The following is a 72089-nucleotide window of genomic DNA, read 5'->3' as shown; positions in this document are numbered from 1 at the left end:
GCCGTAATTACCTGGCCCCAGAATTCCTCGCCTCCATGCTCCTTCCACTTAGATGGCTCCGGAATTACCCCAATTGAAGGATCGTCTGGACGCTTTGCAATCTGGGTCAACCACTTCAGCATTTCTTCTAAAGACTCTCGCTTTCTTTTACGAGAAATATATTCTTTCTTAGAAAAACAAGAGTCCAGTATCACATGATCATTAACATCATAACTAAAAATATTTTCGTCATCATCGCAACAGCTTTTACCAACACCAGCCTGCATTCTACATGCATTTTTTGTGTCAGACAAATCAAACCTACTCTTCCCAACATCCATATGAATGTACTTTCCACTTTTCTCAGATACCAATTTAAGAAGTCCAGCACTTTTTATCTTTTTCTTTTTGCCAGAGGTATAGGCTAACAATCCTCGAAACTCAGTCTCGACCTCCAATGACAACAAATTGCAATCCCCATCATCCCCATCACATCTAAATTGCCCATTTCCCAATTTCCTATCTTTACAACTCTGCTTGAACCATTTCTCCAATTCATTCACATACTTAGAACATATCAATTTCAGTGAAGGCGTAGCTCTACGATCCAAACCCAACTCCTCGGCCACATAGGCCCACAAGCCTTTCTTAGACACCCTATCAAACCCTCCTCTCTTCCTCACACCCCAAAACAATTTAAACAAATCCAGGGACCGCCCATCACCAAGCATTGCAGGAAAAGACCTAAACACACCTTTACTACTAATATCTTTCAGAAAAACCAAAAGAACCTGATCGAAAAGGGTCCGTAGTTTATCCTCATAATCATCATGAAATTCATCGACCTCACCAACAAAGACACCGTCTTTTACGGAATTATTATCGTTAGACAGGTAAAGACCATTACTTTGATAAGCATTAGCAATTTCACGACAATCTAAGGCAGACCCATTTGTCAAAGTAGACCATCCTGCCATGAACTTGGATTTGTTTCTATCTACCTTAAACCTTTTTGAATTACAAAACAAACAACAACTTGTTGTTTGTTTATTATGCTTTTTTTTTTTTTTTCCTCAAAGATCGCTGATACCAAAGAGAAAAATTTTAACAGATAGATACCTAAAAAGAGAAAAATAGATGTCAACAACAACAACAACAACAAAGACAACAATATGGGCAAGGGTGAGTGAGACCCTTTTGCCCTGTTGTTTTGTCAGAAATAAATTTACCTCATATCATAAGCTGGGTCTTGAAGTTTGATGTTTGTAGTTGTGCAGAAAAGCTGCAAATAAGAGATACACACAAAACAGAAGAGAGTTTTTGCAGACAGCCCAAAAACAAGGTGGTAGGCTTTGGCAATTATGGAAATGATTAGTGGGAGCCAGCTCAAGGAAGATGGGGAATAAACTAGACTGTAATCAGGATGGAGAGAGAGAAAGAGAGAGAGAGGCAAATAGACTATATGATTAGGGAACTAGAGAAATTAAGATTAGAATCTATGCAAGAAGAGAAGGAATATATGAGTTGATACAACAACTATAATGGAAATTTATTAGGCTTTGAAGAAAAACAACCCCTAATATATTTTTATTTTTATTGTTTTCTCTGATAAAAAAAATTAAGTATATTTTTTTCTTCCTCTCTTTTTTTTTTTGTTTTTTTTTTTGTTTTGAGAAAATGTTAGAAAAACATAATAATTTGAAGATTGGAATAAGTGTGGCATAGAAACGTGGGTAATATTTAGCTTATTTGGTAAAGTTTTACTGAAAAGGGAAGAGATTATTTCTCCCTTGAAGACTTGTTTGTTAGAGTGTATTTTCAGATTAGTCAATTTATTTAGTTTATGCCTGATTTTTCTAAAATTTAAATATTTTTTAGATACCATTGTACTGTTATTAAATTTATACTTTAATCACAATAAATTAATGAAAAATAAGATTACCCAAACCAGCTCTATATGTAACAAACTCATAGTGGAACAATAAACAAATAAATACGATATTGAGATTTAACCACAAAAATAACCCAAAAAAAAGAGAGTAAAATCAATTTTATATGCATTTCCCTTGTTTCAAAGTAAAAATATTTTAAAAATTTTCTTTTCTTTTTTTGGTACTCCTATTTGATACCATTGGAATTTTTGGTTAATGAAAACCCTTAATTTTCAAAACCACCCAAAAAAAGAAATGGCTTACACTTCTCAAAAGCAAAAAACGACTTCAACATCGCATCATGAGTGGGGATACAAACTCAAAGTGTCTTCATTGGGAACACAATAAGGTGTTAGCTGAACTACAAGACTCGTGACCTTTTCTAACAAAATTAAAAAGAGGAAAAATCTAAAGTCTTAACTAATTCTCTCTCTTTATTCTTATCTCTAAGACTCTAACATTGAACTTAAGGTTGTATGATATAATGGAAAGGAACAAAATCTAGTGTAAAATTTGGTTTTCTCTTTTATTGAGATTTTTTTAGAAGGTAAATTGAAGGGTTTGTGAAAAAATGATGAATTTACTTTGCATCTAAAAAGGGACAGATATAAGAGGAGAGGAAAAAATGCGGTACAATAAAAAACAAATACAATTTCTATTATCAAATTATTTCTTTAGGTTTTAAAAGAGAGAAGTGGATAAATACTTTAGTTATATGTATAAGCCCTAAGCTCTCTCTCCACTTTTGGCTTAAATTTTAATGTCAGTAGTGACTTGAATTTTTTATCCGAATTAGTTTATAAAAATCAAAGTATCACACATAATTAAGACATTGGTATTTTTAATTTAACAAACTTTAATTTCTAAAATATCTCAAAGCATGTTAGTTATAATGGAAAAAAGCTACATGTGACCAACCTTAATTAATACTAATAATTTTTTTAAAGATAATTACATTTAAAATCCTATAGTTTACGAATATAACAATTAACCATATAATTTCAAAACTAAGAATTAAATCTTTTTGTTTTTTTCTCAAAAAAAAATCTTTTTGTTTTAAAAAATAACAAATTAAACCTTAATTCATTTCAGTGGAATGATATTGTGTTTGAAGTTTAATATAAACTAGGGGTTTAACTCATTACTTTTTGAAACTTTTGGAATTAATTTGCAACTTTTTAATTTTAAAATTTTAATTTGTTACTTTCAAAACTACAAATTAATTTTTTTTTTCTCGTTAAATTATAAGATTTAAAATGCAATTTTGATAGGATTTAATATATGGCGTCCTCTACCCAATTAATTTGGTCTTAAGAATGGTGGCTCAGATATTGTCATCCTTCAACATTTTTTTCCCCTCACAAAGTGACAACGTCCAAGTTATGATATTTGAACCACGCTAATAAAGTGGGGCAATAAAATGGTTGCATGAAGGTTAGAATTGATAGGGTTGTGGTTTAGAAAGCCTCTTGTCCATGGGTTGAAGGACATTACTTCATCACGGGTGGGTAGCAATCTATAAACAATTATGTCCTTATATATTATATATTTTATTGGGGTTTTCCCAAAAATTAACATTTGAATTTATATGTTTAGTGTATTCTAGTTAGCTTAACTGGTTAAGTCTCTTGTCATTGAATAAAAAATTTGGAATTCAAATCTAGCTTACATAAAAAAACCAATTGTGTATTGGTCTAATAGTAAAGAGCAATTATCATAGAGCGAACATCATAAATTAAAATTATATTGTAACTAACACACACACACTTGACAACCAAAGACTTCTATCATTTTACCAAAACAGGACTAGTGCCATTACTAGACCATTTTCACAATAAAGCTTAGTTGACAAGTTTTTGTTGATTCTCATTGAGCTTACCACCGACATCACTTTTTTTATCAATCTCAAAACTAGAGATTTGGGTCAATTACAAACCAATCAATTTTGTATTATTTACTTGAGGTTTAAGAATTATCTACCAGTCTATTTCAATTTTGTTAAATGTATAAGACAAAACAAAAAAAAAAATCATATATTATGCACGTATTATTTTTAAAATAATTTTTTATAATTAATTGCTCAACCGCACAATGTGACCATTTGTTTATCATCAATTATAGTCAACAAAGTTAAAATGAAGAGGGTCAATTTGGACAATTCCTAATCCTCACGAGTGAATAATACAAAACTAATACCACGTGAGAGGATTCACATCATTCCGTGCAAAATTTCATGTCTATTTTAGTACAAGAACTTACTTTTTCTATTTTACACACTCACTTATCCAAAACTCATCTATTCTACCGTCTATTTTATTTAAATAATCATGTTCCTCATTTTTTTTTTTTTAAATTTTCTCTCAACCCCTTTTAACCAATCTGAACACTGTCTCTCTCCGTTTATGAACACATCACCTCCATGGATGAGAGCTCCAGGAGCCTCCTTTCCTCAAATCGCCTCTCCCTCTCTCCCTCACAGTCAAACATCTCTCCCTCTGCTCAAACCATTAAGCTGCCACAAGCATGCTTCTCCAACACAAGCACCAATCCACAAGCACAAAGATTCGTTCTAGTCAACCCACAATCACCGATCTCCTCCACAAGCACCGAGACTTGTTCTAGTCGACTACCAAGCATCAACCTACAACCACAAGTTTGCAACAAAGCTCTCTCTGTCTCTGTTGGTGTGTCAATGTGTGGGTGTGTTCATTTTTTTGTTGATTTTGTGGTCATATTTTTGGTTTATTTTATGGTCATATTTTTCTTCTTCCTCCTACTAGATTGAAGAGATTCTGGGTTGAAGAGAGAGAGTCTGATGAGAATGAGAGGGGAGAGAGAAAAAAATATTTAAATAATGAATTAGAAAGCTACAATAACTGTGTATATATACACGATTACTGTGGCAAATTTAGATATTTACAAAGCTATACAAGGACTGATGTGTGTGTTTTTTATGTTATATTGTATAAATTTTTGCATTTTTGTATTTTAGACCCACATGCAATTGCTCTAAGAGTCAACCTACAACTAACCCAAATCCCAAGATGTCTTTTTTGCATTTTGGCCAGAAAAAATAAAAATAAAGGATAAATTATTGGTTGGACTATGGCTCAATGACAATCTCTTAAGACTAACTTATTTAAATGTTACACATGCCATCGTAGGTAGCAATGTATTTTCAAATTTCAAGGCACCACTGCTACATACGATACATAACATACATACACAGCTGACAATCTCTATGATTTGGAAGCATGTAAATGAAAACGTGAAAACATTTTCATTACAGACAGAAAAGGTCTGCACTAACACACGAAGCAGAACGTAGGTAGCTATTGCAACTGGCATCTACTCGTTGCAAGTGCAACCATCAATTAGAATTCATAACCAAATATTTGTAAGTTGTACAAAAAAAAAAAAAAGGCGGTATGTGAAACCTGTAATGCCCCTAAATGATTCCAAGCTCGATGAGCTCCAGGACAATAATGACCTGATCTTCTAAAAACAAAACAAAACAAAACAAAAAATTTACCCTACTTCACGGTAAAGTAGGCCGATCCAGAGTTGGTGTCAATGGCATCAAAGCCTTCAGTAGATCCCCAGCACAAACAAATGATTACTAACGAATAAATCAGCAAAGTCACCTTTGATATAAGTAAGGCACCTGCTACATCTGACTAGACTAACACATAATTTGTCATTGTATTTGATTGTAACACAACAATGTATGAGTTTAACCCATGGCTTTAAAATCTAAACGGGGAACCGAATATGAAATCAGTCCAGTAAAAACCAATAAAACTGACAGTTCAACTGTGAAAACTGCCATTCAACCGGTAAAAATTGAGAACTAAACCCATTTTCAGTTCCTTGACCATTCCAGTTTTTAAAATTATAGTTCAACTGAAAACAACTTTTTTTTTTTTTCAATTACAACAAAACTCTTCAACCCTAACATAATATATTTACTAACCGAGTTGCATATCACAATCCATTAACCCATTTTATATATAGGTCGTATCAATTCCCATTTTATAAATAGGTCGTATTGAGTTGATTCATTTAACCCGTTTAATAAACTAGCTGTATTGGTTATATGTACATGATTCATTTAACCCATTTAATAAACTAGCTGTATTGGTTTGACTTGAATTCATTACCAAAAAACTGACCTAATTAACACATATTTTCAGTATTTTCAAATGTGCTACGTATGTGTTCAAACGATAATCTAGTATTCAACTTATCATAAAGTGTTTCAAAAAAAAAAAAAAAAACCTATCATAAAGACAATACTAGAATTGTGAATTTTGAGATTCTTCTATCATTAATTAAAAAATTAAATAAACATGTGACCATCACTTTTGATTTAATGGGTGCATGTCCACACTCAATGCTCAAAAGTAACAATTCATAAAGTAGAAAAATAAATGTGACACATGCTCACATTTACTGCTTATTTTATAATTCAAACGTCATAACAATGGGGAGAGGGGCATTGAATGTGCACTCAACTTACCACATTGTTCTATATGGATAAAGACTAGCACGATGAGGCCCTCAGAGGCTTTCTTGAGAGCTCTCACTATTTAATATATACTCAACACATAAAATCAAGTCACACCATGACATCATGTAAATTTCCGTCATTACACAATCCATCTACATCTTAGCGCAATTCAAATGGCAACTACATCATGGGGGCACTGGGCGCCGTGAAAAAGAGAGGATTGAGGGGAGAGGAAGTGGTATTGAGGGATTGATAGACAGCACTGTTCCGTCAAAGAATATAAGTGGTTGTTGCTTCAAATGAAGTCAGTAAAACAACCATGCTTTAGAAAAGTGTCTGTATATACTTATGCATATGAGCAGATTAACACCAGTAAACTATCAATAAAAGGTCCCAAACATGTGCAAGTTTTTATGAGACATGATGCCAAGTCAACCAGTCAAAAGACTCAAAACAGATAAGATTAGTTATGAAAGCAACCCCTCAGATGCTCATAAAGAAGAGCAACTACCAGAAATTTGTTAGTAGAGAAAACAAAAACTGCACCTTTGAAGATGTATAATGCAAATCTAAAAGGTTAACCAATTCAATCAAACTTAATAATGCCAAAATCAGACTATTATTTACAGGAAGAATCTGAAACAAAACATGTCTTTTCTTTTTATATTCCCTACCCTTACACGGATTAAATCTCACAATAAACAACCCACAGAAACAGGAAAAAATTAAGAGAGTGAAGAGGAAAATTGGATCACATAATGCAGGACCAACAGAAAAGTGAAACTCACAGAGAGACAGAAAGAGAAAAGTTCACCTATAACTTTTTTGTATGAGAAATTAACCTGTATCTTTGGACAATCAATGTGACTAGCAAGTAGCAAGGCAATTCCTTCAAATTCTATGCAGCTGAAGCCAATATATTGTTGATAACATGAAAATCAAAGCACTATGGACGAATGCATGAAAATGGATAGTGGACCTCAGGGATTGTATGGTGGCAGTCTCTATTTACTCTTTTTTTTTTCAAAGCTTAAAAGAAAAGAGAATGCACAAAGACACTACGCTTTTGAAGTGGGCATGATTCCTTCAGAACCAAAATAACCAGACCACAGCCAATCTGTGGCTGCCACTTAAGAAAGGACAAAAAAGAGAGAGAACTCTCATGGGTTGTAACCTTTGCTCAGACCATGATTCAGGCAACAAAAAGGTTGAACATACGTGAGCTTCTGATTGCTGCTAATCAATAGGAGGATCGAAAATCATCTCCTGCATCATATGAAAAACAGAGCACTCTCAGTATCAAACATGGTTACCTTCATCCATTCACAGAATAATGGAAGTTTTGTTTCATTGGGGCAGACCTTATCACAAACAGGACAAGAATCACTTCTTTCCATCCATTCAAGAATGCAAGCAAGGTGAAAATGATGCTCACACTTTGTGGTAATTTTTGGATTCTCATCATCATATTCTGCAGAGAAGAAGAGAAAAATATCCATCCATAAATTCTCTATTCGAAACACAATGGACTGAATGTCACATCATTACTAGCAAAAGAAGATAACACTGCAGCTGGAAAAGCCAAAGCTGCAATGAAAAGGCCTACAACCATATAATTTATTATTATTTTTTAAAATCACAATAAGAACATTACCTTCTAAACAAACAGGACAACCATCTTCTTCCTCTGTTGCAGTAAAAACAGCTTCCACTGACTTTGAAAGTTCAACTTCTGAATCCTTTGCGGAGTCAAGATCAATATTGGTTTGCAATTTGCATTCCAATTCCTTAAGATCTTCACATTCTGTTAAAGTTTCTTGAGTGTTGCCACCAACTATTTCTTCAACAGAATTGGAATTTGTTGTTTGCACTGCTGCATTACTCTTGTTGCTGCAAATTTCTTGAGCCACTGGAGGAGTTTGAGGACGCCCTACAGGCACATCATAAGGCATAGGTGTAGGAGGTGGTCTGTAAGTGTCTGGAATTGATGTATCCAGATTTGTATCAACCAGGAGCCCTGAAGACAGTGCGGAGGCACCACCATGGTGAGATAAGGGCACATGCTCGTCTGATGCTCTTGGGTACTGCAGAAAAAGTTGACTGAGCATGAATAAAAAATATAAGATGAAGAGCCATGATGCAGCCAACATTAGCAGCATGTGATTACACAAATATTTCTGAATAATACAAAGCAAGTATTACATGGAAGAGCTAATTCCACTATAACAAACTATTTGTTCTCTCAGACTGTCAATAAAATTTCAAGGAGACTCACAGGATAACTGTGCAGTGTTACATTAGCTAGATGTTACCACCGGGTAGCCCCCCCCCCCCCCCCCCTCTCTCTCTCTCCAACAAATTGTTGTGGACTTAAATACAAAAGGCAGTCAAATATTTTAGTGTGGAAAATGATGATTAGAAAAGACTAGCTCTTAGAGGTTAGGCCTTGGTGTGATGGCAACTGCCTTCAAGCAAAAGTGACACTTTGCGGGTTCGAGTCCAATAACCAGCCTCTCCAAAAAAAGAAGGGGTTAGGCTGTCTACCATTCACATCTCCCAAACTCCGCAAAGAGTAGGAGCTTTTGTGCACTGGCTAGTCTGGGTACGACCTTTTAGAAAAGACTAGCTCTTGCTGGAGTCAACCTACATAGGGCTACAAGGCTGAGCTTTTGCTAAAGATACCTTAGTAATCTTCCAGTGTGACCACAAAAGTGCATAGGTCATAATTGAGCATTTGAATTACTTCAACTATCTCACAAAACACACACACAAACACCATCAACAACTAAACTAGATTAATATAAGTAATCTTAGCCTGCGAAAAAGGACAGCTATTATCATATTGCAATCTAGCTTATTCACACTCTAAAAAAAAAAAAAATTTTATATACATAGGCAGTAGAATTATGTATGCAAAACATGAGCATTGTGGAGAAGAAAAGCATCTTATGTTAGGAAAATATTAAACTAACATAATAATACTCCACCGTATTATTCAGTTCAGCTGCCCTGGAAGAACAACAGCAGCAACCTCCCATCTCCTTTAATTTATCTAGACTCTCCACCTAAAATAATCAGCATTTGGTGCAGCATGTCCCCTTCTGTGACACTAAAAAATGACACATTCTATTAGAAAAGAGATAAGAAATTATAAATATTAGGTTTTATACACCTACGGGATCTCTCCTATACAACATGCGCACTAGTCAACACAAGCTTAAAACTGCAAGTAACTCAAGCTCATACGGAACACCAAATGTGAAACCGCAACTATCAGTATCAGGTATCTATAAGGCAAAGTAATAACCAGTTTCATGGTATCTATTACAAAATAATCATCACAATTTCCAATAACAAATTCAAAAAAAAAATAGAGATCAAAGCACATTAAGGACAACCCCAGCTAAGCTAGCCATTCCAACCACACAACAGAGCTAACCCATTAAGCTAGGAACTTCAATTATCAAAACCGAAACACCGCAAGTATCAGAACCCATGTTGGCAAAATATTCAACAATGCCAAAACCAGCACCAAAACCCTCCATACCTACCCCTTCCCATTGAAAAGTACCACATAATTCACAAACCCAACAACCAAATCACTGTTTACTATACAAAAAAAATCTTCACACAACAATTTAAAAAAATAAATAAAAAACATATATAAAACCCGAACCCATCACCTACAATACCACCAATAATTTATTATTTCAAACCTCAAACCCCTCCATTCCTCTCCAATACCATTACCTAAGTTTGTCAAAATAGAATTGCAAACTTTCTCTAGCTTACCAATCATGTAAACTCAGGAAAAACAATCTAATTATCACACAAACCTAATTCCAACAACTCCCCGATCCATAATTTCACATATAACTCTTAATCACAAGCTGATCACTGAAATAAACACACACAAATATATATACATGAAATTTTCATATTAACAGAACGCAGGAATTTAAAAAAAAAAAAAAAAGCACACGAAACAACCAGCTCAGACTCACGGTCCATAAGCCACACACACCGATACATGTATAGGAAATGAAAAACGAAGAATCACAAAAGAACATGTAAGCCGAAAAGCCAAAATCAGAGTCCATGAGCACAAAAAACAAAGAAACCCTAAGAGAAGGTGATAAGAATGAATACATTTGAAAGCGAGAGAGAGAGAGAGAGAGCAAAGTGATGGATTTGGATTTCGGTGGAGACAAAATTGGAGACTGTTTTTGAAAATTCTTTCTTTTTGGAAAAAGGGAAAGAGTGGGGGAAATAGTTTTACCTTTTACGATTGGGAATTGGAATTTGGAAATTTCCAGGAATTGGTGGGAGTGAGGGTTATTATTGTGTTAGAGAGAGAGAGATAGAGAGAGAGAGAAAGAGCTTTGGCTCTATTTTTCTTCTTCTTTTTTTGTGAGAGAGTGTGTATTTGGGGTTGGGACAAAGTGAGTGATGATTGATGGGTTTCGTGTGAGAAAACAAAAGATTCACACAACAAAGGAAAGGAAGACTTGGAAAATAAATTAATAAATAAATGTATTAAGTTTGCGGGAATTTTATCTGAGGATTTGTAGCACGCGCTGGGCGGTGGGAGAGATCATAGGAGTACTTGCTATATTTGGTAGGCCACGAGGGAATATACTCAGTCTACTCATTCCTTATAAAATTAAATTAAGCGTGAGTTTGGAAAAGTGCAAAAAGTTAAAATTATTTTATTGTTTTGCTCATTTTTATTATTATTTATGAATTTTATTATATTTTTTAATACTATTTATAAGTTTTATTGTATTATTTTAATTAATTTTTATTTTTATTTACAATATTTTTAACAAAATAAACAGTATTCAAACTGACCCTAAAAATATGAAGAATGAGATCAAGTGATTGAACTATAATAAAAAAAAAAAAAAAAAAGTATAGTGATGATCTGGAATAGTGTATGGTATTCCAAAGTTTTCGATAGTTTTCGATAGCTTGTTTGCTAATTTTGAAATAAAATATATAATTTTTGTTAATTCATAAGTTAAATGTGCAATAAAAAGATAAATGTGAGCTTATTTTAAAAAAGATTACTACTATAATTTTATTAAATTTTTAAAAAGAATTACGACTCATAAAAATAAAAATTGACAACAAACAAAAGGCAAAAAAAAGCTTTTGCGAAATGGACGCTACTTTATTGGTAAAGTCGGTGAAAGGTGCTAATGTTATGAAAACTAGAAACATATTTATGCTTAAAAAACTTTATTTCTAAAGAAAAACTTTAACCTTTTTTTTTTTCTATTGAGGTGATAAGTTGTGACGAGTGTATAATATAAATGTTGTAAACTATAATCCCAAGTGAAAGTTATGTTGCATTAATTATAATTTGTCAATTTAAAAGTTTGAATGTTATTAAATTTATTGTGTTTATAATATTGTTATTTTTTAAAAAGAATTCAATTCAAAAACACACTTTTTTTCCTCTTTATTTTAAAAGGCAATTCTCTTAATAGTTAATACGACATTTAATTTGTCAAACACCTTTTTTTCTTCTTAATTTAACATTTAAAACCAATTATTTGTCCCTCGAAATCATAAAAGCAGATGAGTCTAAGGCTTTTAGAGTGCTATGATAGGATGACCTCATGAGATCGTCTCATAATATGCACTCTCTATCTCTACTTCCCATAGTATTTATTGGGAAGAATTTCTAGAGCATCCCCAAACTTAATATCCTTGTAAACATGGACATTTTTGGATTTACAATAAAATTGGAGACAAAAAATTGTTCACTAACTGTTAAGGTGGGTTCATGATTATTATATTACTCCTATGTCCTATCACTAATAAGATTATGAAGAAAAAAAAAAAAAAAAACTTTGTCAATAGTATTACCCTATTACTCCTCTGTTTAGTATGCAATAATAGGGCCGTCTGAATTAAAATAATTACGTGATCTATGACATCCTAGGATAAAATTCTGACTATACAAATATTCTAATGCTTTCGTTTTAATTGATCATAGAAATAAAGACATTACATTTGATTTGATTGATCAAACGAAACGAAAGAGGAAAAACAAAAACCGAAGTGAAAGCCCACCAGAAATTCGTGGTCCCTCTATGACTTGTTTTCCTTTGTTGTGAATTTTAGTTTCTTCATTTGACTTACTTAAACCTCATGTCATGTTCGCCGACTAAATTAACATCTTTAAATAGATAATAATGATCCTTCATACAGGTCAACAACCCTTGAATATGTATAGGACCCTATATTACATGGATTCATATTATAAAATTAAAAAAAAAAAAAAAAAAAGTATTAGTTATAGGCAAAAGAAATTCATTATCATTGCATTGCCACCAACTGAAGTGGGTTAGCTAAAACTCAACCAAGATGGTCCATTAGCAAAGTGGGACAGGCAAGGATAAATTTATATGAAGATGAAGTGCCAATCCAACTCAATGATCGTTTCTCACTTGTCTATAATCACAATATTACACTGCCAAAAGTTAGTGGATATATGATAGGAACATACCAAGGCCAATTGATCATGGATCAAGGCCGAAACAACGTCAAATATGCTTAAGTATTATATATACTCAATGAAAAAAATTTATATGGTAATTTTGTGTAACTGATCACACAATCTCACCTCAAACAAAAACAATCCATGCCTGTCTTTTCCTTATCAAAATGCTCTCAATACATGCATGCAAAAATGAAGGAAATAGCACCAAAAAATAAACAGTTTTATACTGTTATAAAAAAGCTTACAAAAAGTGACAGCTTTTATAATTACCATACTAGTCGCAGTCCCGCACATTACGTGTGATAAATTTTTAAATAAAATACTATTTTAGTCTCTAGACTTTGTAAAGAGCTTTTTTTTTTTTAATAAATACTTTTGTCATATTTTTGTCTATAACATTTTTTACCATTATAATATATTTATTGGTTGATGATTTGCATAACATGGACATTAAATAAGATGTAGAACTATTCATTAATTTTTTTAAGTCATGGGGTCTGAAGATTATGATTATATATATATATAATTTCCCTAGTTAGAGTTTGATTATTTTTAATTTAAATTTCGTATTATTATATTTAATTGTTGATTATTGATTTAATTAAGCGAATGTAATGGTTGATTTTATTGCACTATAAAATTTTCAATGTCATTTGTATAGCCATCTATATTTTATTTCTTACTCCTCTTGACCTCCTTTTTTATTTTCTAAATAACGGTTATTAATTGACGTTTGATTTCATATTTTTTATATTCCTTCATTTATTCTTTATTACTTTGTATGTTCCTACCTAGTTGTAAATTTTGTGTTTATCAATAAGAAATAGATATCATAGTTGACTTAAGTAGTTATAGATGTAGTAACGTTAGTGGTATGTCAAAAGATTTTTTTTTTTTTCTTTCCCTTCTGAATTTCAAAGAAATGTGAAAGACATTTCTCTAGTTTGGTCTCTATCACTTAAGATATCTGTGGGGGGCCGAGGACCAAGGATGAAAATCAAGGGCCGAAGGAGATCTTAGTTAAGGATGAGGGCCGAGGATCGAGGACCGAGGATGAAGATCAAGGGACAAGGGAGATCTTAGTTAAACGATGAGGGTCAAGGACCCGAAGACGATGTTGCTTGAACAAATACAAAGAGTATACTGGTAGTATATGGTAGAGAGAAAATATCTGGTTTAGTGGGTGACGGCCTGTGGACTCCGCATTGAATGCTCTGCACCTAGTTTCCTGGCCGCATGAAATGAGAAGCAACAACTTTATCAGCAGCATTGATGTAGAGGTGACCTAAACAGTATGAATGATAGCTAGTCAGTTCATTTCCACCACCTTCTACAATCAATGGGACAAGTGTTAACAGAAGAAAGGAGTTAGGTGGGAGATGGGCGTTGTAGATGCAAGGAGGAAGGAGTATAGATAAGGATGAAAGAGGCCAGAAAAAGGGGAGGCGACAAAGAGAAAGAGAAGGAGAGATAGAGAGAGATATATTGGACTGTAATGTAAGACATTGCTCCTCGGGCAAAGCGGTTTCTGAATAGTATAGCATTCAAGGAAATCATCGCATGCTCCTCGATAATCTTGATACTGTTGAGGAAAGAAGAGAGGTAGCAAATGTGAAGATGACCAACTATCAGCAAAAGCTCAAACAAGCATATGACAAGGGGGTGAAATTGAGGCCATTAATGCCAGGAGATCTTCTATTAAGAAAGGTAGTGGGGACAGCAAAAAATCCTGCACGGGGTAAACTGGGTCTTAACTGGGAAGGGTCGTATAGAATCACGTCTGTAGCGGGTATTGGGGCTTATTATTTGGAAGACTTGGATAAAAATGTAATCCCTCGCCCCTGGAATGTAAACAATCTACGGCATTACTATTATTAATAATGTAATATCCTCTTTTGTTATGTACTTTGCTAATACGTCTTACTTTACCATTCTTTGTTGATGTATTGAAGTAATTATTATTACTGCAGAGGCTTCTAAGTGTTAAATTGAATCAGGCCTTTTTCGGCTTCTCAGGCCACAAGCCTAGGGAAAATTAACACATTGGCAAAATCTTCTAAATGTTAAACTGAACCTAGACTTTGTTCGGCTCCTCGAGCCACAAGCCTTGGGAAAATTAACACATTGGCAAAAGCTTCTAAGTGTTAAACTGAATCTAAGCCTTGTTCAGCTCCTCGGGCCACAAGCCTAGGGAAAATTAACACGTTGGCAAAATCTTTTAAGTGTTAAACTGAACCTAGGCCTTATTCGGCTCCTCGAGCCACAAGCCTAGGGAGAAATTAACACATTGGCAAAAGCTTCTAAGTGTTAAACTGAACCTAGGCTTTGTTCGGCTCCTCGGGCCACAAGCTTAGGGAAAATTAACACGTTGGCGAAATCTTCTGAGTGTTAAACTGAACCTAGGCCTTGTTCGGTTCCTCAGGTCATCATCCTAGGGAAAATTAACATGAGGGCAGAATTTTCTAAGTGTTAAATTAGATCTAGGCCTTGTTCGGCTACTTGGATTACAAGTTTAAGGAAAGTTAACATGGCATAGAAGCATTCTAGGGATAAGGCGTAATCAGGTCTTAGCTTAATTGTTGGGGGTCATAACCCTGGAGCGTAACTAAAAAGCATATTCTGCAAATTCCAAGTCTAGTTCCAGGTGAATGTTATGTACTGGTTTGCTTAAATTCTATAAGTTAATGTAATAGTAAAGTTGTGGTAATATGATAAAACCTCGTGAATTGATTACTGAGCAAGAAGGACGAGAAAAAATATGTGAAATAACGAAAATGAAGTCCATGAAATAAAATGTATGTACAAAACTGTCTGTAATAATAAATAGCGTAAATATATAAAATTAAAAAAAAAAACTTCAACAGATTGTTTTTGTTGTTAAAACTAGAGACCGGTACAACGCAAAAAACAAGGCACCATTAATTCATTGGCCCATTATAAAAATGTCATTAAGTTCATCGGGCTAAAGATTCAAGCAGTTGATTGTTTTTCCTTAGTTTCTTTTTTCTCTTGCTCCTTGTCTTTTTTCTTCTTTTTCAATTGCGCAACGTCAACCACATTCTCTTCATTCTCCACGACTACCACATCAATTGTTGGTGGCATATCTTCTCCTTTTCCTTTGCCTTTAGCAGAAGCGGAGGAAGGATGTTGATTTAGGGGAACTGTGGAAGAAGGAGGAATGGAGCTAGAGTTAGCTGGAAGCTTTGGAGGAGTGGGTGCCAGTTGTAATGCGGAAGGGTAATATACTTTGTTTGGAGCCCGAAGCTCAGACTCAGTAGATACTCTCGCGGCATCCAAGGCATGGCCCCACATTTCCAGGCAGAATGCACGAGCAACATCCCTGAGTTGGGCAGTGAGGCTCTCCGCTGTTTTCTTTATGCCAGCATCATATGTTGCTTGCTCAGCCTCAGCTTTCTCCTGATCTTTAGCCTCTAGTTGTTTCTGCATTTGTTTCAGCTCTACCACCGTAAGAGCCAGTCTATTTTGGGCTTTTTTCTGGGCTTCCAGTGCATCGGCCGCTTGTTTCTCATAGCTCTGGAGTGCAGACTCTGCATTCCTATGGGCCTTTTCAACCTCAGACAACTGGGTGAGGGTGTCCTTCAATTTTTGCTTCGCCTCAGTTTAAGCCTTTTTTGCAGCCTCCAGACTGTTTTCAACCTTTCTTGCTAAGTCCAAGGAATGATCTGCCCACTCCTCGGACATAAAAGTGGCTTGGACGGCCTACCAAGGACACAAGTTGTAAAAAGAACAACAATGTGAATGTTACATCTAAAGAAATGAACTTGTGCTAGTACGGAGATATGGTGTATTACCTCAGCTAGGTCTTGTTTCAAAGACAAGAAGACTTCTCTTTTCTGAAAAGACCTTAATTCAGCCATATCCTCAGGTAAGCATAGCGCTTTCTCCAAGCATTCTGCCACTAAACTTGAGCTACCCTTCTTAGGGTCCCTCAGGTTGGTATCATCAAACACTGGATTACCTGAGCTCAAAGTGAATATGGGTCTCCAAATCGAAGCCTTTCTAGATTGGTCTCCGCTCATCTCTTTAGAAGTCCCAGTGTGTGCAAACTTCTTGGGCTGCCTTTTTCCCGCTCAGATTTCTTTAGCGGGTGGCTTGGCGGTCTCTTCTTCCTCGGTTTCTTCGAAGCTTTTTCCTCCTTGACCTCTTTTCCTTTTCTTGTCTACGACCTCGGCAGGCGAGGCGCGTGTCACAACCGGAGTGACTGGTTGGGGTGGTACTACTACAGCTGGGGAAAAGTCCCCAGCATTGGCTTTTAGCAGGGCAAGGAGATATGGTTCTTACTCTTGAAAACCCATGTCTCTCGAAGAGTGAGGTGTGGAAGTACTAGGAGCATCTTTGCGATAAAAGACTTCGAAATCTTTTTCAGTCACCTCAGGATGAATGGGCTTGAGTGCAGTCTCTTTTCCTCGTCCTCAGAAGAGATGGAGGGTTCCTGGGAATAAAGGAGTCGGGCTGCTAAAGGCGTTGGAAGCTGGGCGTCTTGGGTCCCCTCTAAAGGAGGCTTGGTCAATAGGAATCCTGGTACGGCCATGTCAATTTTCTCCAAACGCAAATCCTTGGCTCTAATAACGTTTTTTGGGCTCTGAAAACGCTTAGTAGAGGGCTTGTAGCCCAGAATAATGTGTGCCGCTCTGAGCTATCCGTCTGTATGCAAAAATATCTCTGACTTGAGGATTTTGTTTAGGTCCTGGAAGTTTACCAAATGTTTAGTGGAGCGGTGTGATATTCGTCTATCACAAAGGGTGAATACTGTTAGTGAAATTTATTGAGTGCAGAATCATTATGTAATTAAAAATCCCGAGTCTTGCTTAGGTCATCGAGAACCCTACCTGGCTCCCTTTCTTAGGTAGGGCAGTGTAATCTGTCGTACCAATTCCTTGAGATAATAAGGAAATCCTCGTCCATGCCTTTGCTCGAATCAAGCAGGCATGAGATTAGCCTAACGGCGGGAACCCTACACTTCATGTAGTACTTAGTTTTCTCTCCCTTTTGGCAATTGTACACCCAATTTACATCGTGCCAGGAAAGGTTAGTCCCCATCTTACGGTTTATGGCATCTACACACCCCAAAATCCTAAATATGTTGCATCATCCCAAAGTAGAATTTTAATTAACACAAAAATTCATCAACCTAAAGAATTGATGCAATAAAAATTTAAAAAAAAATCAAACAAAAAATGAAAAACAAATTGAGAGAGAGAGAGAGAGATATATAACCTTTTTTGTGTGAGAAAACTATGCATGGAATGAAAAAGAAAATGTCAAATTTATAATAAGATGTTGAAAATAAGGAGAGTCAAAATAAAGGAAGATAAAAAGGTAGAGAAAGAATGATATTAAGGTAGAAAATAGTGGGGAGATGAAGAGGTAAAAGGGAATGAGAGTTTTGGAAAATTAATAATAAAAATAATGTTTAAAAGATATTTTAATTTTTAAATAATAGAGTTTTTAAGTCACCTTAAATGAGAAAATGTTTTAAAAAATATATAAGAAAAATTGGAAAAAAATAATAATAACGTGGTTGCTGATGTGACTTAACGTAAGCTTGACAACATTAAATGCTACGCTTTAGCTTTTAGTAATATATAGATATAGATGTATGCACAAACATAATTTCAAAATGTGTACACATACAAACCAATAAATTATTGACAATTGTGTTGTCTTTTACTCTTTTTCCAAAATATGTATTGCAACTCTTTTTTATTTTAATAAAAGATTAAATATATTACAACTCAATGGAATATTACTTTTTAACTTATGTGAAAAACTCTTTCCCAAGCAAGAAGAACCACCCTTATATACTCAATAGCAGCATCTATGCCCTCCTATCAAGCATCGTCTCTACTCCTCCCCAAAAAGGTATGTGAAAAACTTGACTCCCTTAATCGGAATTTTTGGTGGGGTTTTAGTGATGAGAAAAAACATGGGCTTTATCTTAAAAGTTGGGACTCTATATGCACTCCAAAAGCATTGGGTGGTCTTGATATAAAGAAAACTGAGGATATGAACCGAGCTCTTGTAGCTAAATTAACTTGGGAGGTGGCTAGTAATGCAAAGAAGCCATGAGTAAAGATGTTTCAGAAGAAATATGTGAGGGGTAAGAATTTCATGAAGATGCCTATGCCCAAATCCATCTCTTGGTCATCTCAAAGTATCTTTGGCTGCAAAGATGTGGTAAAAAAAGTGTTATGTCATAAAATTGGGAGTGGGTGGAATACTTGGATATTGGATGACCCTTGGGTCCCTAAATAATCAGATTTCACTACTAAAGTTAAAAGTGGAGTTGTTCTAAGTGAGCATTTGGTGGCCAATCTCATAGACCAAGACAGTCGCCAATGGGATAGGGGTAAGTTAGTTGAACTCTTTATTCTAGAATTAGTTAATAGAATTCTTGGAATTCATCTATCATACCAAGTCTCCCCAGATCAAATATTCTGGTGCCTCTCTCCATCAGGGGAATTTACAGTTAAATTAGCCTACAATATTCTAAGATCAACAGTTTAAGTCCCCCACCAACATCTAAATAGTAAAGATTGGAAAGATATTTGGAAGCTCAAAGCAACATGTTCCCTATTTAGGGAGTTCTTCCAACTTGTGTAGTTATAAACATCATGCCCCGGAACCTCTTGATCACATTTTCCTTCAATGTGACTGGGATCCCAAATCTGGCTCCTTGCTCCATGGCCATTCAATCTTCAGGATATGGGTAACATTTCCATCTTTGACTGGATAAAGATAATTCTAAATCCTAAAGATCTGCTTGGTTTAGATGATTTTGATGTAAAGTATTTCCAGCTCTATGCTCTAATAGTCTTAGACCAAATTTGGGTGACAAGGAACAAAACCAGGTTTGAAGGTGTAGACGCTCATTTTTGCAAGCCCAGCAAGAAGGAAGGCCCATAGTCATGGGCAAAAGAAAGTAGTACGGAAATACCATTAAAGCTAAGTGGCAGGAATGATGGATAGTGGGTCTATAAAGCAAATAAATGGACCCTGAGGAAGTAAGTGAGCCTAAAAAGGTCCAGAAGAAAGTAATGAAAAACCCATGGGCTGTATGCATGTGGAAAAGTGAGAATGGGTCATGGCTGTCACAGCAAGCCCAAGGTGATGTAAGTAAAGAAAGTAAGGGGCAATGGAGAACCCATGAACCCCAAGGGAAAGGTGAGAAGTACTTGGGCCAAGGAAGCCCCAAGAAGTTAGTAAAAGCCCATGGGAAACATAGAATTAAAAAAGGGCCAAGGATGCTCCAAGAAAGTAAGTGGGTCAAGGATGCCCAAATGAAAGTAGGTGGGACAAAGGAGCCCGCGAGTGGCAAAGGGCCCAATGAAATTATTGGGCCTTCGAAGAAAGAGTGAACAGAAAAGTCTAAAGAGGCCCAGCAGGCTTGGGTCAAGCAGATCCCACGGCAGGCACAACAAAATGGTGTGGCAGGAAGTAAGTAACAAGGGCTGGGAATAAAGGCATGGAACGGCCCACAATCGGGCATGGCCCAGCCCATAGAAGGTTCAAACCATAAATGAGGAGTAAGGTGAAACAACCCATGCCAAAAGAAGCCAAAAACGAGCAGCATATTGGACAGTTTGATCGCGGCAGACAGATGAGCAGCAGGCAAAATTTGAACAAGCATGAAGGCAAGGCACTCGCAAGGCCTAGGCACCACCAACCTGTACCCAACCAATACAGGAAATGGTGAGGTCATGGGTCAAAGGTGAGGGGGTATGGTCTGGCGATGGGGAGGGGGAAAAACTCATTTTCGTGTTTCCTGCTCAAACTCTTTTGGAGGCAATGTCCTGCTGGGATGACATACTACCCAAAAGAGGCAAAGCTGAGTTGGAACCACTAGGTGCATGCCGTGAGGGATAGAGAGAAGGAGAGTATTTACATCGTGGCAGGTAAGGGTGCCACGGCGAGCAAGCAAACAAAAAGAGTCTTCTTTGTCTGGTGAGGCGAAGGGGCGTTGGCTGGGTGACTGACCAGTAAGCGATGGTCGGCAAAAAAACCCACGCCAGACAAAAATGGTTAAAGGCTAAAATGGTAAAAGCCAAGCACGGCTGGCCCTATATAAGGAGCCCTACTGTGCACGGCCAAAGGGGACGACAACCTTTGTGAGATAATCGTGAGAATCACAAAAACAGGGGAGCGAGAAAAACAAGAAGAAAAAGAGTGAAAGAATAAAAATAGAGTAAAAAGAAAAAGAAAAAAAAAGAAATGAAAGGATTAAAGAAACAGAGAAGAGAAGTAAGAGAGAAGCAGAGAGAATAGAGTGATTGGCATGCACCGAATGAGTTAATCTCCCTCTCCCCCTCTAATTCATGCTCTCTGGTAACAAAAAAAGGGACTTCACTCAACCCAAGTCACTTAGGCCCGCTCCTTCAAAGCATCTAATTTCCTTCTCAGAGAGATTAGTAGCATTGAAGGAGTGGTTCCCCTTCCTGACGTAGATTCCGCAGAATGGTTTAACACGGCAGGCTGACATTTATTTCTTTAAATATGCTTGTTGTTCTCCATTCAATACTTATTCTTCTATTACCATTGTGTAAAGCGGGCGCTCTTCATCCAGGCCCACTGTCTATTCTATCTAAATTCCTATTATTGTCTTTACTATATCTGCCTACTGTAGTTAACGTAACAGTTCTGTCTGCCGTAAGCGTATGATCAGGACCTGATTCACAGAAGCATTGTTTGCGCACAAACCAGACCAGGAACGTTTGCTCCAAGACCGGTACCAACTCCTCGATCCAGAAATCTTTAGGCTTAGTGTAGCGGCAGGCGGCCCAGCCCAACACTTGCAAAAAAGGCCCACACAGAAGGAAAGATTTCCAATCCTTTAGAGCTTTCCAGAAAAATTTTGAGATCCTATGAAGAACATAAACAAGCCTAGAAAGACAAACTACACAGCCCTATAAGGAAAGCGATATGGAAGCCTCCTCCAAATGGGTGGGTTAAATTAAATTTTGATGCTGCTGTAAGAGAAGAAAAAACTTCTTTAGCTATAGTGGGCAGGGATGATAAAGGAGATTTGATTTTTGCTTGGGTTGAATAAGTTGAACCAAGTAGTGCTCTGGTGGGTGAAGCAAAGGCAGCACTTTGTGCCATTAAGAGAGCCATTGAAAATGGGTTTTCTAAAATCATTACGGAAGGTGATGCTTGGAATGTGATAGATCCATTGAGTAATGCAGGAATGAAACCTCACTGGAGTATTACAGAGGTGATTGCAAATATTTTGGATTTTTTAAAGTATTTTGATGATGTTTCCTTTTCTTTTATGTTTAGAGAGGGCAATGTTCCAACCCATCTTTTAGCCCAATGGGTGGCTTTTGTTAATTGGGTGGGGTCAATTCCCATCTCTAGGGTCCCTCTCCTAGCTACTTAGGCTATGGAGAGAGATGGTTCCAAGTCCTCCCTTCTTTTGTACTCTGATAATCATAAATAAAATTATTATTCGGCAACAAAAAAAAAAACTTATATCCTTTTGGCATTCATTAATACAAACTTTTTTTTTGTTATAATACTTCATTTAACTTGTAATAAGAACTTATAAACAGTACTTCAATTTATCTAACTATCATCAAGTTTCATTAAAAAGATTTCAATAAAAAATTCTTTTAAAAAAAAAGATTTCAATAAAAATCTATACCCAAATGAGCCGTGGGTGACTCCAAAAATATTATATGTAACCAACTGTTATGGTATCGGGTATCCTTGAAGTTGAAGTTGAAGACTCCTATATACTCCAAATTGTACGGATTGGATTGTTTATTCATTTATTTATATATTTATTATGAAGAGCCTCAATTACAACATAATTAGTTCCTTTGGGTGTAAGTGCAAAAGGTGGTAAGTGCAAATATGAGTGTTATCCACAAATATGCAATGGGCGGTGACACTGGCCTGCTATGTAGATAACAAAATTGAAAGACTTATTTGACAAATTGTGTAGCTTCAATGTAGTAGTTAGGCCAATCTATATATAAGTGCCATTAAATTTCACTAGTGTAACCCACCATCTCTTTTATATATACTAGCCTCTAAGCACGCGCTCACGCGCGTGCTCAAGGGCTCTTTAATTTTTTGGTAAAGGTTAATAATTTGCAACTATTATTAATTGAGATTATTACATTTTTCAATCACAAAAATACCTAGGAGTGTGATGAGTGTTATGCATTTGGGAAAATTCTTAGGTAGTCCCAGAGTATAGTGAAATAGTGCTCTCTCCTCTCACATTCATGGTGGACCCCATCATGAATTTAATGAGCGGACCCCACCATGAATGTGAGAGGAGGGAGCACCATTCTCCGTGCTCCGAGAGTACTTAAGAATTACTCATGCATTTGTACCAAATATTAAAATTATTAACATTTCTTCATGCATAACACTCATCACACTCCTAGGTATTTTTGTAATTGAAAAATGTAGTAATCTCAATTTATAATATATGCAAATTATTAACCTTTACCAAAAAATTAAAGAGCCTTTGAGCACGCGCGTGCTTAGAGGTTAGTTGTATATTTAAAATAAAAGGACATGTCTACTTAAAAAAGTACTGAAAGTAAGCCAAACTCTGGTATACAACAAAGATTTAAAATAAAATTTAAAAAAAAAAAAAAAAAACCTAAAGGAGATCTAAAAAAGTCCTAAATATTTAGGCTAATATTGTCTTTGATAACATATTCGGTATCCCACACGATGCGTGGGTTCTGAAAGAGAGACAAATTCCTCCCTTTTTTCTATGTTCTTCACTTCTTGGAACTTCATTTCTATTCTTTTGCCTACTTTTCTAATAATTGAAAAAAGAAAAAGAAGAGGATGAATAATTTTATTGCTGCATCAAAAACCAACATAACAATGACTCAATCAAAAAATAAAATAACATTTGCAATAGAAGCTGGTATATCTTGAAGCCATATACATAGGAGCTTCTAAAAACTGGGCTTTGAGGTTGGGACGTGCCAGAGAATGTGCAGAGCCATGTTTGCCTCCCTTCTGGTATGTTAAAATTTGAATGAAAAGTTTTCATTGGATTTGTAGCCTTTAAGGTTCAAAGGATAAGTCTGTCAAAAACAAAAAGGTTAAGAGGATAAGAATTTGGTGAGTTAGTAAAAGACAGATCAAAAAGAGAAACATAATTTAACGAATTTTTTTTTTGAAAAATAAATAAATAAATAAAAATTCTGACCTTTGATATGAAGGGCCACCATGATCTTGTTTATAAAAGAGATTCACCTACACATGCCATCCACTACAAGTGGTTACTGGGTAGTCATCATATTTGATGACAAGCAGTGGCAAGACCTTCACCCCTTGCGTTAAAAATTAAAATGGCAACATGAATTTTTATAACTGCTTTAGTTTTTTTAGAAGTTGTTATGCGAATGAACGTGGTGGATTTGAGGCAAGTGTTTTTTTTTTTTTTTTTTCAATGGTGGGAATGTTACAATACGTGGAGGAGAGGGAGGAGATAGATAGAAAAAAACTGAATAAGCAAAAGAAGTTAAAGGGAAGTTCAAATTTTTAAATTTGATAGTAAAGCAATTTCTTAGGAGTAAAACATGGAAGCGTGGCATTCAAGCAATTTGTTAGGAGTAAAATGTGGGAGTGGAATTGAAAGGTGTTAAGGCTTTATTTTTTTTTGAATTAAAAAAAAAGTAGCGGCCGGGTTTTTTTTTTTACAAAACGTAGGATTTAAAAAAAAAAAATAGAAACGTGATAAATAATTTTTTTGATACAACGTGGCTTTTTTCATTAGGTTTTTTGTTTCAATTTTTATCAATTTAAGATTTTAAACAATTTCTTTTGATTTAGAGATAAAGATAAGTTTATTAAAATAAGGGTATTTCATTAGTTTTTTATTTATTTTTTATTTACTGAACGTGAGGTTTTTTCTAAGAATAAAATATTAGAAATTTTACTATTTAGTTGTGTTTTTTTTTACTCAACGTGAGGTTTTTTTAAGAATAAAAAAAATTATTAAAAACAAAAAAAAATACGAAGAAGGAAAAAAAAAAAAAAAAAAAGAAGTGAGGAAATAAAAGGAAATAGTAATTGATCATTAATCAAAATTTCAAAATTTCATTGAAAAAAAAAAAGAGTTAACGTGATACATATATATATATATATATATATATATATATATATATATAAAAGTAGAACTCAAAGAAAGTCATTCATAAACCAAAGAAAAGAAAACAAAGAGGAACTTGCAAAAGATAGAACCTGAAAATTTGTTGGTTGAATGCTTCTTTTGTAGCATAAGGCAGGCATGTCTTTGGATTATAATACGTACCTACAACATGAAATAACAATTCATTAAGAAATACAGTGGTAGAGTATATGAAAGAACCATTCATTTCAAAATTACATTTTAAAAAAAAAAAAGTTAACGTGATACATATATATATATATATATATATATATATATATATATATATATAAAAGTAGAACTCAAAGAAAGTCAACCATAAACCAAAGAAAAGAAAACAAAGAGAAATTTGCAAAAGATAAAACCTGAAAATTTGTTGGAGTCTTTGACAATAAATGTCTTTAATCTGAAGAAAAAGAAAGTAGGATGTAGAACTAAACTAAATATCTTCAATTTGAAGAAGAATGAGAGATAGAAAGTGAGATAGAAACTGCAAAGCGTACGTGAGTTTGTGGGTTTTAAAATGTAGGAGTTTTAATTTACATATTTATCCTCGTTAGTTGAAAACTTGTAAGTGGATATGATGAGGGTATTTTAGGCATCCAAAATGTGGAATCCAAACAGGGGAAGCCTCTTAAATAATAGTATAGATAGACAAAATTACATTTAAAAAAAAAAGAGTTAACGTGATACATACATATATATATATATATATATATATATATATAAAATAAAATAAAAAAGTAGAGCTCAAAGAAAGTCAACCATAAACCAAAGAAAAGAAAACAAAGAGAAATTTGCAAAAGATAAAACCTGAAAATTTGTTGGAGTCTTTGACAATAAATGTCTTTAATCTGAAGAAAAAGAAAGTAGGATGTAGAACTAAACTAAATATCTTCAATTTGAAGAAGAATGAGAGATAGAAAGTGAGATAGAAACTGCAAAGCGTATGTGAGTTTGTGGGTTTTAAAATGTAGGAGTTTTAATTTACATATTTATCCTCGTTAGTTGAAAACTTGTAAGTGGATATGATGAGGGTATTTTAGACATCCAAAATGTGGAATCCAAACAAGGGAAGCCCCTTAAATAGTAGTATATATATATATATATATATATATATATATATATATATATATAAGATAGAAATTCTACTCTTGTAATTAGGAGTATGCATGGGTCGGTTTTGGTCGAGTTAAGAGGATTTTTTGACCCAACCCACCTTGGTGGGTTAAAAAAATTGAACCCAACCCAACCCATCACATAAGTCCAACCCAACCCACATGGGTCGGGTTGAACCCATGGGTTGGATAATTTTTTTTATTACTATTATTATTAAATTGAGCAAAAAAATTATAAACATAAATATATTAAAAAAACCCAAAGATTAGTATCAATGTAACTCCTTAAAGGCAATTAAGACTAATGACTAAACAACAATAGTAATTTACTAGGGTTTGTGTGAACTAATTGGCTTTTATATAGGATAGGAAGAGCTGATTATTTTTAAAAAATTATTAATTTATAATATATTTAATATATATTAAATATATGGGTGGGTCGGGTTGGGTTTGGTGAGTTTGGAATTTTATGACCCGAACCCAACCCGACCCGCCATAAAAAAAAATTTGTAACCCAACCCAACCCATCAAGCCCTAAAAACCGACCCAACTCGGCGGATTGGGTTGGGTCAGGTCGATTTTGGCGAGTTGGCGGGTTGGCTGCACATCCCTACTTGTAATACCCCACATACTTTTATTTGAGGTTATTATTAAATTTTCTTTTAAATATAATTGATGGGCCATAGGTATTCTTTTTATTAGTAACTGTAGCCCGCTACCTCATTAAGCCCACATCTCTAATACGAACTACAGGGTAGAGGAAGAGATAACCAGGATTTTCATAGGAAGGGTTTTATCAAAGACGCTAAGAAGTGTTTTTCCTTGGAGTTTAGAGCACATACAATTGAAGAGGCAACCAAATTATTCAAGGTATGATTTCTCACCATTAGAAACAAAGAATTAAAAGGTTATAATTTTATCTTGGAATCAGTGTGTGATGTTAGATTGTTTAAAAGGTTAGATTCAGTCCTAAAATTCTACTTATACTTTTATGATTAGATTTACCCACTGTGTGTATCAATGAACAAAGTCATGGATCAAATCTTAACTCATGTTTGCCTATTACGTTTTCATTGGGATATATATATATATATATATATATATATATATATATATATATATATATATATGATTATGGCTTACGTCTTCCTTCGTATATGTACATATATAATATATAATAAGTCAATGATTTTGCCACCATTTTCATTGCCATTGGGAGACATATTGCCCACCGTTTCATTGAGGTTATGCTGTTAAACCCATTGAGGTGATATGTTAAATCTTGGAATTGGCTTTTATGGGTATGGCTCTCACGTTGTCCTCATATTTCGGATTTGTATTTGTATTTGTATATATTAGGTCCTCTTTTGGATTTGTATATATTAGGTCCTTTTAGTTTTGCCACGATTCTTTGATTATATATGTTAGGATGAATTAATGTTTTCTTTGGTTATATATATTAGGATGGTTTAACGTTTTCTTTGGGGTTTTATATTAAATCCTAGGTCAATAATATTTTGGCTACTGCCTTCCTCATGGCAATATGAGTTTCGATTAATGCAAGGAAATATTATTGGTTAGAATATCATTGGTAAGAGAAACTTCGAATCTTTCTTAGATAATGTTTTAAAGAGAAATTTCAAATTTTAAATAAAATTTTGAATGTCCGAATCTCATTTTAAAGATGATTTCTAAACTAAACTATTTTCCCAAAAAAATTAGGGTTCAAAGTAGGTTTTCTAAAAAGGTTCTTGTTCTTTAAATTTGTTAAAACCAAGTGATTTCAAAGTCATACTCCTATTCTCCAAATGGTATTTAAAATGTTTCTTTTAGCAAATTGAATTTTCAGATTTACTCAAAAATTGTAAAATATTTATATGATTCCTCGGTTCCTATTTGTTCCCTAAGGGAGTCAAGCATCCTTTGATTCTGTTTCAATTCAATATTGTAATATTAGATATGTCTCTATATCTGGAATAATTGCTAATATTAATAAAATTATTCTATTTTGTATATATTTGTTTTGTGATATATAACTCAAAATGAGTGTTTTTAGAATTGATCAGATATATGTGTAAATCCGCTCACAGGATTGTATGTGAGAATATGTGTTGATCCCTCACCAACAGTGGTTAGATGTTGGTATTTGCTTACAGGATTGTATGTGAAAATATGTGATGTGTATATGTGACACTGTGCTCTGATCAATTATCTATATGTGTTTTCGAATGACTTTAAGATTTGATTATATATGTATTAAGTGGTTCTTTATATGTTTGGAAAACTATATTGGATATTTTGAGTGAAATTGTGAAATCAAACTCGTGCTTTGCTTGACTCCATTCCGTTGTGTATTCTACATAATTACTTACTAGATGTGTGTCTCACCCCATCAATTACTGTTTTCAAATTAAGGTGTAGTTGGAAATATAGAACCTTTGGATCGATTTGTAAGGTGCAAAGTAGAGCATGGAATCTGTAGGTGACTTTAGTATTACTTGAAGACTTATAGAATTTTGATTACCTTTATTTTGTAATTCATGTTTTCTATAGTGGAGATTAATTCCAATTTTTGGAGTTTCGTTTTATGTAAGAGATTTTTCTTTAAGAGTATTTTTTTTCTTTGGAGTTCTAATTTATTTTGGATTAATTATGTTTAAGGAGTTATATAAGTTCAGCAGGTTAGTCATGCATCTAAGTTCACGTTCCATGGATTTGGGTCGTGACAACTCTAGCTTAATCTAAGTGTATAGGTGTGTGAAACTCCTTCCTAAAGACTTGAACCCCGATCTTTACCTCCCACACCCCACAAGCATTGCTAAAAATTTTCTACAGTCGTAACAAGACTGTTGAGAAACACGAACAACGTATTTTAACAAATGATGCTTGCTTTAAGTTCCATTTCCAAGCCTATAAAACCTCTCAGCTTCTCACTAATTCTAACAAACAACTCTACCTCAAAGTTCTCTTGTTGTGAATGGTGTCCAAATATTCATCAATAATGATTTAAAGTGTGTAAAGGGCTTAGGAAGTAAAGAAAGTACTGATTTTGTTTTCCTAAAAAAAAAAAAAAACTGTGGGGGTCTGAGGACATCACCCCTGCGGGGCCAAGCTTGAGAAGCTTGTAAGCCCAACAAACCCTGTGACAGAAAGACCGAAATAACTTGAAAGAAGGAATTAGGCAAGGAAGGCAAGCACCTTGGATATGACCATCCCGAGGTAACCTAGAAGAGCCCTGTCCCTAGTGTTGGAGGTGTGAACCAAAGGAGGCATTTATGGCCAGCACAAAGAGGGAGGGGGAAACATGTGGAGGAAGCACCTGTCACCTCCGCATTGAATGCACTACACCAATTAGGACAACCACATTAATGGCTAAATGACACCTGAACAGTGTTAGAATAGCATGTAGCTCACTTAGCACACCCTCCAAAGGTGGGATGTAACAAGTACCAGGAAGGGATTAACCACCCTCTAGGTGGAGGGCCAAGATGAGAAGCTAACTACTATAAAAAGGGGAGAGAACCTCTTGAACAAGGATTGGGACCTGGTGATTAGGAAGAAATTATGCAAACTTGTAATCTTCAAAGTGTAACAAGCTCCCTCGACCTACTGAGTAGACATTAATATACTCTTTTTACCTCTCTTCCACTTTACTTCTCATCTCTTTTGTCTGGATCTTTTTCTCTGATTTTAGCCCTTTGGTTTATGATATCCATGTGTTGGTCTGCTATACCCATCTTTAAAAATTAGTTATAGACCTGCTTCCAAAGAGTAGAGCTCAATCTCTAGGCCTTTGTGTTTGTTGCTGCCCCACACAAAGACTATTTGTTATTTATAACAATAATAGTAATTATTATTGATTTAGAATATGACAAGCTTTCTCATTGTAAGGACACGATTTGCTCCTAAAGCCCAAATGAAGGGTCAAAGGCCCAAAGCCCAAAACAATGAATTTGTTAGAAAGTGGGCTTAAAGATGAACTTTCAATGAGTTAAGTGGATAGTAGTCATAATAGGTTAGTTATTGTTAGAAAGAATAAAACAAACAGTTTTGAGAAAGAAAAGTTCTCCTTGGCCAAGTCCGAGGATGGTTTGTTCTTATATATTTCTCTTAAACTTATACAAAATTAAAGTTCTTAAGTCTACAGTCCTTTTTCCTTAGATTTTCAGATCATCCCCATTGTAATGGGGTTTTTCTCCTTTATATTCCCCTTCCTTCCTTCATCTTAGCCCTTCACGTGTAGATCAGATTGCTGGCTTTGATACTTGTCCCATCAGTACCTTCCTGAAATCTTTGTGGATAGATGTAAGGCTGAATGTTACTACTTAGGTATTGCCTCCACATTAATGCGGCCAGGGGGTTAGCTGCAAAGCATTCAATGCGGTAGTAGCAGCTTTCTTCTCAGATATTTTCCAAATCTCTTTTATCTTATCCCTATCTGATGTTTATCCTTGCCAGCACAATTGCTTGTTGTCTTGCTCTTAATTAAAGGTCGGACCTTTGACCTCTACTCTGTTTAGCCTAGGAGGTACTTCTCCTCGGACAACATTTCCAGCTCCTTATGACCAAACTTCTTCCACGACCCATTAACCTATATGCCTCCATTAATATTTACCTGTCCTCGAACTATCTAATATCCTCGGGCACAACCCACAGCCCAATACCTAGATTTGGGCCCTCCAGCCCTACAATAGCCCCTCGAAATTCTACTCTTTTGCTCCTCTGGAAAAAGGGGGATTTCAATTTTTTGGCAATCACCCTTCCCACTCTTATGTCACTTCTTTCTATGCAGGTGTCTTTTCAACTACAAAGAGGCACGCTTCTAACGCTTCGGCATCTAGGACGCTTCAGCATTTATTTCATACGGCACCCTATCCCCCACGTTCTACAGTATGATGAAGATTGTTAGGACATATATGATTGGATTTTAGGAACATATGTCAACATTTTATGTATTGGCTAATCCATTAACAAAACCACTTTATTTGTAATTAGGTAGATTTAGGATGTGTTTAATGCTTCAAGAAACAAGATTTCAAGCTCAAGTGTTAAAGCCATGCAAGTCTGTCCAAGAAACAAGTGAAGAAGTGATGTTATTAAAGCTCAACAACTAGTATCTATTGAGGTTTAAAAGAGCTGTTTTAGCCCAAGGCTCAACAGCTGCTTGACAGATAGGGTCTCTATCGAGATTTATGAAAAACAGATTTTCAGTTCTGATTTTCATCCAATCCATGATTATGTGTTTGAGTTTTCTTTTCTCACAACCCTAAATATATATAAAGATTATTTTAAGGGCCATATCAGGTTGCACAGTCAAGAGCACAATTATACAACAGCATAATTTCTCAAGTGTGATCGGAAACCTAGTTTGCCCTAATTCTTGAAGAAACTGTTGTGTTTGTACACCGTAAGGTTTTGTGACTAACCAATTTTGTGATATTCATCAGTTGATGAACAGAAGAACTTTGCAGTCAACATCCTTCTCAAGTTGGTGATAAAGCCGCGTATTGGGATCCGCACATCTTTTGGTTAGTCATGTACTGAGAGCCGTGCAATACAAGGAGAGATTGTCACTACAGAACAAGTCCAATTGGGTATGGGGTAAGGGTTCAATTGTGGGTTGCTATAAGGTACTGAGATTTCTTTACTTGTAACCGCTCGTTTTGATAATAGTTGATTCTCAGGAGTGGTGATCTTAAAATCACCCGGTGGGATTTTTGTCGTATAAGTTTTCCCCTTTCGTAAACAAATCACCGTGTCATTTAATTTTCACTGCATATTTAGTTATTTGGTGATTTGTTTGTGCTGCCACGCTTATTGTATGTAATTGAACCTAATTAATTCACTTGGCTAATTAATTGGTTAATTCATCACAAGGAGTCAATACGTTTTTGGCCTATCAAGTGGTATCAGAGCAGGCACACTCTGATTAGGGTTTAATCTTTACTGTGAGTATCCATTAACCCCTGTTTGTCATGGATAGAGGTCAGTCACTTATTGTACCTCCTTTATTTGATGGAACTAACTATGCATACTGGAAAGTACGCATGAGAGCTTTCTTGCAATCCTTAGATGAGAAGGTGTGGCAAGCAGTGGAGATAGGCTGGACCAAGCCAAAGGAAGCGCCAGCCAACTGGGATGATGCAAAGATCAAGGCAGCAAACTTCAACAGCAGGGCATTGCATGCTTTATTTAGTGCGGTCACAAATGAGGAGTTCAAGAAGATCTCCTCCACTGAAATTGCAAATGAGGCGTGGACCATTCTCCATAAAATCTATGAAGGAACCAAGGCTGTCAAGGATTAGAAGTTTCAGAGGCTCACTACTATCTTCCAAGAAATCAAGATGGAGGAGGATGAGTCATTTGATGAGTTCTATGCCAGGCTCAAGGACATAGTAAACTCAGCCTTTAATCTTGGGAAAACCATTCCCAAACCCAAGATTGTGAGAAAGGTGCTCAGATCTCTGCCCGAGAGATTTCATGCCAAGATCACCGTCATTGAGGAATCAAAGGATATTGACAAGATTCCTTTGACAGAGCTCGTTGGAAATCTGCAAACCTATGAGTTCGAGAAGTCAAGCAAGAGTAAGAGTATGGTACTGAAGGCCAAGAGCAGTGACACTAATGAGTCACTTATGAGTCTTTTGATGATGAAGAGTCTAAAATGAAGTCCTACATCACCCGACAGTTCAAGAAGTTCATGAAGAATGCTAATACAAAGGGCTTCGACAAGGACCGTAGGCAATCAAATTCTTCACAGTCTAAGAGCTAAGACAAAAGGAAGAAGAAAGTTAGGGATGGCGGTCAGTACACTGTTCCTTCAGGGCCCAAGTGTTTCGGGTGTCAGGGATTCGGTCACATGAAATAAGAGTGCCCTACTTATCTCAAGTCTATTGGGAAAAGCAAGGCACTTACTGCTACCTTGAGTGACACTAAACCTAAGGATAATTTCAAAAATGAGGATGACGGAATCCTAAATGCCTTCACCGCCATTGACAATCCTACTGAAGGGATTGTAAAAGATGTGGATGAAGAAGAAAACTTGGTGGAGTCAAAATTTGAGAAGATGGATGAGCAAGATGACATCCACACAGCCTATGCAAAGTTATACAAGGTCTCAAAGAAACATGAGAAGCTGTATAGGTTGGCCACCAAGAAACTCAGTGATGTGGAGCTTGAACTAGAACAACTCTCCACAAAGTTTGATGTAGCAAATCAGACTATTGGAGCACTGGGGTTTGAGAACAATTACTTGGCCAAGAAGACCAAGAAGCTTGAGGTGGAACTGTTCCAAATGAGAGCTCAGTTGGAGAGGACCTCAAGTGCAAAACTTGATGAGATGCTCAGCATGCAAAAATCTGCCTCCGATCGAACCGGTTTAAGGTATGATTTTTTTTTCCTAATATTGCTTCTTCTAGTACCACTGTTTTTGTTTCTCCTACTAACAATATTGATTCTGAGAATAATGATGCTAAAACTGTGATAGTTAGTGAGAACATAGACAAGGGTAAATCGATCTGAGGAGCACCCCGTAAGCTTGCTAAGAAAGAAACCAAAAACCCTAGGGCTAAGAAGAGTAATGCTCAAAAGTCTAAAGAGAAGAAGCAGCATCTTTGTCATCACTGTGGCGCAATTGGACATACTCAACCCAATTGCTATAAGTGGTTAGTCATTCAACAGAGCAACAACATGATTTCGTCAGGAAACCAGAATCAGCTTTCATCCTCTCTTGCTCCTCTTCGAAATCTCCTTAAAACCCTCATGTTCCTTTCAAACTTGAATGGTTTCAATTATTCCCCCTCACCGTCGGTTCAAGGTTTTGCTCAAAGGAAAGGTTCCTCCAAAGTGTGGAAGAAAAATGGCTCCAAGTGATTTAGTCACTTTTTCTCTCTCTCCCTCTTTTTGTTATAATTGCATTACTTGTGTGTTTTTTATTTTTATTTGAGACAGTCTAGTTTTTATGCATTGTTTTATTTGACATATTTTTGTTTGGTTGTTTTTTATTTTTTTTTCATAAAAATAAAAAAAATTGAAAAATTGAAAAATAAAAAAATACAAAAACAGTGTGTTTGTGTACATTGGTACTTGTGTACCTTGAATGGCCAATGAAACAAAGTTTTCTAAATTTTGTATCTTTTGTAACTTAGATGAGCATCTCTATGCACAACTAAGCAAGTGAGTTTTGAACAGGTTTTTTATAGGACTGGAAGACATAAACTGGGAAATATTACACAAGTGGCTAACTCTCTATTTCTCTCTAATTTTCTAACTCTCAAATTTTTTCAAGTCTGCTCAACTAAGGAAACAAGAGGCCTATTTATAGGCAAATAATTTACAAAAAGACAAAATATTTTACAGTCAAAAGATGTAAGTGCCGACTTTCTTCTTTACAGTTGTCCAAAATGTGTGAGGGTTCTGTGCCAGTTGTCTTCTGAATATGCAGAAAATATTCGCTTCCGGATTCATTGCTGACAATTGAAAATGAGGAAAAGGACGAAGCTATCATGCAATGCATAGTTGGTAGCTTGAAGAAAGTGTGACGGCAATAGAGAAAGGAAAAACCAAAAGTGGGTCCCGCAACTTTTTTTTTTTTTTGCATATATCTTTTATACATATCTATCTTTAATCATCTCTTCCTTGAAACCATTCTTCATCAATATCTGCATCTGGGTCATGGTTATGATAATAAGGATCATCGAAGCCAAAAGGATTAGGCATGTTCCAATGGTCTTCATGTGGCTATTGCTGTCTGCAAACATCTAGGTCGGCTGGTACTATGTATGGTAAGATTCCTTAATTGAGAGATTCTGCCATTGTGAGTGAAGAGTACCATCAGCATTTGTTACCCAATGTACATCTAGAGGGTGGAAAATTCGTTCTGCGTGAACATTATTTTTGGAATTTAGCTTTGCTACTATACATGCAAAAGTAATTTTGTGACCAAAACGGGGGTGATCTATTTTGTGATATTTGAACCATTGACCATCATGAGCATTATTTTTCAAAATTTCTCGCCAGAATTTGTGAAAATACTTATTCTCTAAAGGAAAAATGTATGAGTAGAATTGTGGTTCAAAAAGGAGGCACAAGTAGTACTCATTGAGTAAGTACCACATATAAAGGTAATGTGCAACAGTCCAGTTTGTTATCCAAAATGCAAATGGAGTTTTCTATGGTTGCTCAATTTCTGGGAAAAGAGCAAGGAAATGGCTTTGGTGTTGTTTGATGTAATCATGGAGGACTCAAATGATTCTTTTGGATCTGGCTTGGAGGGTCAGGGTTTTTATTTGGTCTTTTATTTCTGGGAGAAGAGTTTCTATCATATTCATGATATCATTAGAGGATGAAGTAGAGGGGTCTGAGGATGAGGATGGATCTGTTATTGGGTATATACATAAGGGTGGAGGAATTATTGTGGTATGAAGGACTGGAGGCTTTTTAGAAAGGTAATCAGTGATAAGGTTATCTGTACCTTTGATGTGTTTGACTTGGAAGGATCATTGTGAAAACCAATTTGACCATCTGAGTAACTGGGGATGGGGGAGCATTTTTCTTTTGAACTGGAGCATTTTTTGAAAAGAAGACATGTCCATTTCTACAAGAAAATTGTGACAAAGGAGGTGAAACTGGAACTTTTCAATGCCATGTTTAACTGCCAGGATTTCTTTGAAAGTAGAATGATAATGGAGTTCTGAAGGCTTGAATTCACCACTTTTGTATCCACAAATGTTTCTTTTGCCATCAATTTCTTCAAAGAGAGCTGCTGCCCAATACTCATCACTTGCATCTGTTTGTAGAATTCTTTTTCCTGTTCCTAGAATCTACAAAGGGGGAAGTTTTGCTGTTAATTTTTTCAATTGTTGAACTGCTTCTGTATGAACTGAATTCCATTCTGGGGGTGATTTTTTCAACAACTTTGACAAACAATCTCTGTGTCTGGAGATTTTTGGGATGAAATCTGACATATAGTTAACAATTCCAAGAAACTGTTGGATCTGTTTGGTGTTGGTGAGCGTATCTGAAAATTCACTAAGAGAGACCGCTATGTGAGGCTGCAAAGTGTACTTTCCATTTGAAATGTTTACACCCAAGAAGTCAATAAAAGATACTCCTATGACCATTTTCTTTTCTGAAAGCATTATCTCTTGAGCTTTTGCTAAATTGTAGAACTCAGTAAGCAATTTTTCATGGGATTCTGCATCTTTTGAGAATAGGAGGATATCACCTACATAGATCAATGCATTTGACAACAGTGGTTGGAACAGCGTTAGCATTGCTTTTTGGAATTGAGATGGAGTATTTTTTAGGCCAAAAGGCATTACAGTCCATTGATAATGGTGGTCTGGGATGAAAAAAGTTGTCTTGTATCTTTCTTCTGGATGGATTCCTAATTGCCAGAATCCTGCTTTGAGATCAAACTTTGAAAACACTTTGGCATTGAAAAGATGTTGGAAAATGGCACTTTTTTTTGGCAAAGGGAACTTATCATCAGCAAGGAAATGATTAAGATCTTGGTAATTAATTACCAATCTAAGCTTTCCTCGAACTTGTTCTGCATGCTTGTTAACATAGAAAGCTTCACACGCCCATGGAGAAGTTGTGAGTTCAATGAGGTTTTCTGAAAGAAGAGTGGATAACTCCTGCTTAGCTAGGGACAAGTGTTCTGGGTTCATACCTCTATGACTAGCTTTTGTGGGGTTAACATCTTCATTTTTTTTGAAGGGAAGGGTTATGAAAAAGGCTGGGTTTTTCCACAGAGGATTTGGATTTTTAAGGAGGAATTCAGAGTGGATGGCTGCACAACATTCATTGATGATCTGGAATTTCAAGGAGTCAAAAGGATTTATTGAGAACAAGTGTGGTACCTGGGTCCAGGTGAGAAGGTGTTGTTTATGCAAAAGTCCTTTTGAGGACCATCTTAGGCTGGGTATCTGGTGAAGGAGGTCAAATCCTATGAGGAGGTCTCGGTCTGTGAGGGGGGATCCAAGTAGGGATGGCAATTTAGATCCGGCCCGCGGATACCCAGCCCGGCCCGACCCTAATGGGCCGGATTTTACCCGGCCCGATAAAGAATAGGGTCGGGTATGGGTTTTTAAAAAAAAACCCGAAGCGGGTTCGGGTCGGGTCCGGGTTTTATAAAAAAATCCGAAACCCGGCCCGAAACCCGCCCCGGATAAAAACCCGGTTATGGAGGATAAGACATTTTGTAAGAATTTCTTAGTCTTTTTCATTTGTTAGTTGGAGGATAAGACATTTTGTAATTTCTTAGACTTGTGGGATTTATTTTGTAACTTTTTAAGTGATTTGTTGATTTAAAATCTTAGTTGTGATTTATTGATTTATGATTAACTTATAATTTGGTTTGATTTGGTTGCCTTATAATGTGGCCTAAATGCCAAATTTTGGCATTTGGGCCATGTTAAATGGCTTGAATCTAGGGAAAAAATTTAATGGGCTTAAAAAAAAAAAATTTGTTGGGCTATATTTGGGCCCAAGAAGATAAACAGGGCCCGCGGGGCGGGTATGGGCCCCGAAAAAAAAACCCGATTAATAGTCGGGCCGGGTCCAGATTTCGGGTTTTGGCCCGCGGGTCGGGTCCGGGTATGCAAAAACCCGGCCCGAACCCGACCCGTTGTCATTCCTAGATCCAAGGACTTGGTGTCTAATGGTAAGGGTTGGAAAAATTCGAATGTGAATGGGCTTACTTTTCTGGGTAATCAGAAATGTTTCTCCATTGGCTGCTCTGAACATCTGATGATGGGGTAGCCAAAAGTCTTCTAGTAAAATCTTAGGATGGAGGATTGTTGCTGCTGCTCCTGTGTCAAACAGAGCTATCACCGAGACGGGTCTGGAATAAGTATCAAGGAGGATGTGAACTTGAGCTATTGGTTTGGGGCCAGTTATTGGGGCTATAAGAGGCTGAGATGTGTATATGGTTTGGATTTCTGGGTCTGAATCATCAGTGTTGCTTGAATCTGACTCATCTTCTGAAGTAGAATAAGCCATGACTGCCAAGGCTTGGGGAGAATAATCGTCATCCAGGGAAAAGAGCGATTCAACATCTGAAAATGGGGTGTCATCTGCATGAATTTGGGCTTGCTCCAAAAGCTTTGCTGCTTTTTCTCTTTTTGGATAATTTTTTGCAAAATGACCGGGCTTTCTACATATAAAGCAAACTTTTGAAGTTTTGCCTTTGAACTGCTTTCTTCTGAGAAACTTCCATTTCTTTTTTCTGAAAAACTTCTTCTTTGGATGAGAATGTTTCTTCTTCCAAGAGTACTTCTTGTAACGATCTCTTCTCTTGGTTTGACAAGCACAAGTTTTGTCATAACACTTGATCTGCAAATCTTTCCTTTTGCAATTGTCTTTAAGCTTGCTGTGGATCTTGTCAATCTCTGAAAGAAACTTTCTTTGATTGCAGAGTTTTTCCAAAGCAATAAGGATATGCTGATAAATTTCTCCTAAAGAGGCTTGCTGCAGGGTCATTTTTTGAAGATTCATCATGCGAAGAGTCTCATCACCTAGTGGTTCTGGAAATAAATTCAGGAAAGTGTGCTTGGAATTGACATCATCCATGCCATTAAAGGCGTAGTACCTGCTTGACATTCTGTCAAAATGTTTTTCCAAATCTTTTCTTTCAAAAGAACAACATTTCATGATTAAGAATTCATCTCTCGCTACTTCAGTGTAATGGGCTAATGAACCAAGGAATTCATTATGGAGGATCGTGAAAAAATCCTCGAATGTGTTACACTGGGCTGCCTGTCTTTGCCTGTATTCTCCAAGGTTAATCCACCATTGTCGCAGTCTTCCTGTAAGTCTTGCGACAAATTTGGCAATAATCTGGGCAACTGTATTGTTTGGGGCTTGAAGTTCAGCTGTACACCATGAATACATGTTGAAAATCTCATCATGCCATTTTGAAGGAGGACTGTTATCAAGGGTAAACAAGTGCTTTGAATCTGTGATTGATGAGTAGGTTAATCTTGTGTGATGATCAGGGATGAAAGGTGGTGTAGGAAATATTGGTGGTGGTGGTGGAGGTTGTTTAGGGTGAAGGACATCATCTTCCTCTTCTACCTTTGGTTTTGCCATAAAGACTTCATCTAAGTCAAGGCCAGACAAGTCGAGATTTGTGTCATCAACTGGAAGAACAAAAGGTTCTGTTGGTTCTTGAAGAGTTAAAGTTCTCAGAAATGATGAAATCGGGTTTGGAGGATTAGAGTTTATGGCCAACATGTTCATATCAGGTGGTCTGGAAGAAGCACCAATAGTTGGATCTGGTGGTTGGTATAATGGTTCTTTGTCTTTTTTGATTGGAGAAGGTTCATTTTGTGGTTTGGTTGGAGGTTTTGGTCTGGGTTAAGATTCTAGTTGGATTGGTGATGTTGGGTTTGTTATGCTGGGAAAAATTCCACATGGTTTAAAAGGATTTTGAACAAGATGTGTCATGTTTAGTGGTTTGAGGTTCTGGTAGGGGGAAACTGGGGAGAATGGTGAGGGTACAGGTATGGACAGATCTTTATACAATGATTGAAGAGATTGGTAAGGCATGTAGACTTGCATTGGAAGAGCTTGGGTAGCTGTCTTTTGTGAGTTCTCCATAGACTGGAGTTGCATTAACAACTGCTTTCTTTCTTTTTCTTTTTGTCCAATGAGGGGAAAGGAGACAGACAAATCTTTTACTGTGGAGGCAATTGTTTCCAATTCTTGTTCAACTAACTATATTTTTTTCTTCAAATCTTCAATGAGAGAATTTGAGGATGAGAAGGTATGAGTTACTGCTTCAGACAACTTTTGTTGATTATCAAGAATCTTCGAAAGGACTTGGTTTTGTGCAACAGCATTTTCTGCCTGCCAATTGAGAGCTGCTTCAGCTGAGGAGACATGTTTTTTGGTTCCATCTGGATTGGTTCCAACAGGGTTTTTGATTTTCCAAACATATTTAACATTGGCTTGGGGGTGGTTAAAACTTTCTAGAGGAGGAAAATTTTGTGAGGAGGAAAATTTTGTGAATAGGAAGGTGATGCATGGTCAAACATATAATAAGGTAAGGTCTTTTGTGTGTGGGTTTGACTGGGAGGCTTGGGTTGACATTTTTGTATTTGGGGAAGGACTTTCTGGTAATATGGAATTAGTGGTGGTTTCTGGTTTTGTTGGTTTTGATCATGACTTTCTTTGCATGGGGAAAGGGATGGAGTTTTTTACTTTCTGGAACTGGGATAGAGGACATAGTAGTCAAACTTTCCAAAGGGTTCTCCAAGAAGGTCAACTTCTGGGTCTCCTGCTTCATATATTTCTTTAAGAAGCTGCTGTGAAGACTTTTTCTTTCATCTTTTCTGCTTTTCTTCAAATACTTCTTCTTCTTGGCATTCTGCACAGTAACAAACATCCCACCATTATGGCCAGTAGATGATTTTTCTTCATAGACAGGTTTTCCATCTTCTCGAAATGCTTTGATCTGAAGACCTTCAAGACCTTCATATGAGACTGGTTGGATCATAGCCGTAGGAAAGACTACCACTTCTTCTTTTTCTGGTGTGGCTGCCATAAACCTAACTTCAACGTCACCATTTTGGTTTCTGATGAAGAAAGGAGTGTTGGACTGGATTGGCTAGGCTGCCTGATGAAGAGTCTCATATTTTGTGATCCATGATTCTGGAAAGAGTTTTGTCATATACTCTTTGTTCAACTGTCGTGGTACAAATATGCACATAGGCGTCATGCCTGGGTCAACTTGGATTAAAAGAGCATCATTGGACTGGGCTATTTTTGGTATAGCTACCACAAAAGCATGGTTTTGGAGTCTGTAGGTAAGCTGATAGTGGAGTGTGGCTGCAAAAGTATCATGCACTTGTGAAGCTCCTGTGATCTGGACTTGGACTTTAAGAGCATTAAAAAGGTGAGGGTCTTTGAGAGACATGTTGAAATTGGGGAAAAGAGTGACAAAGACTATTCCCGCATTGAGGGTGGTTTGGACAGTTCCTATAACTGAATTATGGTATTCCAAAAATCTAGAATCAGGAAGAGAAATTCTAGAAGTTATAGGGAGTCCTTTTCTGCCATGAAAAGTGAGTGCAAGTCTTACTGCGCCAAAATGGAGGTGAGTATAACCTTGTTTTTGCCATGGAATTACAAACTCTCTGGGAAGGGCAAGGGTGATAAAATTTTCTTTTTCACTTGCTGGAATGTTGAACTGGTCAAACTTAGAGGCTTGGACATATTCTTTTACACTAGAAGGATGAGAAGGACCTAAAAACTTTTTTATGGTTTTTTTAAGGTATTTTGAGGTTTATCAAAGACAGTATAAGGATTTACAATAGGGAAATCAGTAATAGGAATTTTACTATCTTCAGGGACATGGGATATTTCATACAAGTAGTCTAGTCTATTTGCAGTGGATTTACGAAGGGAAAAATCACACGTGCTTGTAATGGTATCTGTAACTACTGAGGATGTAACTGCTGAGGATGATGAACTAGCCATGATAGTTTCTAAAATGAAGAACTGTTTTCCTAAGGTCTGACAGGACTAAAACGCCACTCCTAGGCTCACGTCCACAAGATGACTCAGGAAAATAGGTTATTTGACACTTTGAGAATAACCCCTTAGTGTTCTACTTGATTATCAAATCCAGTGTTCTGATGTGATTAACACAGAGAATCCACTTATTGTAGCAACTGTAAATCATAGAGCATACTAATCAGGACAATAATCAAAGTATACTAATCAAAGGAGAGTGAAACTGGTTGCAAGGCAATAGCAGTTATGTGTTGCATGGGAGGCTCTGATACCAATTATGGGAGAAAGTGACGAACAAACTAAGCAAAAAGACGAAGAACAACTAAAGGACGAAAACCAAACTAAAACATTAAGAAGGAAGCTACGGGAAAGTGAAATAGAATAAGGACGAACAAGATACAACAAACTGAGGGATATTATTAGATTGAACAAGTTTTTTACAAGACTAGAAGACATAAACTGGGAAATATTACACAAGTCGCTGACTCTCTATTTCTCTCTAATTTTCTAACTCTCAAATTTTTTCAAGTTTGCTCAACTAAGGAAACAAGAGGCCTATTTATAGGCAAATAATTTACAAAAAGACAAAATATTTTACAGTTAAGAGATATAAGTGCCGACTTTCTTCTTTATAGTTGTCCAAAATGTGTGAGGGTTCTTTGCCAGTTGTCTTCTGAATGTGTAGAAAATATTCGCTTCCGGATTCATTGCTGACAATTGAAACTGAGGAAAAGGACGAAGCTATCATGCAATGCATAGTTGGTAGCTTGAAGTAAGTGTGACGGCAATAGAGAAAGGAAAAACCAAAAGTGGGTCCCGCAACTTTTATTTTTTTTGCATATATCTTTTATACATATCTATCTTTAATCATCTCTTCCTTGAAACCATTCTTCATCAATATCTGCATCTGGGTCATGGTTATGATAATAGAAAGGCATAAATAACCATCTGATCACTGTTGCCTGCTAATCATGAAATGACATCTATATACTTCGGCATAGCAAAAGTTCAATGTCAAAAAGCTTAACATATTTGGGTATTTCTTTTCTCTCTCTTATATACTCATGCATGATATGCTCAATAAAAGAAAAATATGCAAAGAAAAAAAAAGCAAAAAGATCAAAATGCTTTAAAACATGATTACAAGCATGTATTCTAGGAGATGTGGGAGTTATAGGATGTACCTCGAAAGTGATAGTCCCCATCAAACAGTTATGATCATGTGTGAGTTAAATTAATTTACTCATATCTCAAATCGTCATAACATAGAGACACTTATGCAATCTTGTGTTGTTTTCACACACAACACGCAACATTCTTTGCTACTTTTGATACATGTGTAGGTACAATGTAATTTGGTCATCTCAAGGTTTACATGCGCTAATGTATGCTCATTAAACTATTTTAACTTATTTTTGAAATATAAATTGGTTAGACTTGTTAGTGTGTGTGTGTGTGTGTGTTTTGGGATCTATGTGCTTCATTTTTCTTGTTGAGAGATGTTTTTGAGAGGTTAAAATGTTATTTGGATTCTTGGTTGAGTAGCATGCTTGATTGCATTCATACCTGTGTTTTTCTCTTCTTTGAAAAACTGTTTTTATGCAATCTCGACAGCTCCTCGATACCTCCTCGATACCTCTCGACACCTGGCTTATCTATCGAGCACTTCAGCTTCTCTTTATCATAATCTCGACAGCTTCTCAATAGCTCCTCGTTCGATCGAAAAAGTTTCTGTCTCCTCGATAGCTCCTCGATCCATCGAGCTTGTTTTTACTGAGGACACCTCTAGACAACTGCTTGATAGCTGTATATCTCATGCCTTTAAAGCTCGACACCTCTTGACACCTCTTGATCTGTTGAGCATTATGAGACTTCTATATATACGCGCTTTGCAATTTCTGATCTCATTTCTCCGATCTCTCTTAACAGTCTCTCTTTTCTCACTCCAAAACTCTTCAAACTCAAACCCCTCACATTCCCCACTTTATCTTCGGCCTAAATCAAGTGTTCTTCATTTGGTATGATTCTTTCTCACTCATTAATCATGCATTTCACTCTTTTTAGACCTAAGTTTTGAGTTTTGAAAAAATTTTGGGAGTTTTTCAAAATTGATGAGTTTATGAAAAAATTTGGGATGGGTTTTGTGTATTTGATCTTAAAACATCATGCATTGCATCACATGTGCATTATAATACTGCCTCATGCATTTTAGATGTGTGTTTACATTGTGGAACTGATTGTGTGCTGGTAGGTTTGGATTAGGTTGAGCCCATGATGTTTTTACTATTGCATTTCACATGCTTATGCATTTTCATGCATGCGTACCTTACATTCTCTATATGCTTATATATTGATTGTATTTGGTGCTTTTCTGCGTGTTTCTATTTCTCACTCTCTCTCTCTTGTTTACGTTAGTTGCGTCATGGCACCTAAACGTAAGTCTACTTCGTCCCGGAACCCTCTTCATTCCAGGGCATCCACTTCTTCTGACCCCACTCCGTTTCACATTCGGTTCCGTGATGAGAAGGCCAAATCGGACTTCTTTGAGAACTTTTCTAGATGAGGTGTTCATTCGGAATGCCAAGTCATTTTGACAAACTTCTCTGACACTGACCTACCCACTGTCATTCATAGTAGGGGTTGGGGGTCACTGTGTGACGTCCCGGTCACTTGGCCATCCGTGCTTATCCTGGAGTTCTACTCCAACATGCACGGATTTGATTATTCAGTACCTCTCTTTGTTACTCGCGTTCGAGGTACGCGCATTGTGGTCACACCGGATATTGTATCCGAGGTGCTCCACGTCCCTAGGGTAGCGCATCCTGACTACCCTGGTTGTGAGCGTCTTAAGATTGTGTCTAAAGACGAGCTTATGTCAGCTTTTTGTGAGCGTCCTTATGATTGGGGTGATCGTCAGTTCACTTCTTGTTCGGCCTTTGCTAAAGGGTGAGTAGTTTTGGGATGAGAGTAGTCATACTTATAGGGGGAGGGTTAGTATATGAGATTTTTTTTAAGGGGAGTGTTCATGTTTTTGAGGGATGTAGTGAAGATTCTATGTATCTTTTTCCTTTTCTCTCCATTTCAGATACATTATATCTTGTATATTGGTCTTGTGACCATTTTGACATACATTGTATTTATATTTGCTTTATATATATATTTTGATGTATGTTCTTCACCTATCGCTACATGTGTTATTTCTTTTCTCTCTTTATACACATGTTTATTATTTCTTGTATGCAATCTTTTATTTCTGTCTCACACTAAGATGCCTTGATGAGTTTTATTTAAGTGTTTCAGAAATACAGGTTGTTAAAGTCTTCCTTGCCATGAACTCTCTTCTTGCAAAGTTTTTCAAGAGTTTGTATTATGATAGATTTTATTATACTTAACAAGTGAGTATGAGTTGAGTGATTTATGCCTTCTCTCATATGTTCATTTGTTTGTTGTGGTTTTGTCATGGATTGCCAAAGGGGGAGATTGTTAGGATATATGTGATTGGATATTAGGAACATATGTCAACATTTTATGTATTGGCTAATCCTTTGACAAAACGCACTTTACTTGTAATTTGGTAGATCTAGGATGTGTTTAATGCTTTAAGAAACAAGGTTTCAAGTTCAAGTGTTAAAGCCGTGCAAGTCTTTCTAAGAAACAAGTGAAGAAGTGTTGTTCATTAAAACTCGACAGCTAGTATCTATCGAGGTTTAAAAGAGTTGTTTCAACCCGAGGCTCGATAGCTGCTCGACAGATAGGATGTCCATCGAGATTTATGAAAAACAGATTTTCAGTTCTGATTTTCATCAAATTCATGATTATGCGTTTGGGTTTTCTTTTCTCAACCCTAAACATATATAAGGATTATTTTAAGAGTCGTATCAGGTTGCACAATCAAGAGCACAATTGCATAAGAGCATAATTTCTTAAGTGTGACGAAAACCTAGTTTGCCCTAGTTCTTGAAGAAGCTGTTGTGTTTGTACACCGTTGGGTTTTGTGACCAAACAACTTTGTGATATTCATTAGTTGATGAACAGAAGAACTTTATAGCCAGCATCCTTCTCAAGTTGGTGATAAAGTTGCGTACTGGGATCCACGCATCTTTTGGTTAGTCACGTACTGGGAGCCATGCAATACAAAGAGAGTATTGGGGTAAGGGTTCAACTATAGGTTGGTATAAGGTACTAGGATTCCTATACTTGTAACCGCTTGTTTTGATAATAGTAGATTCTCGGGAGTGGTGACCTTAAAATCACCTGGTGGGGTTTTTGTCGTGTAGGTTTTCCCCATTCGTAAACAAATCACCGTGTCATTTAATTTCCACTACATATTTAGTTATTTGGTGATTTGTTTGTGCTTCCACGCTCATTGCATGTAATTGAACCTAATTAATTCACCTGGCTAATTAATTGGTAAATTCATCACAAGGGGTCAATACATTTGTGGCCTATCAAAGATCCTAAGGTGGAGAAGTTTTATGGGGATTTGGGCGGGAACTATCCCGCTTACTTTTCCCATTCCTATATATATCGCTCGAAGACTCTAGCTGTTCCACTTTTAGTATCTTCAACTCTCAAGAATCAATCCGAAGAGCCCTTCCATACTTTCGTAAGTTACCTTTAGTGTTTCTTCTTAATTTTAGGACCTCTCTTCCTCGACCTCTTTAGTTTACACCTCGTCACCCTAACTCTTTCACTTGCCTTTCAAATGGGTAGATTCGCTAGCTTAGTCGACACCCTAGAGGGTATAGAGAGTTTTAAAGCCCATTACCATATTCCAATTGGGGTTTCAATCTGGTATTGCCACCAAGGGGAATGACCTACCAGGAGACAAGAAGGGGAGGTAGTAATCATTATGATTGCCTTTATAGAGGGAGGGATGAGAATCCCTATGGGTAGAGTGACTAGGGACTACCTAATTGCCAACAGACATTGTCCTACCCAGTGCGCCCCTAATGTGTTTAGGATTCTAGGTAGCATAGATGCCTTTAAAGAGAAGATGGGTGTGAATCTCACCCATCACGACGTTAACTAAATTTACAATCTTCAACACCTCAAAGGCCACGGATATTATTTGAAATCTAGGGTCCCTGCAGTCAGGCTTATATCTTGTCTCCCTGATACTAACAAGGGTATGGAGAAGGACTTCTTAATTGTCTCAGGGGAGTGGCATGATGGACTTCATTGCCCAACACGAGATGGGACACCAGGTGGGGTGTTTAGGTTTAGGCTCACTACTCTAACAATACCCCTTTTCTCACTATCACTTTTTGTGCTTACTTTTTCTGTTGCAATTTGTAAATTGGTTCTCATTTATCTACTGGTGTCTTATTCTAACAATATTTTCACTTTTGATGAATTTGCAAATAAGTACTTTGCAATCCCAAACTTCAGCCTTGTCAATAAGCCCGATGACAAAAATACTCAAGGCCAAGATTTTTGTCCACACCAACGAACAGTTAAGAGCAGCTTACATCATCCTCGGCTACACTCCTATATCCTCCAGCTTTCAAGCCCCTAAGTACGTGATAAAGGTGAAAGACCCTCGGTTGCATCAAATTAACATTGCAATACCAGGCTTCCTTACTTGTCCTTCTCCAGAAGACACACAACTAGTGGAATTACCTTTTCAACGCACTGCCGATGAAGAAACAACCTCTTCCCAACCAGTTCCTGAAGAAACAGCGAAGGTAGTGGAGGTTTCGGACTCCAAGGAAGATTTTGAAGTTTTTGACCAGCTTCAATCTCCAAAGCCTTCAGGCGCTAACTTCAGCCACCTTCCCCCTGCCCAAGTTAGCAACGTGCAAGAAACCCCCGATATTCTCGATGTGATGGTACTACAACAAAAGTCCAAAACAAGCCTTCTTGAGCTTCTTGAGTCCCATGCAGGAGGCATAGTGCCAGAGGTGGCCATCCATACCAGACCTCCCACTCCTCTTCTTGTCCACACTTTTCAGCCTAATCCTGCGGATAAGAAAAGGAAGTGGGACCGAAAAGGAAAAGAGATAGCTAAAGAGGGAGAGGTCATCCCCTTCAAAGAGCCCGAGCCCTAGAAAGGGGCCAAAATAGCATGGGGAGCAAAACCGAGGTCTTCCAACGAAGGGGCAGTTGTGAAGAGAGGACGTGACCATCGCCGCAAGGTCCAAAGCTAGAGTCCTCCCCTAGTGTTGAATGGAGCTCCACTTTCCCTAGATTCCTCTATAAGGGACTTCCAGAAGGGAAAGGCTGGTTATGTGGCCGATGTTTTGGAGCAGCTACTATTGCTTCCTCAAGACATGGTTGACCTGAGGTCGATGAAGAAACACGAAGTGCTTCTAACCCTAAAGAGGGACTTGGCGTTGGTAAGTTTTTCTTCTCCCCCTTTTTTGTTTTTTACTAAGTGTTCTAATCATTTCATCTTACTTTTTTTTAACAAAGGCAATTCAAGCCGCGCACATAGCTGAGGAATTGGTGAAAACCTCCCATAAGTAGGTGAAGGAGGAGGAGGGATAGCGCATAGCTGTCGTGGAGGCCTTCACACTGGCTGAACAAAGGATCAAGGACCTCAATACTAAGTTATCCAAGGCAAACAAGGAGAGAAAGAGTGCCGAAAATTCTCTAGAAGGAGTCGAGAGGCAAGCAAGGAGCCAGCACCAGTAACTGTGCCAGACCGAGGACCAGCTTACTATAGCCAATGAGCAAATAGGGCTCTAAAGAAAAAACTGGAAGAGGCAGAGGAGGCTGCAGACAAAACTGGGCACGCTGGGTATGAGGTCAGGGTAGCAAAGACAGAGGAACACTTGAGGGCCTAAGTCACTGGGGTGTGTAGAGGCTACTGCCTCCAAGTGTGGAATGGATCATTAAAGCAAGCTGGGGTGGATGCTTCTTCCCCACTTAGGAGGCCAGAAAATGCCTTCTATCCCCCACCCTTCGCATAGCAGGTCCCTCGAGCACCCAGACTGAGGTCGTTCCCAAAGCCCTAGAGTTTAACCAAGCTGCCTCTAATGATGCTACTCTCTCCTCTACCATTCCCCCTAAGGAAGCTAAGCAAGCTAGTGTTGTGGAGAAAGAAAAAAAGCCAACCAAAGAGACAGCCCCTGAGCCAACAAAGCTTCCACTTCATCCAAAGATTCTTCTAAGGAAAAGGGAACCTTTCATAGCCAGGAACAGGTATTGGTCAACCTCTCCTTCACTGCCAAGGAGGATCCAAAGGGCAAGGGTACATGTACTTTCTTTGCCTTTTCAAGGCCATACTTAATGAAAAGCATTAAATTCCTTTATGTTTCATTGTGTTTAGATAAACGATACATTATTTCTTTCCTGATCAGTGTTGAATCGACATAAGCATAACTTATAGCCTCTTTTGATTAAGATATATCTTCATTCTTAACTTTGACAGATGTTTATGCAAGTTGCAATCTGACTATTACATTTCATGTAATCAGTAGCATAATAGACTAACTTTTCCTAGCCCATGACATTTACTAACTTGTAATTTAACTTAAAAACAAACTTTGTGTACTTGAGATTAGTAGCTCAAAATATTATGTGTACTTCAAGATTCCCTTCTTAACTTCAAGCAAAGGTGAAGCACCTGTCTATCCAAGGCGTATGATTCGAGGAGACTAGCATATCCAAGACTTCACTTAACACTCCACTTAGTAGTAGGCTCAGATAGTAGTAGGTGTTAATTTACTCAACGCATGATGTCCGAGGAACCCAGACATAACCAAGATTTTGTTTAACACTTAGGTGAATAATTGAAAGTATTAATTTACCCTAGAAATGTGGTCTTAGGAGTCAAGCATGACCGATGTTCTGTTTAATACTTAGATAAATAGGTGGTGTTAATTTACCCAAGGTATGTGGTCCGAGGAATCACACATGACTAAGGTTCTGTTTAACACTTAAATAAATAGACAATGTTAATTTATCCAAGGTATGTGATCTGAGGAAACAAATATGACCAAGGTTTTGTTTAACATTTAAATAAATAATGGGAAACATTAATTTACCCAAGGTATGTGGTCCAAGGAGCTAGGCATGACCAAAGTTTTGTTTAATACTTAACTAAATAACTGAAATCATTAATTTACCCAAGATACGTGGTCCGAGGAACCAGACATGGTCCGAGAAACCAGACATGACCGAGGTTCTGTTTAATACTTAAAAGAATGTAATACACAATATATAATATTATAAATAAAAATGTGGCAGAGCTGCCTTTCATCAACAGTAATACATTCGTAGGTTATTTACATTCCAAGGGCGTGGTACAATATTTTCATCTAAATCTTCTAAAAAGTAAGCACCTATACCAGCTACCGAGGTAATGCGATATGGCCCCTCCTAATTGGGCCCCAGCTTTCCCTATAATGGGTTCTTTGCAATACCCACAACTTTTCTCAAAACCAAGTCACCAAGTGCTAATGGCCTTGCCATTACACTGATATCATACCCTTGTTTGAGTTTCTGTTGATAATATGCTAGTTGAACCATGGCAACTTCTCTTCGTTCCTCAATCAAATCTAAACTTTTCTCCAATAGCCTATCATTGTTGTCTTGAGTGAACAAGCTCGTCCTCAGTATTGGAAATCCAATCTCTAGAGGGATCACAACCTCGAACTCATAAGTCATTGAAAATGGTGCTTCCCTAGTTGACCGACGAGGAGTAGTCCAATATGTCCAGAGAACATGTGGTAATTCTTCCACCCATCTACCTTTTGCCTCATCCAATCTCTTCTTAAGTCCATTCACTATAACTTTGTTAATTACCTCAATGTACCCATTTCCTTGTGGATAACCTGGAGTTGAATATCTGTTTCTGATGCCCAATTCACAGCAGTACCTCCTGAAAGATTTACTGTCAAACTAGAGCCCATTATCTGAGATGAGGGTGTGAAGAATCCCAAACCGAGTGACAATGTTCTTCCATACAAACTTCTTTGCATCCGATTCTCTAATATTAGACAGTGGCTCAGCTTCCACCCACTTTGTTAAATAATCAGTTCCGACTAGAAACCATCTTCGGTTTCCTACAGCTTTAAGAAATGGTCCTATAATGTCTAAGCCCCATTGAGCAAATAGTCATGGACTAGACAGAGAATTAAGGACACCCTCTGGCTGATGAATGTTCGGAGCAAATCTTTGGTACTGATCACACTTCTTCACATACTCCTGTACTTCTTTGTACGTACTTGGCCACCAATACCCTTGGGTGAGGGCCCTATGGGATAGTGGTCTGCCCCCTGTATAACTTCCATAGATCCCTCCATGCAACTCCTCCAGAAGTGGCTCTACTGCTTCGGGATGGACACAGAGCAAGTATGGTTAAGGAAAGGAATGTTTGTACAACTTTTGCTCCTCAGATAACCAGAGATGAGGAGCTTTCCTCCGTACCTTATCTGCCTCTCCCTTCTCATTAGGCAGAGTACCTTCCTTAAGAAACAGGACTAAAGGATCCATCTAGCTAGGACCGACCATGATCTGGTGAACTTGGACCTTCTCCTTCTTCTTCTCCTCAGTAGGCTTATGCAAATCTTCAACGAGTATAACTCGAGGTAAGCCTTGTCCAGAAAAGGTTGCCAAAGTAGTTAGAGAATCAACATGTATATTTCTGCTTCTCGGGATTTGTTTCAAAGTGAAAAACTCAAAACTTGACTGCAAACGCCTAGCTTGATTCAAATATCCTTGCATTCTCAAATCCCTAGCTTCCAACTCTCCCTGCACTTGGCCTACCACCAACCTTGAATCCGAGAACACTTCCACTACCTTTCCTCCCATTTTCTGAACCATGGCCATCCCTACCAACAAAGCTCGTACTTGGCTTCATTGTTCTTGGCCAAGAAATCCAACCTTAAATATTTCTTGATAGTGATATTGTCTGGGGATACCACAACTAGCCCCACCCTAGATCCTCTCTGATTAGATACACCATCAACATACAATTTCCAAAATGAGGGTCCTTGTAGAGAAATTGTATCAACTGATTTTCCTCCCAAGTTTTGCTCCTCGTCCTCCATTTCTACTGGAGATTCAGTAAATTCTGTCACCAAATCTACAATAACTTGGCCCTTAATAGAGGTCTGAGGCATATACTTAATGTTAAAGGCCCCTGAATTGTTCCCCACTTGGCAATTCTCCCTATATAATTAGCCTTTCGGAGTAATGACTGAAGGGGAAGTTGGGTTGAAACCACAACTATGTGAGCTTGGAAATAATAAGGGAGTTTCCATGTAGCATGTACCACAGCCAAAATAGCCTTCTCTAGAGGCAAATAACGAACCTCTGATTTGTGTAGTGACTTGCTCACATAATAGACTGGCCGTTGTACTCCATTATCCACCCTTACCAGTACTAGACTAACTACATGGAAAGCCACAACAATATAGGTAAAAAGAACCTCTTCCTCCTCAGGCCTAGACATAATGGGTGGCCAAGAAAGATAATCCTTCAACTGCCAAAAGGCCAAAGCACATTCTTATGTCCACTCAAATCCTTTCCATTTGTGCAACAATTGGAAGAAAGGCCTACATCTGTCTGAGAACCGAGAGACAAATCGGTTTAGGGCTGCAGTCATTCCTATCAACTTCTGGCCTTCCTTGTGATTTCGAGGAGGTTGTAAATTATTGATTGCCTTTAATTTGATCTAGATTAACTTTAATTCAACGATGAGTGACCATATAACCAAGAAATTTGCCTAAACTGACGCAAAAAGAACACTTAGAAGCATTAATGCATAGTCTATGCTTTCTCAGCACTTCAAAAATACTTCCGAGGTCATTCACATGCTCAGACTCTACCTTGCTTTTCACCACCATATCATCTATGTAGACTTCAATATTCTTGCCAAATTGAGGCTCAAACATCCTAGTCATCATCCTCTGATAAGTGGATCCTGCACTCTTCAATCCAAAGGGCATCACTTTATAATAGTAATTTCCAATGGGCATACCAACAGAAATATTCTCCTAATCATCAAAGCCAATGGTATTTGATGGTACCCTTGAAAGACATCTAAAAAGCTCATCTGAAGATGACCAACTGTTGCATCCACCAACTGGTCTATCTGAGGTATCGGGAAGGGATCTTTGGGGCAAGTTTTGTTTAGATCTGTGAAGTCCACACATACTCGTCATTTCCCATTTTTCTTCTTTACCACCACCGTGTTGGCCAACCACTCAGAGTAAAACGATTCTTTTATTGCTCCTACCCGCTTAAGTTTGATCACCTCCTCTTTAACAGCATCAAAATATTCCTTGGAAGAACGCCGGGGTGATTTCTTCTTAGGAGTGATATATGGATTAACATTTAGATGATGACAGATGAAATTTGGATCCACCCAGGAGTTTCATAAGCACTCCACGTGAATACATCAACATTCTTCCTGAGTAAAACAACCAGTTTTGTCTTCTCCTAAGGAGGAAACTGAACTCCCACTTGGAAAAACTTCTCCTCATCATTATCAATGATCATTTTTTCTAAGTCTTCACACTTGGCTCCTTCTAACACAACATCCAAGGACAGGACTATTTTCCTTAATTGCTATAAATCCCTCTCTGTAGAGGCCGAGGATTCACCTCCAGATTGATGTCTAATTGCAACCACCAAACATTATCTGGCCATAGATTGATTTCTAATCAACTCCTTAACTTGGTCCCCTGAAGAATACTTTACCTTTAAGTGCAAGGTGAAAGAAACAGCCCTCATAGCATGAAGCCAAGGTCTCGCCATAATAGCAGTGTAGGGGGAATATGCATCTACCACAATAAAGTCTACTTCCACGACCTCCGACCCTGCCTGAACAGGTAATCTGATTTGGCCCCTTGGGATAACTGTATTCCCATCAAACCCCACTAAAGGACAATCATAGCAAGCCAAGTCCTCAGGCTTCAGCTTTAGCCCCTTGTATAGATCAAGGTACATGATCTTTGTATCGCTGCCTTGATCTACCAAAATCCTCTTCACATCATACCTTCCAATCCTAAGGGTAACCACCAAGGCATCATCATGTGGCTGTAGGGTTCCCACCTTATTCTTATCAGAAAAGCTTAGAGCTGGTCGGACTTCCATTCTACCCCTCTTAGAATCAGGGGTCAAATCCTCAACAAGTGGTTAAGCTATAGACATCACCCTGGATGGATAGGAACCAATCCTACCTGGGGCAGCAAGAATAACACTAGTCATTCCCAAGGGTGGTCTCGAAGAAGCATCCCTCTGATGTGTCGACCCTGCCTAGCTCCCCTATCTATTAGGATTATATAAGAATTGCTTCAGTTTCCCAATTTTGACCAACTGCTTCAAGTGATCCCATAAAGTCCTATACTCTTCTGTAGTGTGTCCTCGGTCTTGGAGGTACTGGCAATGTAGACTTTAATTGCGGTTCATGGGGTCTCCTCCCATCTTATTTGGCCACTTGAAGTATGGCTCATTCTTTGTTTTCTCTAAGATTTGGAGCACAGGCTCCCTAAACACAGTACTAACTACCTGGGCAGTAGCAGGTCCAGTATGCCCAGCAAAATCTCTCCTGGGCCGATTGTTAATTATACCTCTCCGATTTGAAATCCCTTCGGTCTTGGGGAACTACTTTAGCCTTCCCATTTCGTTGTTGTTGATCCTTCTCGACCCGTTTATACTCATCAATTCGATCCATAAGTTGACGTACGCTTCTGGCAAGCTTTCTTGTCAAAGACTTCCTTAAATCGTGCTTGGTAGGCAGACCGACCTTGAAAGTCTTTATTGCTACGTCATCAAAATTTCCATCTATTTCATTAAACATCTCCCAATACCTGTCTGAATACATCTTCTAGGTCTCTCCCTCTCGCATGGCCATGGAGAACAGGGAATCCAAAGGACAAGGAACCCTACCACAAGAAACTAAACGGGCTCCAAAAGCCCTGGTAAGCTCCTAAAAGGAGTTAATTGATCCTTCCTCCAATCCATCAAATCATCTCATCGCTACTAGCCCCAAGCTAAATGGGAACACCTTGCACATTAAGGCTTCATTCATTGAGTGAACAGTCATTCTTTGATTGAAATGGCTAACATGCTCCACAGAATCCGTCCTACCATTATACATGGTGAATGTTTGCTAAGTAAACCGTCGAGGAAACTTTCCTCCTTCAATCCTCTATGTAAACGGTGATTTATAAATTTGGAGTAAAGCCCTGCTCATAGCATCATTACTCGGGCCTCTACAAGATGGGCTTCTGCTTCTCTGCCTATAATGGTGATCCTCATCACTAGATAAAGATTCACTGGGAGGAGTCCTTGATCTAGGCCTGTAACTATCATTATCACCATCAAAGGAAGACTCTGAGCTTGAAGGAATCCCTTTCCGTTGCTTATGGCGTAACTTACTCTATAAGTGGTCTATCTCCAACTGCATGTATCTGGCGTTTTCTCCATGGGACACATGACTCCCACTTCTAGAATGACTCCTACTTATATGAGTGGTGTGTACACTAACTTCACGGTCTCTCCTTCGTTCAAGATTAAGAAATTGATCTTAACGTTAGGATCCCACAGATTCTTCATGGTTTGGCCATAAACCTATCATGGTTGGATAAACTCAAGAATGTTCAAATTTCCCATGGACGCCAATTGTAAAGACACAATTTGCTCCTAAAGCCCAAATGAAGGGTCAATGGCCCAAAGAGCCTGAAACAATGAATTTGTTAGAGAGTGGGCTTAAAGATGAACTTCCAATGAGTTAAGTGGATAGTAGTCACAATAGGTTAGTTATTATTAGAAAGAATAAAACAAAGAGTTTTGAGCAAGAAAAGCTCTCCTCGGCCAAGTCTGAGGATTATTTGTTCTTATATATTTCTCTTAAACTTATACAAAATTATAGTTCTTGAGTCTACAGTCTTTTTTCCTTAGATTTCCTTATCATCCCCTTTGGAGTAGGGGTTTTCTCCTTTAAATTCTCCTTCCTTCTTTTATCTCAGCCCTCCACGTGTAGATCAGATTACTGGCTTTGATACTTGTCCCATCAGTACCTTCTTGAAGTCTTTGTGAATAGCTGTAAGGTTGAATGTTACTGTTCAGGTATCACCTCCACATTAATGCGGCTAGGGGGTTAGCTACAAAGTATTCAATGCAGTGGTAACAGCTTACTTCTCAGATATTTCCCAACTCTCTTTTGTCTTATCCCTATCTAATGTTTATCCTTGCCAACACGATTGTTTGTTGCCTTGTTCTTGATGAAGTGTCGAACCTTTGACCTCTACTCTGTTTAGCCGAGAAGGTACTTCTCCTCAGACAACATTTCCAACTCCTTATGACCAGACTTCTTCCACAGCCCATTAATTTGTATGCCTTCATTAGTATTTACCTGTCATCAGGCTATCTGATGTCCTCGGGCACGACCCACGGCCCAATACCTATATTTGGGCCCTCCATCCCTACACTAATGTTTAGTTGCTTTGACAACATTTGACACAAAAGTCATCAAAAATTAAATATTTGTATAATGAAATTTGATGTCATTTTGTAAAGATTTATATGAGAACAGTTTATTTGAAATATATTATTCTTACTCAAATTTAGTTATTTTTACAATAGTTGAAACAAAGTCTAACAAACGAAATAATAAATTTAATAACATACAAGGAATACTGTAAAAGAAATAATTGAAGGATATTTGCATTTTTATTTTATTAAAATGATATTTGCATTTTTGAGTAGACATCAAACATGTTTATTTATATTAATCACTATATCATGCAATTTTAAAATTTGTAAACACATACAATATGACCAAATCACTACACCTCTCTTATTATCTTTCTATTTTATCCATAAAATATAACACTAAATATTACAATTTCTTACAACAAAAATTATTGAAATATTGGTGGAAATTAATAACAAAAAATGCACTACACATCATACGAAAACTCGACTAGTATACTAAAAACTAAACCTAAATTAGTAGAGCCACAAATTACCAAAAAATGCTTCACTAAATGTGTGTTAGGTCCCCCTCCTTTGAATCAATACAGTCATCCTCTTTAATCTCCTGCACTTGCTCCTGGTTTTAGCTCCAACTCTGGTCCCTACATATCCTCCACCTCATCCCCTTCTCAACTAGTGGGGGAGATGGAGGGGATAGAGGATGTAAAACTATAAGTGGAGTTCATGAAGGTTGAAGAGATGGTGGAGTAAAAACAATATCTAAGAGGTTAATTTATCCGATCTTCCCATAAAAGGGATGACAAATATGGTTAGTAGCTGAGAAGGTGGTGGGGTGAAAGTGGCTGCAAGGAATGGGGAAGAAGGGAAAGAGAGAATGAGAGAAACGGAGAACCAATTGGGAGGGGAAGACTAAATGGAAATGTAATTTAAATTTGACCAACTTATGACTAGAATTTTTTTTTTCATTTCTTTTTTTTTTTTTTTGAAATAACAAAAAATTATTGTTAAGCCCACATGTTATTTTTAAAAAATATTTATAATATATCTATTTATTTGAAAATAATTTTTTTTTCAATAATAAATTAAAATTTTATTGTTTTTTTTATAATAACAATAATATTGTCTTAATTTGAAAGTTGTCTTAATTTGTTTTAAGTTTTTTATAATATTATTAATTACTATAATAAAATCACCTCAATAATGGGCTCAGTGGTCTAAAGTGTGATGTAAACTTGGATATTTCAAGTTTAATTCACCACACTATCGGTCAATGGAGTTTTCATGGGTGTGGAATAAAATAGTATGACCAAATGAACACCACTTCCTTATATATATATATATATATATATATATATATATATATATATATATATATATATATATATATATATATATATATATATATAGGTGCTTGGCACAGCCCACAAGCACAAGATGAACACAACATGAGTTTTTGAGCATTATGGTTTAGGTTTAACAAGTTCAAGTTAGAATTGGTTAAACTCACAATCGACACGATAAGAAATGTGTCAATTGTGGGTTGATCCGATTAACCCACATATGATATGATTAGTCATAGTTATTTATTCATATCAACACGAAAGACCCTTTTTAACACAAATTGTTTACCTGTATAACAATTAAATATTTATTTTGTTTATTGTGTTTTGAGTCGTAGGTATTTTAATGTTATGAATTATGACTTTTAATGAAATTTGTTGTTCATTAAATTTAAAACAATATTAATTAGGTCAAATAGGCTAAAATGAGTTGTGTTTGAAGTTGGTTAATAAGTTGTATTTGTGTCAACTCAACACATTTTATTTAATATTAAGCTGGCTAAAATGAGTCGTCTCATATTTTTGTCAACTCAACACAACCTGTTTATCAAGTATCAAATAGGTTGTGACATGCTTCTAATAACCTATTTTTAATCCTTGACCACTCTTGTCCTGCTTGTGATAACAGCTTAGAATCTATTATCGATTTATTGAGAGACTGCCCCTCCCTTGGAACTTTGGGCAGAACATGGGAATCCCTTTTGACCTCTTCCCATCCTTCTCTGAACCCCACCTTGGATGGCTCCACAGTCCACACCAATAATGGGCTCCACACCAATAATGGAACATTGTCGGCAGTATCAGATCATCACAATATCCCCTGTTTGTGTTCTATTACATATAGGTTTGTGGACCCTATAGCTCCATAGTAATAAGCAGGTTACTAACTCCAACTCATCCAATAGAATAACAAAGCCAATTGTTGATGAATGCAAGATAACACTTCTCCAGGATTTTGCTGAATTTCAGCTTCTTCATTGCTTCCGAGAAGCCAATAGAGCTGCTTACTCTTGCCAAGATGGGTTGGAGGCAATCTGCCCCTTTTATTATTAATGTAGTAATGTTCACATTTGTCTTCTTTATCCCTGGCCTTCTCGGGCTCTTGTTTATCTAGCATTTCTTTTCTACCCAAAAAAAAAAAAAAAACATTTGTTTAAATGTAAGCAGGTGCACTGCCAGCTTGGGCCTCCCACTTGTCCCAATTTTTTTAAAAGATTTCAAAGCACCATTAGAGAAACAAAACGCCTCAAAATTGTAGGATGAGAACAATTTTTTTTTTCAAGGAAAAATATATATTATATATATATATATATATAAATATATGAGTTTTGCATTCTTTCCCTATCTTCAAAAAGGTCCTAAAATATCGAGATAATTGAAATATAACATAATTGAAACCTTAAATTGTTTCAACAAAAAAAAAATGTTATAAGGTTGCTATGAATGCAGCAAATAATCATTGAATATTATTTTGCCTAACAATTTGTAAAATAGATTTTCACTAATAAAATCTAAATACAAAGAGTTTTGTTAATAGATGCTCTTAGTGTATTTAATAATGAACTATTGTAGAAAAGTTTTGATACTACTTTTATAAAAATATAAAATAAAATAAAAAATTCCGAAAAAATATTTAAAAAATCCTATAAAAAAAATCTTAGAAGTAGTTTTTAAATCAGTGTTCTTAGAACACCTATTAACTTTTTCCAAATAGAAAAATTATGTTAGTAATTTTGTATTAAAAAAAAAGTAATAAGAGCAGGTAAAATATATATATATATATATATTAAAAAATTCACTAAAATTTATTGCCCTAGGAAGGTAAAAAAAGAAGCTTGAGCTACCCTACACTTATATCAATGAAGGTAATTAAACAATCCTCCCTGTAATTTATTAAATGCTGTGCCCATCATCCATAATCCATGTGCTTCAGAAAGCTCCAGCCCACTCTACGAGGATGCCCTTTCATAGCGTCCAATCATGCACTCCATGACAAACAGTTACTGCTAGTACACGAAATCTAAAAGAGGAATACAACCAAACCCCATTTACACAAAATCTTTAACGTAGCCGATAATAGGTAAGCGACACTTAGACTCCATAATGGACTCAAGAAACAGGACACATACATGCCCTTGACTTCAATGGATGGTGTGTCCATGATTTGATTTGAAATTTGAAAAAAAAAAACACACTTTTAAGAAGAGAGGCTTTTATTGGTGAGCAAATTTAGGGTATACAAACATGTCAACATCTTGCATATACAATTATTGACGGGTGGTTAGATCTATTTCCACTGCATACAAACAACTCAAGCTGTTATAGATTATAGTAGCCTAGAAATATCAAATATCACCTTTGCTTTACTCTAGTCAATTCAAATTTTCAAATATGCTTTTAGTTTTAGGCATAGAGTAGAAATGAAATTAACCCAACTTTTACCATAGACAATAACTAGGACTTATTAACATGTTGCTAAACCTTTCATCCAGTTGGGTTATTGTCAAATACAGTCTCTTCCAGGTTATATGTTCAACCACCTGCTCCGATAATCCAATTGGCTAGAGAAGCGACTGCGTACACTGGCAATTACATCAACTGTAACTAGAAAATAGCATGTTTCCAATCCAATCATATGCACAAACAATTAAGAAAGAACGGACAATACTAAACCACGGTTATAACTCTATGCCCTGCATCAATACCATCTAAACTTCATGTCAATTACTTGCTTGTCAAATGCTATATCTAATAATGAGACATCTACTGGGAAATATAGGATATGATAATACCAGGACATCGGGCCCTATATTACACGGTTAGAATCCGTGAGAGATTGAATATGGTTTAGCAAAACCACCATTCTCCCATATCAGTCTACTAATTAGATCTGATCTAAAGGTTAGAGTTAATATGTATATTATACAAGCACCGGACATTCAGAACTCTCGTTTTATAATTTTATCAGCTGATTTCAGTCTCTTGGCAGCATGAACAAATCGAGTGATCACTTGTGCCTCGTTCACTTCTAGCTGCATCAGAAAAAGGATGTTAGATGTATGCATGTCTAGTCTAGATGTGATCATGTGTCAAATAATTTTGAGAGAGTGAGAGACCTGCAACCCAAAATGCCGCTGCACAGCATTAAGCATTTGTTCCCTTGATGGATTAGAATTGCTGCTCAACTACAGTATTAAATTTTGAATTTAGTTAAAACTATCAAATTCGGCAGAAAATGAATTAGAAAAGACCAGAAATAAGAAAGACTTACGAGGTGGTAGTGTCTGCAATATCTCCACAATGAATCTGTTCCTAATTTTGCCAAGTTCACCCTCTGACAATTCACACAAACAGTTAGGAAACATGAGTATCTAACAAATATCTTATCTGTACATAATCTGCTAACTCATGAATATGTGTTCACATGCTCGGCATATCACTTGCTGACAAAAGTTAGAAAACACACCTGCTACTAGAACAAATTGTCATATCAAACCAAGTAAATTTTTTTGTACTTAATATTATTATTATATTGATAGGTTCTCAAGTATTATTAAAGGACTAATTATGCAAAAAACATAAAGCAGCCAAAGATTACCAAAAATAAAAACAAAAACTATATACAAGAAAGAAGCAAATCTACAAACATCAGGAGAGATTCACTAGATGTGAGTCCCCAAATCCAAGTCCAATCAAACAAGGTGCCAACAAAGGAGGCAAGCAGCTAATTATCTGGACTCTCCATATCCTCAAAAGATTTTTTTTTTTTTTGTTGAATAACCTTATAACTATATATTTTGCTCGGCTGCCTAACAAGGATCAAAATAATAGGAACTAATCCTGCATCTATCACTAATGATGAATTCAATAAAATTAAACAATCACATACTCAAAATAGTCTAAGTGTGAACAGCATTAAAAAAATCATTTTATTTTGTTTTTTTTGTCTATAAAAGTTTACCACTATCTTTCATTAATCATAAAACATTGTACAACCATCCATCAGTGTTTCAGATTTGAGGCTCAGATGCCACGTGCACACAAACAAGGAATTAAGCTTGCATGAATTTTAAGTTTCCAAAATTCTTACAGGTTGAGGTGTGTGAATGGATTGAACTTCTCTGTAGATTCCACGATTTGTCGACTTCACTGATGCAGATGGAACCCATGGCCTTGGCCGAATTCTTGGTTTGCTCATCTTTTGGAAATCTATAGTGGCTGCTCAAGGAAAGAACAAAGACATTAAAAGGGAGATTTTAAAGAATTCTACGTTTAACATGATATGAAGAAATTTATTTTCCCTCTTTACTAATAGGAATGATATGCTGACACGATAGCTGAGCATCATCTAGACATGGTGTAACTTACAGAAATCATTATCCTTTTCACCTATGTCAGATCCACTGCTAGAGTTATCATAATCACGATCATCATCTTCTTCATGCCCCGTTGGATGTTCCAGCACACTCAATGCATTCCTTTGCAGCTTAACTTCAACCCCATTTTTCAGAACCTTGCATGTCAAAGAATTGCCAGTTAAAACTATGCAACCTAAAAATTATTTTGGTGACAGAATACAGATGTATAGAAAGGCCCAACATAGTCATAACAGCATAAATAGGAAGTACTAACTAATAAGAACTAACCATAAATCCATTACAATCATCAAGACCCATCAAATTAAGATTATATATTCTGAAACACTTAAATTTAAAATAAAATAAAATAATAAATCTAGAAAAATCAATATAAATCAACAAACTAATTTTTCCTCTTTTCTTAATTATGAATAATTGGAAAAACACACACATTAGCAGATAATAGAATACAATTATTCGGAAGAAAGAAAAAAAATATAGAATACAATCATAAAGTAAATCCTGCAGTTGCATGCATAATGCACCAAACATACTTTCTTACAATCCCCAACAACTTATAATTAGCACCTTGCATGTCAAAGCATCGCCAGTTAAAATTATGCAACCTAAAAATTACTTTGGTGACAGACATAGTCATAAGAGCATAGATAGGAAGTACCAATTAATAAGAACAAAACCATAAATCCATTCCAATCATGAAGACCCATCAAATTAAGATTATATACACTGAAACACTTATATTTATAAAAAATAAAAAATTGCATAGATCTAAAAAAATCGATATAAATCAACAAACTAATTTTTCCTCTTTTCTTAATTATGAATAGTTGAAAAAACACACACATTAGCAGATAATAAAATACAATTATTCAGAAGAATCCAGAATACAATCATAAACAAATACTATAAAACACTTTTACATGCACAACACACCGAACATGCTTTGTTACAATACCCAAAATTGGCACATCCCAAATACTAAAACAAAAAGACCCACCTAACTTACTTTGGTACACATGGTGGAGGCGGACTAAAAATTTCAGGGAAAAAAAAAAAAAAAACCTTTTCTACGCTTTGCGGCCACTGAAAGACAACTTTTTTTCATAAAAAATCTTATATCCCTAGATTTATAACCTAGAAAACTCCCATAAATTTCGTTCAGAATGTAAAGCCGTAACCTCATAAGGAAATAAAACAACCAATCACATTAAACAACACTATTAAAAAAACACTTTCTTTTAATAAATACCATATTAAAAAAGCACTCTATACGTGTCAACTAGCTCCCACATCAAAAGGACAAACTACACAGCACAAATAAAATAAAATAAAATAAAATAAAAACCATAGAAGAAACCAGACAGCAAAATTCTCATCCATATTGATATTGTGTGATATTCTTGAGCATGATTAATCATTAGCAATAAACAAAGTACTCCAATACAGAGATAACAACAAAGCCAAAAAAAAAAAAAAAAAAGATTCATATTAAGAATGACTATAACAATGGAATATAAAAGCAAAAGGTGAGGAAAGGAATAAAGAAATACCAGCCAGTGCCAACCTCCCAGGCCAACAGCCTTCTTGACCACGCCTTGCAAGCCCACCAACACAGACTTTGTTCTATTATTTCCAGTGACAATCACTTTGGTGTGCCTGGGGAGCACAGAAAGTTCCTCATCCCCACTTTCTTCACGAAAAGGCGAAAGAACCCGGGAAGGACAAAGCTCTGGCTCAAGCATTTTGACTTTAACTATACCAATCCCTCCCAAATTTTTTCAATCAAAAAGTAAAAGCTAAACAAGCCCAATTCAACAAACACGGAGACATCCACTACCCAATACCCAAAACCCTCTAAATCTTGCAAAAATCAACCATGACTCCTATTGCTAAACAAAGAAAAAAACCCATTTTTTCATATAGGTTTTGCTTCTAGTACTCAAATCCAACCAGTAAAATTAATAGCAATATCAAAAGCAATAATTTCCAACCCCATCTGACTCAATACCATCCAGCTCCAATTGCAAATCCTGATTAAGAAACAAAATAAACAGCAGGTCATATAAATTTCCCACAGATGCTAATTCTAACTCTTTATCCCTGTATATATGTGTAAGAGAGAGAAAAAGACCCATTGTCAATAAAGGAATAAATGCGTGTGAGCCACAGAGAAGGTATCCAATACAAACTTCACGGACTAAGATTGATCACAATGAATGAATCCACTGTTCATTCAGAATAAGTTGCTTCTCATTATTACTTTTATTTTATTGTAGTCTTTTTTTTTAGGTTCAGAGAGTGACATCACCACTAGACCTAAAAAAAAAAAAATTCAAAATCGGATATCAAATTCAAAACTTTTTAATCAAAATCCTCCTTTATAACAACAATTAAACCCCAATTTGCCTCATTGAAATTTTCTTTAGTTTTCAACCAATCAAGAATCTGAATTGTATAAGTGATTAACTTATTAAAAACTAAAAAAACCAAAGTAACCCTTAAGACATTGTTTGGCTACTGAGAAAGTGAAGGAAAAGAAAGAAATTGCAGGCTTTGAAATTCAAATAACTAAGCTTAATGCTTCACACTGGTCCCCCCACAAAAAAAATTTTAAAAAAAAAATCTCATTTTGATTGCTTTAATAGTTTCCCTCCACTTTCTAGGAATCCAAAAAGATAAACAAGGACAAGAAATCTTCACTAAATAGTACTATCTTTTATATATAAATATAAATAAAAAAAATCAGCAATTACTCTCGTAAAATAGATAAAAATTAAGCATTTTTGTTTTACAATAAAACCCATATAATTAATAAAGACATTTAAGTTGAAAAAAAAAAATTCAGGAGTGATAACAAAACAAAACAAAATAAAACAGTGAATTACAATAGAGGCAGAGCAGAAACAAGAGCTATATATATATAAATAAATATATATATATATACCTGTATTGTGTGAATTACTGAACAGGCTGAAATGCAATTTAAAAGTGATTTATGCTGTGTTGTGTGGCTTGAAATGGGGATTTGAGAGTTGGAATTTTGAAGGGTCTCTCTCTCTGTTTGGTGATGTTTTGAGGGGGCTTCTTGTTCTTGAGCTTTTGAATGTGGGAGAGTGAAGGGAGACGAATGAATAAATAAAATGCACAGCTTTTGAGAGAGAGAGAGAGAGAGAGAGAAATAATGTAAAGGAAAGATTGAAATTTCTTTGAGAGAGAGAGAGAGAGAGAATAGAAGAAGCAGCACATTAAATGCTTACCAACTGCCATGGAAACGACCTGCCAATGTGCCGTACGGTCACTACTTTTTAACCGGTTTCGTCGGTCATACCCCGTTTCCCAAGTTCACTACACTACACTACAACACTACTGACTACACTAGCACTAGCTCGCTCGCTTTGCTCATACTCTCTCTCTCTTTGGAGTTTGGATTTTTTTTTTTTTATTGTATATATATAAATATAATAAGATTTCTACCAAAAGTATTTGAATGGGAAATTGCACGTAATTGTAAACTTGTAAAATGTGAGTATTGTACTCATTGATCAATATAATTTTAAAAAAAAATTTGTCCAAAAAGTAAAATCACATAAGACTTTTATCAATGCGTGTTATCAATTTATCATACACTTATTAAAGAGATTTCAAAATAATCTTTTTCTATACTGAAAAATAACCAAAATTGATAATAAAAAATATAAAAATATACTAAAAGTGACTTGGATCTTTATAATAAATTATTTGATTGTGTAATAAAATTCTACCTTAATGTGTATATAAAAAAAAACTATTAACAAAAACCCATCAAATACTTGCTTTCTTTCTTTTTCTTTTTTTGGAAAATTATATTTTACCATTCTAAATTATACCTTAAATTACACTTAGTACTCTAAACTTTTCGAATGCGCATTTTGCATCCTAAACTATAATCATTGTTATGTTTTATACTCCGACGCTAAGTTTGCCATTAACTTTGATGGAAAAGTATGATATCATGTAAAATGATCCAATTATTCCTATTCTCAATCTACTAAAAACAAAAAAGAAATTACACTTTATCACCTTAAATTATGCTCTTGATTACACTTTGCACCATAAATTTTATATTTCCATTCAAGTTAACGGCAAACTTAACATCGGGATGCAAAGAGTAATAAGAGTCATAATTTAGGGTACAAAACGTATATTCAAAAAGTTTATGATGTAAAGTGTAATTTAAGGTATAGTTTAGGGTAATAAAGTGTAAATTTTCCATTTTTTTTAGAAGATGCTTAACAGAAACTACTTTTAAAACCATACTTAGTTTTACATATTTAAATTTATATTGATTTTTCTATGACATGATTGGTACCATCAAGTAAGACAAGTTTTTGATTTTAACTTTTTTGTTAACTTATTTTATTGGTTAATAACTTGAGTGTAGAATCAGCTTTAAGCTTGCTTTTAGCTTTTATGTACAATTTTTTTTAAATCTCATTTTTTTTCTTGCATTTTCTCTTTTTTTTTTTTTCAATGTACAAGTATATTTTAACACTTTCAGCAAAACAATTTTAACAAAAAATTAGATAAATTGTTCCCAAATAAACACTTAATATACATTTTTTTTAATTTATCTTTTTATATATAACTACATTTTTGTCAAATTTTCAAAACAAAAAACTAATCACAAGATGATATGTAAGCTAAACCAACAATTTAAGAACAAATACAGCCAAATAGCAACTATAAAAAATAAATAAATAATGATTTCATAATATTTTATAATCTATTAAATCAAATTATGATTAGCGTAAATACCACATTTACATATGAACCAATAGTTTCCGTCACTTTGATTGTTTTGGGATTTGAGCTGGCTGGATGGGTCAGCTTGATCGGCTACAGCTGAGTGAGTTGGAAGCGTATTCGGCTGTTTGTCGTTTTTGGGGAGCGGCTAATGATGCTCAGATCCTGTGGGACCCGTTTACACAGCTAAATTGATTTTGTAGTACCACTCTCCATACTGCTACAATTGAATTGAATTGAATTTGATGCCTGAATTGTTATTTAATTTTTACCGCTATTGTCTTTATTCTTTGTTTCTTTGTTTTTGTTTTGTTTTTATTATTTTTTAACTAAAAGAAGTAAGAAAAAGACATGTCAGGGGAGCTTCTTCACTGATATAAACTCTCTTTATCTATTTTATTTTACTGCTTTCTCTATCATTGCCTTTTAATTATGATTAAAGTTATTAAACTGACATAACTTTTAATAAAAAAGTTTTAAAAATTAAAAAAAAAAAGACAACTCACCCAAATTGTTGGGATCATACTCTTTTTTTTTTCTTTTTTTTTTTTTAGAAGGATAGATATATTAACAACCAGTAACAAAATTACACAGTGACCACAGAGGTCAAAGTATTGGCAACATGCCTATAATAGTACAACCCATTTTTATTTGATTCTAACAACACAATCAAATCAGCAGAGGAGGAAAAAATCAAAAACTACAAAATTTTCCATCATGGAACAACCCCTTTTGGCCAAAAAATCGACGCATTGATTCGCCTCTCTAAATGCATGCCTCACCCGGACCTGCACCGGCCTGCCTGTGAGGGACCTCCAATCATTCAGCAAAGGAGTGTAAGTACGATTAGGACATTCGGCATCATTGAGCAACTCTACAATCACCTTGACATCAAGTTCCACCTCAAGCTGATCTATCCCTAATTGAATAGCTTAAATTAAACCATCCTGCAATGCCCACCACTCAGCCAACACACTCATGGTATTTCTAATCGATCTTGAGTACCCCTTCACCCAAGCACCATAACAGTCTCTGATCACTCCTCCACCACCCCGCCTTGCCAGGATTTCCAATAGAAGCACCGTCAGTATTTAGTTTATACCAACCAGCTAATGGCTTGTTCCATTTGACAATAATGGAAATTTTGGAGGAAACTTGGTTAATCTTGCTCACACAAAAATGAAATTCCCTAGCTTGACCGAGGCAAAGTTTGTCTAGCTTAGGATTTGAAACACTGTTATCAAACACCACATTATTCCTGTTTTTCCACAAACACCAAATTGCATATAAAAACACCGTGCTCCAAGGAATGTGTGTGCTATGCTTAACAGTACTCAAACTATTAATTCTAAGCCAGTTTACAAAATTTTCATTAAAAGAGTTTATTTGAGGAAGAGGAACACCCAGCTTACACCACAAATCCCATGCAACCTCACAATCTCACAGCAGGTGTACGATAGATACGTCATGCTGTTTGCACACAGGACAAACCTTATCGCAATGGACACCCCTCTCCGCCAGCACATACTTCACAGGTATGCTGCCATGTACACACAGCCAGAGAAAGCTTATTATCTTTGGTAAAATATCTAATTTCCAAATCCACTGCTCTTTGAAACTGGTTTTCTGTTGATTCGGACTGGGTGGTAATTGGTAAGCTGAACCTGTGGAGAATTCACTATCTTTAGAAAACTTCCACATGATAGTATCTTTTCCACTTCCAAAGAATTGAAGTGGGATGGCTTTAACTTTATTTTTGATTGAGTCAGGTAATTCAAAGGAGAGGAGCTCCCATCTCCAATCATGGTCACGGCACAAGGCAGCCACTGTCAACTCCACATCTTCTTGCCTTAAAGGTCCCTTAATCATGCCCTGAAGAGACTCGCCATTGATCCAATTGTCCAACCAAACTCTAATCCCATGGCCATTTCCAATTCTCCACCAAATTCCTTTCTTGAAAATAGGAAACCCAAGATTAATTACTTTCCAATTAGGAGAAGACGAAAGTTTTTCCGAATCCCTTGATCTTACTCTCGAAGTGGAACAGTACTTTTTAAGCAGACCCTTGGTCCACAAAACGTCTTGTTCATGATACATTCTCCAATTTAATTTGGAGAGCAAAGCTATATTTTTTGCCCTAGCTGCTTGTATTCCTAATCCCTCTTCTTCCTTGGACCTTATAATTTTGCTCCACCCCACCATGTGCATCCTCCTTTTCTCACATGTGGAGCCCCATAAAAAACCCCTATTAATTTTATCCAATTTATCACAAACGTGGACTAGTAAAGCCACCCCTTGCATCACATAATTTGGGATGGCAGCCATCACAGACTTGATTAAAACCGCCCATCCAGCAAAGGATAAGTATTTTGCCTTCCACCCCGCTAGTTTGTTCATGACCTTTTCCACTATGAACTTATATGGATTTCTAGTCGCCCCTTTATGCCTTAACGGAAATCCAAGGTACTTTCCAATCTCCCTTGTTTCCCAAATGCCCATTTTCTCACAAACTTCCTCCTTTAAACTTTCATTGACGTTTGGGGAAAAGTATATACAAGACTTTTCCAAGGTAATTTTTTGGCCTGACTCCACACAAAATTTTTCAAGCACTTCCGCCATTGCTTCACAGGCAGCCAGGTCCACCTTCCCAAACAATATGATGCCGTCCGCAAAAAGGAGGTGGGAAAAGGTTTTTCTCCAAATTTAAACTCCTTTTTTTTATTAGATGTGAATTTTGAAAATTTAATTAATGGATTACATGTTTTTATTATATTTTCCATATTTGCAAAATTTCAAGAATATCAACTATCAATAGCTATTTCATTAATTAAATGTTTAAATTTCAAGTGTTTGTGGTATAAAAGTTTGCATAAAAAATAAGTTTATTGATCGAATAATAAATAACATTCGATTCAAATGAAATTTTATATGTATGTTAAGAACATAAAAAAAAAAAAAAAACAATCCAACGATTTGATTTTCAAATTTCACATTCAATAAAAATATGTAAGAGGAATTTGAAGGGTTTCTTTTAAAACTAATTTGGAGAGAAGTTTTGTCTGAATAAATGGAAGTCAAAGACAGTTAATGTAAATGAAATATTTGATATATTAGTAAACTGCAAATGGAGACCCGCTTGGTAAGAGAGTTTAGATATTGGTTATCAAACTGATATGAAAACTACAGTTCAAAAAGTATTGTAAAGACACATTTAAAATACTCATAATGCAAAAAATATGCTTAGTACCATATTTTAATAACATTTTTTTAAAAGTAGAAAAACACAATTAAATTTTTGTATGAATATGTGTTTTTAAGAAGAAGAAAAAAATGTGCGTTTTATGTGCTGTCAACATCATCTAAGTCCTATGATTTTCAACATAATTACCAAAATATCACTCAAAATTGTTACTTGAAAACTGAAATTTCCTATTTAAGTGTTCTCAAAATACAATGTTTAAACACTTAAATTAAGAACTGTGACTCAAATATTCTTTGTTAAAATCTCCCACCAAACATGTATATTTTTGTTGGGCCCCACAGCTTTCAGTATTTACATATTGAAAATTGTTGTTTGAACTCTCCAATCAAACATTTGAAAATGGTGTTTCATCCTCTCCTCCGTCATCTTTTGTCTCCCTCAGTTGGAGATAGTGCTTCATCCTTCTTCTTTTTTGGTTATGTTTCTTCATAATACCCCTAGTTATTCATCACCAAAATAAAAATAAAATAGCAAAAAGAAGAAAGAAAGAAAGAAGAGAAGAGAAGAGAAGTGTCAAACAACACTAAGGGGTTGATATAATAGTTTCTCATGTCTTAGGTGATTGTGAACTAAGTTGTTTATGACCAACTCGAGCTTGGCTTGAGAAGAAACTCATTTATATTTGTTTGTTTGGCAAATATGCAAACAAGCAAAGCTCAAGTTCAAACATAATAATGTGGTCGTAAACAAGCTCATAAACACAAGACTCAATTCAATTATATACAATATTATATTTTTATATGTATACTTCTCTAAAATTATACTTACATGAATTTGAAATTATTTGTATACATGTGTAAATAGGTTCATATGATATCAAATTATAATTTTTATTTTACTGATAATATAAACACTTCATTTGTAATAAACATAAATAGATTTATGAAGGGATTAAAAAAATTTAGTCATAGTTTTACTATATATGAGAAAACAATAAGTTGATAAATTAATTCATAAACAAGCTCTAACTTAAACATGTAATATTGTTTGGTGATGACCTTCTCGGTGTTTAAAATAAAATAAAATGAATAAACATAAACTTTTAATACTCAGCTTAGTTCGACTTGTTTATAGCCCTTCAAAACTCCTAACCAACATTTTAAAGCCATCCCTACAGAATTTCTCTCTCTAATGTAAGAGGGATTTGTAGTGTATTTGGTTTTAGGCATTTCATGTACTAACTCCGTTATTTATTTCTTGTCAAATGATTGCATAGCCTCGAGAGGGGGTGGCCTGGTAGTTGGGATCCGTGAATTAGATTTGTGGTCCCTAGTTTGAGCCCAGGCGAGTACCTGGGGAGGGATTTAGGTATCTCGGTTAAGGAGCCCCTAATTACCAGCCCTCTCAAGGTGCTAGGGTGAGGTCTGTGGTCACCCTAGACCACAGTAGTTATGACTCAATTCAACATTCCCTGCTAGTAGGGGGTGCCCCTATGGTCACGCCTAGAGAGGTGAGTCACAATGGTTGCCCCTGCCCCCCTCCCTTTTGTTCATAAAAAGATGATTGCATGGATTTGTTTTAAGTAGGAATTTCCAAATTGCAGTTAAACAATGCTTTAAGGAAGCCAACAAGTGCGCCTGATAGCCTGATACACAAGTTAGAAGAGGGAATAAATCTCAGCAAGATTTACCACCGCACATCCATGATGTGATGGTCATTCCATCAGTATAAGTGCTTATGAGGTGTGAGGGATAAAGGTCGGGGTTCAAGTCTCTAAGAGGAAGTTTCACATGCATATAAACTGATATTAGGCTAGAGTAAAATTTCTATATTGTATTAAAAAAAAAATCTCAGCAAGATTTTGTTCTCTTTAATTCTCCTCCTTTTTTGTTCTCTTTAATTCTCCTCCTTTTGATGTTTTACTTCTTTTCAACTTTAATATTATGGGCATGTACCATGCTAACAGTTTGGTACACCTTAAATAATCATTGACTGAAATCCACAGAGTGAATGATTTTGATCCAACAAATACAAAAAGAGGTAGATCAGCAGCCATGTTGAGATGGCTGAAAAGGAGATAAAAGAATGGAGCAGAAAGCATACCAAGTTATTATGAATTAGTTTTTATCAAGAAAGTTACTATGAATTATTTTGAAGTCTTCACAACTATGGAGGGATCCCACTAACATTGAGGAAGTTACTGCTTACTGAGAATATTAAGACGAAAGACACACACTCTGACTCAACATTTTAGAGAC

At 36.1% G+C, this 72089-nt stretch overlaps 4 protein-coding genes across 11 annotated transcripts in view; all 4 read right to left on the bottom strand.

Moving 5' to 3' along the window:
- Positions 1-1697, bottom strand: part of LOC142613797 (AT-rich interactive domain-containing protein 2) — a 4381-nt gene extending 2684 nt beyond the window's left edge. The window contains exons 1-2 of the mRNA XM_075786301.1: positions 1209-1697; positions 1-1098 (exon numbers count right to left, since the gene is read on the bottom strand). The exon at positions 1-1098 is cut by the window's left edge and continues 61 nt beyond it. Coding sequence (XP_075642416.1) covers positions 1-956 — 956 coding nt within the window. The 5' untranslated portion in view covers positions 957-1098; positions 1209-1697. The remainder of the gene's footprint in view (positions 1099-1208) is intronic.
- Positions 1698-6982: 5285 nt separating this feature from the next.
- On the bottom strand, positions 6983-10883 carry LOC142613709 (putative E3 ubiquitin-protein ligase RHB1A). 7 transcript variants are annotated; one of them, XM_075786175.1, is made up of 5 exons: positions 10700-10883; positions 9408-9529; positions 8075-8504; positions 7782-7891; positions 6983-7686 (listed from the first exon to the last, which is right to left on the bottom strand). In XM_075786175.1, exons 2-5 carry the CDS (start codon positions 9456-9458, stop codon positions 7657-7659), a joined length of 621 nt encoding a protein of 206 aa, XP_075642290.1. In that variant the 5' UTR covers positions 9459-9529; positions 10700-10883; the 3' UTR covers positions 6983-7656. The 7 variants fall into 7 exon arrangements, with proteins under 7 accessions (XP_075642290.1, XP_075642286.1, XP_075642287.1 ...); XM_075786171.1 differs by having other exon boundaries at positions 9393-9529; positions 10700-10865; XM_075786172.1 differs by having other exon boundaries at positions 9393-9529; positions 10570-10713.
- A 39197-nt stretch (positions 10884-50080) lies between these two features.
- Positions 50081-51175, bottom strand: LOC142612366 (uncharacterized). Its single transcript, XM_075784465.1, has 2 exons — positions 51063-51175; positions 50081-50561 (listed from the first exon to the last, which is right to left on the bottom strand). The coding sequence occupies exons 1-2, from the start codon at positions 51173-51175 to the stop codon at positions 50081-50083; spliced, it is 594 nt and encodes a 197-aa protein (XP_075640580.1).
- An 8940-nt stretch (positions 51176-60115) lies between these two features.
- LOC142614093 (uncharacterized) lies at positions 60116-65105 on the bottom strand. 2 transcript variants are annotated; one of them, XM_075786638.1, is made up of 7 exons: positions 64792-65105; positions 63398-63877; positions 61837-61981; positions 61559-61686; positions 60740-60802; positions 60585-60653; positions 60116-60500 (listed from the first exon to the last, which is right to left on the bottom strand). In XM_075786638.1, the coding sequence occupies exons 2-7, from the start codon at positions 63587-63589 to the stop codon at positions 60408-60410; spliced, it is 690 nt and encodes a 229-aa protein (XP_075642753.1). In that variant the 5' UTR covers positions 63590-63877; positions 64792-65105; the 3' UTR covers positions 60116-60407. The 2 variants fall into 2 exon arrangements, with proteins under 2 accessions (XP_075642753.1, XP_075642754.1); XM_075786639.1 differs by having other exon boundaries at positions 61858-61981; positions 64792-64954.
- Between the last annotated feature and the right edge of the window lie 6984 nt (positions 65106-72089).

This window comes from Castanea sativa, chromosome 10, assembly GCF_040712315.1.
Source record: "Castanea sativa cultivar Marrone di Chiusa Pesio chromosome 10, ASM4071231v1".
NCBI classification, from domain to species: domain Eukaryota; kingdom Viridiplantae; phylum Streptophyta; class Magnoliopsida; order Fagales; family Fagaceae; genus Castanea; species Castanea sativa.
The sequence above is the reverse complement of the archived record's forward strand: the minus strand, read 5'-3'. Positions and strand labels throughout refer to the sequence as shown.

What these genes read in the sequence shown, in the direction of transcription:
- LOC142614093 (XM_075786638.1), bottom strand. Translation starts at nt 63,589, where the DNA reads ATGCTTGAGCCAGAGCTTTGTCCTTCCCGGGTTCTTTCGCCTTTTCGT. An exon ending in TGGGAGGTTGGCACTGGCTG is followed by an intron (nt 61,982 to 63,397) that starts GTATTTCTTTAT and finishes TTGACATGCAAG; the next exon opens with GTTCTGAAAAATGGGGTTGA. An exon ending in AGCGGCATTTTGGGTTGCAG is followed by an intron (nt 60,501 to 60,584) that starts GTCTCTCACTCT and finishes TTTCTGATGCAG; the next exon opens with CTAGAAGTGAACGAGGCACA.
- LOC142612366 (XM_075784465.1), bottom strand. Translation starts at nt 51,175, where the DNA reads ATGGATCCTTTAGTCCTGTTTCTTAAGGAAGGTACTCTGCCTAATGAG. An exon ending in TTATCTGAGGAGCAAAAGTT is followed by an intron (nt 50,562 to 51,062) that starts GTACAAACATTC and finishes TAAATCTTTCAG; the next exon opens with GAGGTACTGCTGTGAATTGG.
- LOC142613709 (XM_075786171.1), bottom strand. Translation starts at nt 9,458, where the DNA reads ATGGGAGGTTGCTGCTGTTGTTCTTCCAGGGCAGCTGAACTGAATAAT. An exon ending in ATACGGTGGAGTATTATTAT is followed by an intron (nt 8,505 to 9,392) that starts GTTAGTTTAATA and finishes CTTTTTCTGCAG; the next exon opens with TACCCAAGAGCATCAGACGA. An exon ending in TTGTCCTGTTTGTTTAGAAG is followed by an intron (nt 7,892 to 8,074) that starts GTAATGTTCTTA and finishes TCTTCTCTGCAG; the next exon opens with AATATGATGATGAGAATCCA.